The sequence below is a fragment of the Cyprinodon tularosa genome, unplaced genomic scaffold (genome assembly GCF_016077235.1).
Source record: "Cyprinodon tularosa strain WSP-4 unplaced genomic scaffold, ASM1607723v1 ctg236, whole genome shotgun sequence".
Taxonomy (NCBI): Eukaryota; Metazoa; Chordata; class Actinopteri; order Cyprinodontiformes; family Cyprinodontidae; genus Cyprinodon; species Cyprinodon tularosa.
In genome coordinates this window covers 79,408-146,493 of record NW_024038883.1, presented here as the reverse complement: position 1 = coordinate 146,493, position 67,086 = coordinate 79,408, and the positions used below count along the sequence as shown (strand labels likewise).

The window sequence follows — 67,086 nt, the reverse complement described above, 5'->3', positions numbered from 1 at the left end:
TTTGCAATAAATCATCATTAATAGTTATTTCTAATTATTTTGGATTTATAATTATAAAAGAGAATTTTGTGAAACGTAAAAAAATCAGTTTAAAATGAACAAATTAGATTAAAATGTCCAACATTTCAATTGGATTTGATTTTCTCTCCAAGAAAAAAAAAGATTTTATATTATAATATATTAATACATTTAGTCATTAAATGATTATTCAATTTAATTTATTGTTAATAATTTATCTCCTTTATTTAACCACAGATTTTTATTTTTCTTGTTTATAAAACTATGTGGATAAAGATCTGATTAATGTTTAATTGCTGAGTGATCGGATAATTGATCCTGTTCAGGAATCATCTGAGGAACTAGAACAGGAGGAATTGGACTCGGAGGAGCAGGTCCAGCAGCGGACAGATGGAGCTCCGCTTCATAAAAACTGCTGGCTCATTTATGGAGGATGACACGGAGAGAAAAGAGGAGGAGGGGGACACAGAGGGACAGATGCCAGGCAAAGCGGAGCTGTGTTTGTCTCCAACGCTCCAGATTAGCATGTGGTCCTCAGCACAAAGCTGCAGATCAATACGGCTGCTCTGCAGGCGGCAGATGGTCCAGGATGGAGCTGAGGAGGAACATCAACCTGCAGCTCCATCAAACCCACCGCATTCCACTCATGCTGCTCCGTCTTCCCTCTGCTGGGCTTTAGGATCAGGGGTGGAGGCGTGGGACAGACCTCTGGGGGGGGGGTCTGTTCTTCATCTGGGATCTCATCCTCTGGTTATACTTCAGGTCTTTATTTTCCTTTTCGTGCCAAAGATTCTGAAAATTATGAAGCAGAAGGAAAAAGATTTCTGATTTTCTGCTTTTCTTTTTAACCAAATGAAATCTGAAAAGTGTGGCATGCTTTTATATTCCTCCCCGACTGACCGAATCCTTCAACATCCAGTCGGGTCATTGTTTACGGAGGTTTTTGGACGTGAACAATTATTCGTTTTACATGAGAAACGTTTTTAACAGAAACATAGCAGAAGGAGCAGATCTATAGAACCGGACGTCTTTCTGTTTGTAAAGTCTTCTGCTGCTCCGGTCATCGTAGGAAAAGCCGAATAACAAACGAGCCGTTTGAAGGAAATCCTGCAGAGTTAATGTCGGCGTCTAAATGAGTTTCCTCACATGAAGCTACTGGTAGACAGGGAGCAGGAACTGGATCCATGGGTTTTATGTTCACATCTAAACTGGTCTGAAAAAGCTCTTTATGCCTGAAATCAGTTCTTTAAATCACATGACTTGGGGGAGGGGTGGCCTAGAGGTTAGACCATAGAGCTTGGAACCCAGAGGTTCTGAGTTCGAGTCCCACTCCCACAGACTGCTCTGGGTCCCTGAGCATGACCTTTAACCCCACAAGGGGATGAGTTAAATGCTGAGAGTTCGTTTCATTGCTCCGTTCTTATTAAAGTGCAATGACAATTAAACGCTGGAAAAGAAAGAATTTTTTTATTGATCTGTTATTAAATTTATTATTATTATTTATTATTAATGAATGTGTTTTTCTCCCGGAGTTAAGACCTTTAACCCCACACTGACCCACATTTATCTGTTATTTAATTAGTCTTTCAAATCGCAGAATTTGCACAAAAGTTTAAGTTTTGGTTTGAATTTATGACATAAATCTCAATATCAGGTGTTATGATGCATTTTTCCGTATTGGAATTATCTTTTTACCAAATACATTTTCCCTCTTATTAAAGTAAATCTATGATAAAGTTATATTACTCTTAGAGATATCCGCATTTTTAGGTTCGGGACATGAAGCTCTAGCGGAAGTTCAATTGAAGAAACTCTGGCTTACCTCCATCCAATCAGAAGCTGATCCGCCTCTGAGGAGAGCCAATCAGCTTCCAACTCCTCCACCACGAAGCCCAATCAGCATCCTGCTTTCACTTTAAAAGCACCTGAGTCCTCCTCCATGACATGACTTCTACCCCAACCTCATCAGAGAGTATTAATCCCAGTCGTCACCATCCCTCGTCTCATCGCATTGGTCCAGCAGAAGACCACCATGTTGAGCCCGGTTCTGCCAGAGGTTGCTTCCCAAAGGGGAGTTTTTCCTCTCCACTGTCGCTTCATGCTTGCTCATCATTGACAGTTCACGGTACCTGCATCACCAAGCAGGACCTCTACATCCTGAGTCTCTGAGTGAAGTCCTGCTGTCAGCTCCCTCAGTCTTCTGGTCCCACAATTCAGCTCAAGCAGATCACCTCGTTAACCAGCTTGGACTAAACCACCACCAGTTTCAGGCCGGGGGGGGACATCCCTATTCTCATTCATCTACTTATGCATGTTAAAGCATATTTCAGCATTAATGTTCCTGCCGAGGTCTGAGCGCCAAAGACTATACTATCATATCAATAAAATTCTTCTGATGATCATTTCTTTCTGTGAGTTTTTCAGATTGAAATAATATCGGACCGAGCAAAACACAGATTTACCTCCACAGAACCTCAGAAGGGAAAGATTTATGTACAAAAAGTAAACCTGGACATGAAATTAGGTTTTGTTTTTATGATATTTTTTGTTGCCGTTGGCCTTCATATAAATATAAAGCTGTAATAAGCGGTGGGGAATACAGCTATTTTGGATTTATGCCCCCCCCCCCCCCGGAGAAAACTCCACCAGCCGCCGCTGCTGTCAATCATTCTTGTTCTGACAGAAAGATCCAATCAGAGGTGATTCTTTAGTCTGATTCAGTTTGTCTCTGTAGAGGAACAGTCAACTGGGCTCACTGGGTTTACTGGGAAACATCAGAAACTCTTAGATAATTGTTAAAAACACCTTAAAACCAACAGATTTTTTCCTAAAATCATGTTTTTATCTGACTGATTTTGCCCAGTAAACTGAAGCCCACAGCAGGAGGATGATGGGTGACTTGTTATGTCTGCTGATGGATCAGAGCGACAGGAAGCGCAGAGTTTGTCCTTCAGAGTGTAATGAATTGTAAAGTGAACCAGCTACAGGCCATAACGCTCTCACAGTGCAGCTCTCACGTTCATCAGTCGATAACATCCCAACACGTCCTCTCTGCAGCCGCTCCACACTGGAGGCTGCAAACAGCTGTGCAGTGCAGATCACAGATGTTTGCATGTCTGCTATGATCCTGCATGATGCTGCGAGGAGAGATGAAGGAAGAACATCTGGTATCATCTGGAAACTGGCAGAAACTTTACTGCTCTAACCAGAGGTGTTTATTCCTCCAGTATAAATCCTGCTGTAGAAGAAGTTAGAGGATCAACTTCAGCTTTTTTCTCCAGTAAAAGTGTAAAAGTAAAATTTTTTAATACTAATTAAAGTATAAAAGTAAAAGTAATGCAATTTTTCTACAATTCTGGATATAACGTCCTTACACTTTATTTTCTTAGTTTTATTACTAATGGTAACAGAGTCACATTTAACTTTGCATCATCTGGAAAAACAATTTATTTTGGTTTGTGGTGAGCAACTAGTTGGGGCAACTAAACTAAAACTAGTAATTATTTTGATGGTTTTTATGTTTGGAAGGAAGGAAGGAAGGAAGGAAGGAAGGAAGGAAGGAAGGAAGGAAGGAAGGAAGGAAGGAAGGAAGGAAGGAAGGAAGGAAGGAAGGAAGGAAGGAAGGAAGGAAACAATAAACATATTTTTATTGTTTCTTGTAAATCTTAATTTTCTTTATAATATTTTCCTTTTAAATTTTCTATAAATGATTAAAAGTCAGGAGGAAAGCAGCTCAGGTTAGTCTGATGATGCTGGGATGATTTTCCAATTACAGGAAATGGCTCCAATTCAGATTATTATTCTGTAGGAATTGCCCAGTGAAATGTTTGGTTAGTTTAGTCACCTCCTGCATGACTCGCAGCATGAATCAGAAACCTATCGGACACAGAGCATTGCTGCTCAGGAGTGATTTCTGCGGATTTACTCACTTTCTTAGAGTATGTACCAGGCTGATGTGTTTGTTTACTAAGATTTCTCCATCGTTATGCTGCTATAGGCTGAGGCTGCTGGAGGACATAGCAACCACTTTCTTCTCTCTGCTTTATTCAGCTTCTGTTTTCCAATTCTGCTGTATTTATTGGTTAAAACAACCACATTTTTTTTTATCTTTTTTGTCTGTAGAGGTTTTGACACCTGTGCATGAATCTCTGTTAAAATCTTCTCCACTGTCCCTCCCAGCTGTGCTGCTGCCGTCAAGAGATAATAGATGACAGAGCTGGGCCTGATTATTAGTGTTTAGTCCTGTTTTCCTGCTAGACATAGCTATGGGCTCAGCTTCTAAAGCTGCTCTTTTTCATCCTCTGACATGAAAACTGGCTCAGAGTTCGTCTGTTTAAGTGTTTCTTTCCTAGACAGAGTCACCCGTGAAGCTAGTTTACTTTTAGCTTTTCTAAGAAAGAAATTATTTATAGATATAGCGCTTCTATGCTCCTCTTGAATGTCTGCGTCTGTCTCCCTGAACCCCAGTCCGCCTCGGTAGAAGCTCTGAGCCTGATTCTGCAGGAGATTTCTTCTCGTTCAAAGGGAGTTCTCCTCTCTGCTGTCGCTGCATGCATGTTCAGTGTGAGGGATTGCTGTAGAGTTAAGGAAAAAATGAATCACGGACAAAATGAAATGGAGCTATAGAAATAGACTGAATAGAATTACATATTTACCGTGACCAAATCACGCCCTGATTCATGCAGTGGCTGAATCGATCTGAGCCAGGAACTGTGTTACTATTTTACATAATCTATGGAAAAATCAAATAAGACAGCCTGAAAAGTTTGGACAGTATTACCGGTTTAAGGGAAGATGACAGACAGTTGAAGTTCGATGTTAGTGTCATTGTCGCCTGTTCTGTACGGATGCAGAGAGAGGTCATTTTTTTCCTTCTCTTTCTCGGGATAATGACATAACTATCTCGTTATCGGGGTTAAACCATTAATTGGTTTCTTAAGATAAGGAGATATTTATTTCGTTATCTCAATCAATTTTTTTGTTTCCTTTTTCTTTTCACTCGTTGCCAGGTTGTGATGGATGATTGGGTTGCATGGAAACAGTAGAAACAGATCTGACTGTTTTATTAATGCAGCCTGGGTGGAAGTTCAACTGAAGAAACGATTTCTATTCGCCTCCGTCACGGGCCAATCAGCATCCGGAGTTCACCTTATAAGGTCTCAAATCTACATCTCAGTCTGCTACCCAAACCACATGGAGGGGTTAAACTATGTGTGACCTCCACAGCAGTCTACAGACTGACCAACTCCATCTATCTCCACTCAACCAGCAGTCTACAGACTGACCAACTCCATCTATCTCCACTCAACCAGCAGTCTACAGACTGACCAACTCCATCTATCTCCACTCAACCAGCAGTCTACAGACTGACCAACTCCATCTATCTCCACTCAACCAGCAGTCTACAGACTGACCAACTCCATCTATCTCCACTCAACCAGCAGTCTACAGACTGACCAACTCCATCTATCTCCACTCAACCAGCAGTCTACAGACTGACCAACTCCATCTATCTCCACTCAACCAGCAGTCTACAGACTGACCAACTCCATCTATCTCCACTTCACCACCAGTTTCAGGCCTGGGGGGAAACATCCCTGTTCTTTGCTCCTGTTAATGAATATCAAATAAAATCCCAGCGCTAATGTTTCCTGCCGAGGTCTGAGCGCCAAAGACTAAAGTAATGCATCGATAAAATGATTCTAATTGTCTTTTCTTTCCGTGTGAGTTTTTCAGATGGAAATGAAACTCTTTAATCTGGACTCATTTTGGGGGTTAATGCTTCTTATAGCTGTTCCAGGCGTAACACCGAGGCTGTTCAGAAACACCTGGAGGCAAAGGTCTAACTCAGGGGTCTGCAACCTTTCATATCCAAAGAGCCGTTTTGCTCAGAGTACGACCAAATAAAAGTTGTTTAGAGCCGCAAAATATACCATGACTTTTTCTAGAAAACCTTTTTTTTTTAATCTTGTATAGGAAATTAGTTGTTGCCATATCAAACAATCAATTCATATATTTTTTATATATTTTTTACCGGTATATATTGTAGTAAATTATTTAGCTCTTTAAATACATTTTTGCCGCTATTAAGAGCCGCTGGAGAGGGTCCAAAGAGCCATGTGTGGCCCTGGATCCGCAGGCTGCAGACCCCTGCTCTAACTGCTTATGAAGCAGAAGTGGAAGCAAATCATCAAACCAGCAACATCGTCTCGTTACCTAAAAGTTAAACACAGGATTATTTACACAATTACACACAGGCTGATATGACTCATAAATCCTCTCCTGATGTTGTGGTATTGAAGGATGGAATGAGGTTAACACACACCAATCATCTCATTACCATGTTTCATCTTTCATTATCATTGGATAATGAGAAAATTAACTTAAAACCACTGCCTGCCACATTAAGTCTTTTTAAATATTAGACTTAATGTGGCAGGCAGCCTGTTGCCAATAAAAGAACCAAAAACGTAATTGCATTAAGTTATTTCAAATGTTTTCAGTTGGATTTCCAGTTTATGAAGTCAGTTCTAAGGGTGAATTGATGCTCTTTTGGTTCATAAGGAGCCTATTTTAACTATTCCTTAGTTGTGCACATTAATAAAGTTTTTGATAAAAATCCACCACATTGCTGCACATGTCCAGAAAATAGACTGATCCAATGTCCATTTTCTAAATCTGTGCAAAACCTGGAACTGGATCCTACCTTTAAACCAGTGAAGCTAAAAGTGAAAAACCTTCAGTTTAAAATTATTATTTAAATAAAAAAGGGACCCATTAGTTACAGAGTCTGTTTTAATATTACGTCTGCCTGTCTTTGCCTAGGGCCCCAAAGTTCCTAAATCCGCCCCTGAACATAACTAGTTAACAACATCTCTGATCCGTCGCTGGTTCCAAATAACACTTAAAGACTCAAATATAGAAATATCTAAAATCTGCTTAATGGTCAAAGCTACAGTTTTTTCATTAGAACGATTAATATTTATCCTCAATAGAGAGGCAGCCTGTCTGTCTTTGCTTGGGGCCCCAAATGTCCTAAATCCGCCCCTGCTGACAGGATAAAACGCTCCAATAAAAATGAAACAGAAAAATGTTCAAATTCATCCTCCGCTGAAAACTGCTGCTTCTCTTCCAGACGCTGATTGGTCAGACCTACGGTCAACCACGCCCCTCACAGCTGTGTGCTGCGCTCTGATTGGTCCGCTAAGCCGCCAATCCAGGCCGCGCGGCAGCCGGAGCGGCAGCCGGTTCGTCCTCCTCCTCCTCCCGCAGCAGGGTGGGTTGAGCGGCCGGGTAGGGACCGCGGACAGCTCCGCTCCGAGGGGCAGAGCAGCACCGGAGGAGGAGAGGGCTGGATATGGAGGATCCACCGCACAGGCCCGTCTGATCCGCAGTAACCCACACAAAGGAGCTGGAGGACGGGGAGACCCTGCTGGGAGGCACCGGTTCTGACCCATCCCGGAGGAGGAGCAGGAGGAGACCGAGGAGAGACGATTCCGCTCCGCCTGATGGACTGAGAGGACAGATGAATGAAGGCTGCCTACACTAACGCCTATCGATGCCTGGCCAAGGACCTGGACGCTTACGCCATGAACGCGGACATGACAATGGACGGCCTGGGCAGCCTGCACGGGGGGGTGGCCCCTGACGCGGAGCTGATGAGCGGCTCGTCCGGCCTGCGGATCCACCAGGAGCTGGCGCCCCGGCCGGCCATGGTGTCCGGGATGATCCTGGAGGGCAGCGGGGAGTACCGGCCGGAGCTGTCGCTGCCGCTGCACCACGCCATGAGCGTCCCGTGCGACGCGTCCTCCCCCGGGATGAGCGGCACCTACACCACCCTCACCCCGCTGCAGCCGCTGCCGCCCATCTCCACCGTGTCCGACAAGTTCCACCACCACCACCACCACCAGCGGCTGTCCGGGAACGTCAGCGGCAGCTTCACCCTGATGCGGGACGAGCGGGGTCTGCCGGGCATGAACAACATCTACACCCCCTATAAGGACCACATGTCCGGGATGGGTCAGAGCCTTTCCCCGGTGCTGGGCAACGGCCTGGGCTCCATCCATAACACCCAGCAGGGGCTCCACAACTACGGCTCCGGCGCGCACGGAACCCACGACAAGATGCTCAACTTCGAGCACCACCAGCACCGAGGCCTCGGCGGCCCGCCGGCCGGGATGATGCCGCACCTGAACGGCATGCACCACCCGGGACACCACCCCCACCCGCACCTCCAGTCTCCGTCCCACGGGCAGGTGTTGGCTTCCACGCGGGAACGGCCGCCCTCCTCCTCCTCCTCGTCGGGGACGCAGGGAGGCAGCGGCTCCGGGCAGCTGGAGGAGATCAACACCAAGGAGGTGGCGCAGAGGATCACCGCGGAGCTGAAGAGGTACAGCATCCCGCAGGCCATCTTCGCCCAGAGGGTGCTGTGCCGCTCGCAGGGGACGCTGTCCGACCTGCTGAGGAACCCCAAACCCTGGAGTAAACTAAAGTCCGGCCGGGAGACCTTCAGGCGGATGTGGAAGTGGCTGCAGGAGCCCGAGTTCCAGAGGATGTCTGCGCTCAGGCTGGCAGGTAGGAGCCGCTCAGCTTTCTGAGCTTCAGCTAAAGATTTAGAAACAATTTAAGACATTCTGGGAAAATAAAAACCACTCAAAATAATCCCCGAATCTTTTCTACACTTCATTACGTTTCCCTAAATTTACATTTAAATTAAATCAGGTTAAAAAAAAGTTTTTTTTTCATATTTTATTTATTATTATTCATATAACAAACATTAAACAAAGAGAAGTTTTTTTGCAGGTGTTTCCAGTAAAAATAAATGTTTATTTTTGGTGCCAAGAGAAAAAAGAAAAGGAAATGTTAAAAAATTCCCACACAGCGTGTCTTTGTTTGGTCTCCCTGCCCGCCGCTCTGAGTGGATGATTAATTCGGTATCACTTGTGTTTTGATTAACATTATTGATCAATAACAAACCAGGATCGATAGGAAATGACAAGGTCGTGGGATTTCCCTCTAACAGCCCCCCTCCCCCACTTATTTCCTCTCCTGCATTCAGAGGAAAAACAAAACACACCTTTAAAAAAAAAAACAAATTTATGTTTATGGATTTATCAGGCGCTTTTATCCAATGGGTTAAAATAAAGCGGAGGGAGGAGAACTGGCTGATGGTTCCGGTTCTGCTGCTGGTAACGGACCGGTTCGGCTGTGTGGGTCCGCTGCCCCCTCTAGTGAGGAAAGCTGCTCTCTGTCCCATCAGGAGCTTCTATTGTCTGCAGAGGCAGCAGCAGCCAGACACTCACTGACTGCATCTCCTGCTTTGCTTTAACCTCCATGCTGTTAAATGTTCAGGGGGGGGGGGGGGGGGGGGGGGGGGGGGGGGGGGGGGCTTTATGGGTCAGAAATTTAAACTGAATTTTATTATTTTAGTTTAAAGTTAGATTTATTTTTAAATTTATTTTTCTTCACCTCCTAAAAAACTTCCCATATAAACAATTCTAGCTGATTTTCATAGGGCTCAATTAGTTTTAATTGAATTCTGTTGTTTTGAATAAATTAAATTAATAAAAAAAAAAAAGTTTTTTATTGTTTAAAACAGCTTTATTCAGCCAGACTTTATCTTTTTTTTATTAATTTAAACCAACCAGTGTCAGAATAAAGGAATCTGTTTCAATCAGCTTCTTTATATTGTGATTAAATCCCTACTTTTATTATCCCAACAGTTTAATTATATCATTTACATTTGAAAAGAATAAAAAAACAAATAAACGATAGAAATATTTCAGCTGCAAATGTTATGTGTAAAAATGTGGATTTAAATCGGCTGAAAAAGTGAGGTTTAAAAGTCACGGCTGGGATTCCTGCTCCAGCCTGTTTGGTGTAAACATTTTTTTTTTGGGGGGGGGGGGCGAAGCCTCAAAGCTGTTGTGCAACGACACAATCAGAGCCTGAACTTTGGGATGTTTGGCAACGTTTTCCAGCGAATCACAGACGTCCTGCTCTATCAGCTCGCCTCATTTTATCTGCTCAGCTAAAGCAAATATTTTCCCCAGACTCAGATTATTCCCTTCACAATCCGACCACCGAACAAAGGGATTAAATTACACAGGAAAATAATCTAAGATGGGATTAACTTGCAAATTATGTCCTTTTTTAACAAATTGAGAGTAATTAAAAATTTAATACTGTTATATTTAGAATTTACTTCTTACTTTGTGGTTAAAAGTTCATAGCGATCTTTTCCCTTATCTTACGATATTTCTATCAATTCATGATTAATAATCAATATTTGTCTATTGAACAGTTGGAAAAACACAAACAGTTAAAAATGTTTTTCTCCTTATTTCTTTCATTGAGTTATTCATTTTAATCTACTTAAATATTTACATAAACAAATGATGCTTTGCAATTCAAGCCCTACATTGGATTTATTTCTGTTTTTCTTATATCTGTCTTGTAGAAATAGAAATGTTAGAGTTTTTAATTTATTTTTTATTTAAAGATTACGACAGCAGAGCGAATACTTCACATTTACTTTTTCCTAAATTTAGCCCAAACCGTATTTAAAGTTATAAAATCGCTTCGGTTTGCTGGGATTTTATATACAGACTTTATTACCAAAATTTCTCATGTATTAATTTCAAAATGTCTGCCATATGATTAAATAAAGCAACACAATTTGTCCAAATAAGAAACAATAAAATAGTTAAATGAGATAATGGGTTTGTTTTTCTTATTTGAAATAAATAATCTCCTTTTTTTGGTAAATTATTTAACTCAAATTGAGGTGAAATAATAATTTCCTTAAAGAATGGACGTACTTTTTTACGTCAGAAATTATTGCTGAAGTATCCAGAATCTGGAACGTGGACTGATAACCCAGATTAAATAATCTCTGTGGTAATTTGACTGTGATTTAATTAAGGTTGTTATTTTTATTGGATTAATTGGGTGAGAGACGAGGACGGCTGCTGAGATCTGGACCCGTTATAAAACGTCTCATTCGTCCTGATTCTGTTCACTCTCTGGCTTCTCCTTCACTCATCGTCTCCAACTGCAAAACCATTTTCTTCAGAAATATTTAGACAAAAAAAAAATCTCTTGAGATTGAAAAAAATATCCAAAGCCTATTTTGTTCTTTCTGAAAGAAGCAGATCTATGTTAGAATGTAATCGTCCTTTTCTCTCAGCTCATCTCCTCGCAGCGTGGCTCAGGATGGTTTTAGCCTTAAAGGGAAACAGATCCAGAAATCAAACAAATTCATACATAGAGAAATATTTTAAACAGAAAATAGATAAATGATACTAGTTCTTCTTCAGCTGTTAATGCTAAGGATAGCTTAACTTTGTAGCACAATTAATACAGATTATTCAATTCTATTCAGTTTATTTCTATAGCTCCAATTCACATCATGTCATCTCAGGTTACTTTCCAGTTCACCAGATCATCCAGTCAGATTGATTCAAAGTTTTCTATCTAAGGAAAACCAGCTGATTGCATCGACTCATTGACTCTTCAGCAATCCCTCACACTAAGCATGCTTGTAGCGACAGTGGAGAGGAAAAACTCCCTTTGAACAGGAAGAAACCTCCAGCAGAACCAGGCTCAGTGTGAGCGGCCATCTGCTGAGGCCCACTGGGGTTCAAGGAGACAGAAGCAGACATAGAAAAAGAAGCATAGATACAAAAGGTAACTTTAAAAAGTGGCGTCCAGGATTTTTTTTTACCATTTTAATAAAGCTAACATATTAGCTAACAGATATGTAACAAGCATTAGCCAAGCAAGCTTTTGGGTGTCTAGTAATGTAATTTCTTTAGCTAATGATAAACATAGCTTGTACAAACAGCTGAATATGAAAAACTAAAATAAGTTAATTATTCAAAATTCTTGTTAAAAATGATGTAAATCTGATCTGATGCCGGTTACCTAAACTGAGCTGCTGAAAATAAACTAAAAACAACAAAAGACTCAGAACTCTTTAGCTAGTGGGAACGATTAGCCACCTTAAAGTCTTTTGCTAAAATAAAAAGTTTTATGTCCATGTTTTAAGAATCAGAAACCAGAAAATCTACTAATAATCTGAAGATTATTGCAAACTGAACGTCTTAAACTGTAACTGGAGACCAAATGTTAGTTAATCTTTAGCTTTCAGAGAGCTAAAATCTGAAGCTTTAAAATATAAAAATAAAAAACAAGGACTAAAATGCGTAATGAAATATCAAAAGATCTTCAGTTAATCTTTACACCGGAAAAAACACGTTTTTTAAAAGCAAACTAAGTTTCTAGGTGATAAAATGCAATGCTATGAACTACTGAACATCATGTAACACAAAGTTGAATAAAAACAATGGTTTAACTAAAAGTAAACAATAGGCCCAGATTGAAGCAGAAACTTTTCCATCCCTGAAACCGTCGAAGGTAATCGGGAAATATTTACACCTTTGGTTCACACCTCCAAAACACTTTATGGATATTTAAAGATCGAAATATCAGAAATCCTTTAGCTAAAGTGAAAAATTAAACAATAAAAGTTTTTAAGTGATGAAAAACAGTAAACATTATAAACGCAAATGTTAGCAACAAAAAGCAGCTACAGTAGCAGAAACTAAAGCAACTACAAAATACAGAAAAAAAACCTAAACAAATATTTAAAAAGGTCTTAGCTAATAACTGATTATTATAGACTCTAAAAAGAAAAAGGAAATATTTAAAACTCCTTTTAAAGCAATATATATATATATATATATATATATATATATATATATATATATATATATATATATATATATATATATATATATATTGATAAACTAAAAATTTAGCTAACACGAACAAACTGACTTCTGAATCCTTTTAGCTAACAAAGGTAAACATCGAAAACTCTGCGCCAATAAAGATCGATAGCTAACGGAGAAAGGTTAGCATCCAAAACTCTGCGCTAATAAAGAAGGATAGCTAACAGAGAAAGGTTAGCATCCAAAACTCTGCGCTAATAAAGAAGGATAGCTAACGGAGAACGGTTATCATCCAAAACTCTGCGCTAATAAAGAACGATAGCTAACGGAGAAAGGTTAGCATCCAAAACTCTGTGCTAATAAAGAACGATAGCTGACAGAGAAAGGTTAGCATCCAAAACTCTGTGCTAATAAAGAACGATAGCTGACAGAGAAAGGTTAGCATCCAAAACTCTGCGCTAATAAAGAATGATAGCTAACGGAGAAAGGTTAGCATCCAAAACTCTGCGCTAATAAAGAACGATAGCTGACGGAGAAAGGTTAGCATCCAAAACTCTGCGCTAACAAAGAATGATAGCTAATGTTGAAAGGTTAGCATCCAAAACCTTTTTAGGTTAAAGGAATAGTACACCCAAAACATGATTAGCCTTCATTTTCTACTCACCCCCATGCTGAACAACACTCTGGAGTACTTTTTTGATATCTCAAATGCATCTGGAGATCTGGGAGGCTTCTTGCTGTCTGCTGACATTCAAATAATGGAGGTCTATGGCGCCCGAGGCAGAAAGGTCCATAAAAGTCCACAAAAAACGTGTCAATATTCCTCCATACTGCTCGTCCAATGTATTCCAAGTGTCCTGAGTGGGTAGCGTCCAGAATTTACTCGAAACGAAGTCATTTAGAATGTTTTTAGAGCATAAACAGTAGTGTATAGGATTTCCTAAAAGCGCGTTCACGAGTCTACGGAAACCGCGGCAGACCAAACCAGATGAAAGTGCGCATTCAGCGTCTGCTCTGCCGATAATGCAAGCGTAGAAGAAGAAATGTGCTGTTTAACTGTGCAAAGAAAGAAACAACGAAAGAAAAATGTCTGAGGACTTCAGTGTTGAGGAAGAGCATGAGTTCTTTGCCGAGCTGAATGCGCACTTTCATCTGGTTTGGTCTGCCGCGGTTTCCGTAGGCTCGTGAACGCGCTTTTAGGAAATCCTATACACTACTGTTTATGCTCTAAAAACATTCTAAATGACTTCGTTTCGAGTAAATTATGGACGCTACCCACTCAGGACACTTGGAATACATTGGACGAGCAGTATGGAGTAATATTGATACGTTTTTTGTGGACTTTTATGGACCTTTCTGCCTCGGGCGCCATAGACCTCCATTATTTGAATGTCAGCAGACAGCAAGAAGCCTCCCAGATCTCCAGATGCATTTGAGATATCAAAAAAGTACTCCAGAGTGTTGTTCAGCATGGGGCTGAGTAGAACATGAAGGCTAATCATGTTTTGGGTGTACTATTCCTTTAAAGTCGTAGTTATCATCATTTATTAATCATCCAGAACTCTTCAGCTGAAGCAACTCAAATAAACAAATGTTTAAAAAATCTTCAGCTAATTAAGCTGCAGCAGACGACGTTTTACAACAAATACTGTACATAAAAAATATTTAACCAAGATAAACAAGTGAAAATGAAATAAACTTTAATGCACACGTTTATAGGACCTGATGGTAAAACACAGTTTATCATCCTGAACTCTTCTGCTTAAAACAATAATGGAAATAAATGAAAAACAGAAAGAATCTGAAGGTCTGCAGCTCATAATGAACATTATGATAAATTTAACCGACTGAAATCTGCCGCTGAAAGACGACCAGAATACCTGAAACCTTCTGCTAACACAGACACAGAAAGTTAAACATTAAAAGTTTGTTCCTGGAAATCGGATTAATATTCACTGTAAAAACTGCTCGTCTAACTTCTAAATCATTTTAATTTGATGTTAAAGGCGTTTAAGTAATGCTAAACCTATATTTTAAATATTCTAGCCCACAAAAATGTTTTATTTTATTTATGTTTTTCATGTAGCTAATGTTTGATGCAGCTACAAAGATTTTGGTTTTCTGCTCTTATTTTCGGCTAATTTCAAATAAAGCTCTTCCGTCCTTTTCTGAAGGTGTTTTTACTGTGACTGTAAGAACAAAGGAAGCGATTCTTAGATCAGCAGCGCTTCAAGCACCCAATGGAGCTGAGGTCAAAGGTCAGGGCAGTGGCTCTGAGACAATAGATGGAGCAGATTTTCCCTTGTTCTCTGCAATCCTGCTGCTGCAGGAAGACAAAACAGATTTTATTCACGTTCAGTTTATTCACAGAAAATAAAGGAAAACTTGAAGCTCTGTTCATAGATCAGTATCTAATAGAGCAGATTTTCTCTTGGATTTCTGTTCCAGATGTTACGTAACCTAAAAGATGCTGTAATTAGTGCAGCGATGGAGGCTCTAGTCCTGAACAGAGAGGTCCCCGGTTTGATTCCCGACCCCTGAGCCGGCCGCCGAATGTCTGCCTCCTCTTCTCTAGAGCCCATTGGTGACAAGAAAGAGCTATAAATATTAGATATTCCACCTGAACATGTTCAGACAATCTGATAACATTTAATATAAACCAGTAACTTTTTTAATAGTTTCCAGTTTCAAGCTAGAAAATTAACATTGGGCAAAAAAAAAATATGAATTTATGCAAATTATTCTAAATTATCAGACAGGTTAACATTTATGGTGATATTCACCAGAAATTAGTGCTGAACGATTTTGCCAAAAATCAAAATTGCGATTATTTTAAACCAAAATTGCGATTGCGTTTTAGTCCGAGCAAAGCGATGTTCCCAGGATTTCAGTTTTTGAAAGTTTCACGGCTGAAACTAAAGATTCTTTTTCAAACTGATTAATCGATTAATAATTGGAAAGAAAAGGTTTCCTTAACGAGTGTTTACGAAATTAAACGAGGTGAAGTTAAAACGTTCCCACTTTAGGCGTTCTGGATAGAGCAGATTGACGGATGAAAATAATTTTTTTTTATCTTTAATACGAAAATAATTATTTCAATGATCAATAAATCCGATTAATTGTTTCAGTCCTGGAGCGCTTGCTTGCCCAGAGTCGATTGATCCAGATCTTTACTGTAACCTTTGTGTGAAAATGCATGGATCTGCTGCTAGCTGCACTCAAAACGTTTTAGCGCCACCTAAAGGGGAGGAGGGAGAAATTTAGCGTCTCACTGGATAAAAATATAGTGTGATTAAAAATCAGAGTCTAGTTAAGTTTTGATTATATTGCAAATGCTATAAATTAGCCGGCCCTAGTAGAAAATGTTTTATATTTTGTTGATTCACACAAAATATGTTTCTGTTTTATACAATTAAAAGTAATTCAATTCTATTCAGTCTATTTCTATAGCTCCAATTCACATCATATCATCTCAGGTCACTTTCCAGTTCACCAGATCATCCAGTCAGATTGATTCAAAGTTTTCTATCTAAGGAAAACCAGCTGATTGCATCGACTCATTGACTCTTCAGCAATCCCTCACACTAAGCATGCTTGTAGCGACAGTGGAGAGGAAAAACTCCCTTTGAACAGGAAGTAAAACCTCATATAAGATTAGAGCTTTTGTTTTTATCTTTGTTACTTTGGATCATTAAATACTATAAAGTAGATTTTTACATGATTAAAAATCAAGATATTGTTTCAATCTATGGAAATATTTATTTTAAACCTGGTTTAGTCCTATTTTCATCTCAACATGTTTAAATCTACCAGTTTTTTGTTTGATGTTAATTTTTAGTTTCTTTAATTAAATAATTAGTTTAATTAATTTCTAAACTGTAACATTTTTATAAATAACGGCTAAATAATGACTAAACTTATTGTCTGTAATAATATCTAAAATCATTCATAAGAAAAACATTTAAAAGGTAAATTTTTAGCTTTTAGAAATAGATTTAAATGTACCTGAATTTATAAACTTTTATGTCTGGATAAAAAAAAAAAATTGTTTCAATTTACACAGACATTAAAAGTATTAATTTACATAGTTTCAGAAAAAATAATTAATTAATATTAAGATATTCTTAAAATTATGAATTTATAATAAGCAATACATTTGCTTTTTTTTTTTTTTTTTTACCAGTTTACCGTAATAAACGATCAGTACTGAAAAAAAGCAAATGTTTGGCTGTTTATCTGCAGAAAGAAATATTTCACATCATAATATTAATTAATTCTTTTTTCGGATTAATACTTAAATTGAAAATCGTTGGTTTTTAAAATCCTGTTTATAAATAAAGGTACATTTAAATCTATTTCTAAAAGCTAAAAATATACCTTTTAAAATTTTTTTCTATGAATAATTTTGGATATTATTACAGAAAATAAGTTTAGTCAAAGCCATTACTTATATATATTTTACAGTTTAGAAATGAATTAAATTGATTATTTAATTAAAGAAACTAAAAATAAACATCAAACAAAAAACTTTAAGCATATTAACATGTAAATATAATAAGCGTAAAATAAATGTTTTTCTAGAATATCTTGTTTTTTAATCATGCAATAAAATCGACTTTCTAGTGTTTAATGTTCCAAAGCAGCAAAGATCAAAGACAAAAGCTCTGATTTTATTGGAGATTTTACTTTTAATCATATAAAACAGAAACATTTTGTATGAATATTTAAAAATGTTGATGGAAATCTTTCAGGAAATCTTCTGTAAATAGAAATGAAAGCTACTTAGATTGCCTCAGAATAAATAATATATTTATACTTTATATTAGTTATGATGGAAAATATTTGTATTTATCAGTTTCCGATGTTTTTAACCAAATTTTAGAGGAGTTATAAAACCAGACAAATATGAGCTGAGTTTTCATCCACAGGATCAGGAATCAACAATCTGGTTTATTCGGTTTCTTCATATTTTAACTCATGGATATCTAGAAATTTGCCGTTTAGAAGCTGGAATGATCTCCATGTTCTAGTTTGGGTTCTGCTCTCCGCTGCATCGCGTTGCTATGGAGACTGTGGACCTTCTTGCTCTTCAAAAGTGACTCACTGATTTGGCTTCTAATGTCTGAAAATGTCTGTTTTAAACAGAAGCAGCTTCCTGGATGGTTTCAGTCCAGAAACGTTTCGCTCGGTGCTGAACGGATAGTTTCTAATCATGACGATAGAAAACTGAAGACTAGAACCTCTGTTCTGCTTCCTCTCACCATTTTCTCCTCCCTTGGACCCGTGTCCCCCCCTCCTCCCTCGCCTTGGCGAGGGGGGAGGAGGTATTATGTGGTCGTCGGGGGAATTGAACACAAGAGCAGAGGCAGCAGCGGCCCGATGAATTATTGATGGGAATCTCAGCGTGACCCGCCTCGGTCTGCTCACTTCACTTCTTCTTCACCTCGCAGCCGGGTTAACCAGGCAAAATGGAGGGAGGGGGGCGGGCAGAGAGGGAGGGGGGAGGAGTCCATTGTTTGGACCAAGGGTCCTGCTTGCCTTTGAGTGCCTCGTAAAAACATTTCTAACATCATGAAACCTACAATGAAGTGAAATGAAAAAGCTGTTTTTAACCAGATCTATATTCAGTGTTTGGGTCGTTTTGGTCCAGAACTCCGACGCTCATTTCCAGCATCCGCATGTCAGCATGTTTTCCATTCGAACCCCCAAAATCACTCAGATCGCAAGTTTCCATCCACTCACAATCATAATCATAAGAACAGGTCATTTAGGGTTCCAGCTGACAGATTCAATTCTATTCAGTTTATTTCTATAGCTCCAATTCACATCATATCATCTCAGGTCACTTTCCAGTTCACCAGATCATCCAGTCAGATTGATTCAAAGTTTTCTATCTAAGGAAAACCAGCTGATTGCATCAACTCATTGACTCTTCAGCAATCCCTCACACTAAGCATGCTTGTAGCGACAGTGGAGAGGAAAAACTCCCTTTGAACAGGAAGAAACCTCCAGCAGAACCAGGCTCAGTGTGAGCGGCCATCTGCTGAGGCCCACTGGGGTTCAAGGAGACAGAAGCAGACATAGAAAAAGAAGCATAGATACAAAAGGCAACTGTCAACCAGCTCCACAGGCGGCCCCGTCCAGGAAACACACAGCCAGGCAGACGAGCTCCGAGCCAGCTCCCATGTCAGAGGATGAAGAGAGCACATCCAGTTAGTCACAGTCAGAGAAACAGGACTACACTGGAAAACAGGCCAAGCTCCAACATCTAGAAACAAAGGTGTTGATGGCAGCAGCACAGCTGATATTTCTCTCCAGGATGGAGTCACAGCCAAACAGGAACAGACCAGATGAAGCTACTATGAGAAAAAGCAGAGAGAGCAGAACGTTAGAGATTGAACTAACAGATTCTGCAGAGTGGGAGAATAGAGATAGAATGAAGCAGAATGATGAAAAAGGGGTCCCTATGTCCTCCAGCAGTCTAAGCCTTTAGCAGCAGAACTATAGAGATAGATCAGGATAACCTGAGCCACTCTAACTAGATATTTCTAAAGATTGCCAATCCGTTTCAATTCAGTTTATTTCTATATCACCAATATATAACAAGGCAATTTACAGAAAAACCTCAGTTAGAACATATCCAACACATCCAGATTAAAGGTGGAACGTTTCTATCTAAGAAAATCTAGCTGCCTCCATCCAGTCATTGACTTTGCAGGTTTTGCTCCTTCGTGGTGAGGATGTAGTGACAGTGGAGAGAAAAAATAACAAGAAACCTCCAGTCTAACAAGGCTCAGTGTTAGCAGCCTTCTGCTGAGGTCGCTGGGGTTTCAGGACACAGAAGCAGGAGTAGAAAAGGAACATAGTAGCACTGATCTATACACCTTTTCTATGTAAGAAAAGCTAACAGTAAACTAGCTTCACATGAGGCTCTGTCTGGGTAAGAAATGGTTAAACAGATAAGCTCTGAGCCAGCTCTCATGTCAAAGCGATGAAAGAAAGAATATCCAGCTAGTCTCAGCAAAAGCCCTTAGCTATAGGAGAGAAACTGGACTGAACACTGAAAAAGAGGCAGAACTCTATCGTCTATAATCTAAGGTTTTGATGGCAGCAGGGAAGCTGATATTTCTCTCCAGGATGGAGTCACAGCCAAACAGGAACAGAGCGGATGAGATGGACTAGAGATGAAAGGAGTGATGAAAAGTGTTTGCTTTGTCCTCCAGCAGTCTAAGCCTATAGCAGGAGGTTATCCTGACCTAACTCTCATTGGACATTGGACCTATCCATTTGGACAGTCGTAGATCTTCGATCTTAGCTTTCTGAGTGGGAGGATCTATCTTGGTCTTCGGCTTCTCATCCCACGGAGATTAAAAATGGTTTCAATGTGAACAGTGACACTGGTTGAAGCAGTTTCTGGTTCAAGACAGCCTTAAGTCTTGGCGGTGGAGGCGAGACTGGTGGAGGTAGCATCATGCTGTGGGCCATTTGATTAATACAGTGGGAGAACTTTCTCCAAGTTCTTCCCACTCTGCCCAGACCAGGTATATCGACTAAATATGGACTCCACTTGGTGTTCTAACCGAACCATCAGGGTAACTTGTGGACTAGGGTTAAAAGTAGTGCTGGGCAGAGATGGCAAAAGTACTCACTTTCCGTACTTGAGTAAAAGTACAGATACTTGTGTTAAAAAATACTCTGGTAAAAGTGGAAGTACTGATTAAACTTCTTTACTCAAGTAAAAGTAACAAAGTACAGGCTTGTAAATTGACTTAAAGTATAAAAGTAAAAGTAGAAACCACTTTTTTCATGCCGTTGCCTACATTTTAAATGGATGTCTGCCAATAGGACTAGATCTCCGTTGTGTTCATTTTCAATCATCTCGTCGTCCATGCTACTATGCTAACGCCACCGCCACCAAGCTGCAATGATTTGCCGCCAATGAATACCGCCGAATCTGTCGATTCATCTTGTAGCGGTGCGTCAAATGCAACGTAGATTCCCATCCAATTAGATTGAATTTGGTATTGATGACGTGAAAAATAATAACGGTAACTCCATTGAAATGATTCAAAACTAAAGTAACGAGACAATTTTTTAAAATGTAAGGAGTAGAAAGTACAGATATTTGTGTAAAAATGTAAGGAGTAGAAGTAAAAAGTCGCCATAAAAATAAGTAGTAAAGTAAAGTAAAAATATCAGAAAAATCTACTTGAGTACAGTAAGTTCCCATCTCTGGTGCTGGGTGTTACAGAAAAAAGCATACCTCAATATATTTCTTAATTTTGGTAGATACAATATCAATATCGCTTTAAACCAAACTAAATATCAGACTGCCCTGAATGCCCACACCAGAACAGATATATGACGATACTTCCTGTAAACCTCCTCCAATATACGATTTTATCAATATTAAAGCCTGTAATGTATTGTGAAATATCGTAAACGAGTTAAAAAGTCTGTTAATTAACTGTTGACCCGGGACTAAAAGTCGGGTCAGTTCTAGGAATTGAGCTTATCTGAATTTCCTCCACCAATGCAGCACCACTCGCTGATATTTGAAGGTTCAAATTATTCACCAACATTAAACCAAAAAAATACATTTTGTGTGATTTATAAAATATATCCACTGTTTTATATCAAATAACTGATCCTCCCTTTAAAAAGGAAATCTTCAAACCTTTAGCCTGGAGTCCGTGTCTCTGAAATAAATCCCCTTTGACCTGATAAGGGGTCGGAACGTCCTGCAGAAATCCTTTTTTAGACGTTCCGGATGCTCGGATCTGGAGACCTGGTTATTTCCAAGGATGGGATTTCTAATGGATGTTTATCTGGAACATTTGACGTAAACATGACCTTTATGATGCAGACGAGAAGGAGATTTAAGAATCCACTTAGGGTGAAATTGTGCTGCAAATCTGAAAGATGGAACCGAGGTATTTTCCATTTTATGCATCCTGTAGCAGGCCGAGCCGCTGCATTATTAATGAGGCCGACCTTGGCTTTATGAAACGGATTACCAGCAGGTACCATCAGAGTGTCACCCTGCTGCAGACTGCAGCTCCCGTCCATCCTCAGGGTTTCCGTTTTGACCTCCTGCAGATGCACAGACTGCTATCGATCCAGGATAGCGGATTCCAGGCGGCCCAGAGGAGACTCGTGATGTTTGTTTGTTTGTGTCCGAGTGAGAAGATTTGACAGATGCAGTTATCTCCGTCTCATCCCGCTGATAACAGCGGCGGCGGGTGCAAAGACGGGACCAAGTTTGGGTCCAGCTTTTCTCTGGTCTTCGAAATGCTGAACCAGAGTTCAGTCTTTAGTTAATCCTTCCATAGTGACGTATCGATGAAATAACCGCCATTTTTCCTTTTCCCCTCCATCATCTCAGGGTGTTTCTGATCTGGGTTGTTTAGATCTTTCATCATTTATGGATTTAAAGGATAGTCAACATGTTGTGATATTTTAATACGTTTATTAGATACTTCCTGCAAACCTTCTTATGTCTCTCTAAGAAGCTCAATTAAAAAACCTTCAACTTTTCTTAAGCCAAGAGATTAAATTCTATTCAGTTTATTTCTATAGCTCCAATTCACATCATGTCATCTCAGGTCACTTTCCAGTTCACCAGATCATCCAGTCAGATTGATTCAAAGTTTTCTATCTAAGGAAAACCAGCTGATTGCATCGACTCATTGACTCTTCAGCAATCCCTCACACTAAGCATGCTTGTAGCGACAGTGGAGAGGAAAAACTCCCTTTGAACAGGAAGAAACCTCCAGTAGAACCAGGCTCAGTGTGAGCGGCCATCTGCTGCTTCAGATTCCTAATTTCCCTAAAGCAGAGAAGCGAACAATTAGCCCTGATTACTTCCTCAAAGCAACACTGTGAAATATTTCTTCTTCTTTTTTTTTTTTTTTTGTTAAATGACGATGCATATTAAATTAACAGCTGTAAAATATTCTAGAGATAGCCAGGAGGCTAGTTTTCATCTGTAGTCCACGATCAGCCGTCAAAAAGGCTCCAAAAAAAAGGAGGAAAGCAAAAATGAAGAATATAAAGTGAACATATGTTGCAGCAGAAGCAGCGGGATGATAAAACCAACAGATGAAGAGAAAACTTTGATGCAGCGCAGATCCTGTAGAATAGATGCAGAAGCTGCAGAAACTCATGAAACATAAAACAGAATTCAAACTTCTGAAAGTTCTTTAAATATAAAATGAAATGTTTTTAATGCAGAGTCATTTTCATGTGAATGTGCTTTACTGGAGGCATCCATGTTTCTCAAAGAACACTACTGCCACCTACTGGTTAGTGACATTGTCACGGTGCGGTATCGGCTGTTGATCAAGTCCCAGTGCTGTATCTGGTGTTTGTCACAACGCGCTATTATCCAAGTCATCTTGAAAACATTCTTCTTCCAAATGTTGGCTACATATTACGGGTTTTTTCTCTGGCCAGAAGTTCGATGGCAAATCCTCCCTCTTCAAGTTGGCGATCCAACGACCAACCCGTCCGTGGAGGATCAGGAATCAGAAAGGTGGAATAACTCTTTTTTTTTTGTTGCTGTAGTGTGCGAGAAAATAATCCTGCTTTGAGGAGGGGTTTATGATGCATTCAAAGTGTGTGGGAAAAATAAAACAGTGAAATAAATAAAGAAAGCTTAATGTCATCATGCGAATTTGGACTCGATGGCTGCGAGTCATTTTAACTATTATGCGTGGGAAAACTCGAGATACATCGAGAATATCCGATATTTTTAATTCTGACTTAAATGTGTCGACCTTTTGGTGAACTGAAGCCAAAGCGATCTACACTTGATAGAGTCGAGCAGCTTCTAGCCAATGAAATCAGCTCATTTGGTCACGTGACACAACGGCGTCGCTCAGAGCTGTTCCCGGCTAAATGAGGAATTTGTTTTTTGTTAATCAGAATTCTAAAACGTCAGTTAGCTACTAACAGACAGCTAGTAGAGTTTTTCCTCTTATCAGACTGGGTGAAACAACTGAGCCGATCACAGCTAGTACAGCATCCTGTCTGTCTGCCGCCGCCATGTTGCCGCCGGCCGCTCATTCCGGATCAAACCAAGAGCCTTGGCAGACGGGGGTGCCGTGCTACCTGTGATCGGCTCAGTTGAGCGCAGCCGTTGTGTCACGTGACGAAATGAGCGAATATCATTGGCTTTTTTCTGGTGAATTTTTACCATATAAAAAAAATTCAGTGTTAAAAATTCGGTGTTAAAAAAAAGGCAGATTCCAATGAGAGTTTTTCTTCCATAGAATTCTGACTTTTTCTCTAACTAAACTAGCTCTCTAGTTTTAGACTTAGACAGATTTATTTTGTTATTTTGTACACAAAAAAACACTGCAAAAAATTTAAATCTTAATAAGTAAATTTTTCTTAAAATAAGTGTATTTTTTCTTAAACTGAGGAGGTAAGTGAGACACTTTGCCAATGGAACAAGACAATTTACATTTAAAATAAGAAAAAACTATAGCATTGTCTTATTTCAAGTGAGTTTTATCTAATTATCTTATTTTAAGAATAAAAATAGTCATTCCATTGGCAAATCCTCTTACTTACCTACTCAAATGAAGTCTTTACCTATTTCTAGATTGTTTTTGCAGTGAATTTCTTTCAAAACAGCTCCAGACAATTTCATTTTTTAAAGTGCAGCCTTAAAAACAGTAAATACATAAAAAAAATAGTAATATAATAATAATAATATAAACATATGACTAATGAAACATATATTTACAGTTCTAACATTTGATTATTTTATTTTAAATCACCTTCTGCTCTTCCATTTATCAAATATCATCAGCAGGGGCCCTCAGGGACGTAAAAAGTCACCTAATTCCATCATTTTCCACCAATGTGTTCCTGTTTCTCTCAAACAGCTCCCATCTTTATCAGTGAAGCTCAGTGCTCCACATCTCTGCCTTCATTAAGATCCAAAATACTGAGATTAAAGTCAGAATTCTGACTTTTTTCCCATATTAAACTGAAATAATGTCTAAAAATCAATTAACTTTATTTATTTTTTCAGTGGCCCTTAACCTCTTCCACAAAATGAAGCAGCATCTCGCCCGGTTATTATTTTTAAGTAGATGCCAAACATGGAAATGCTTTCTTTATATGATTCAGCTGCAACCTGCGGATCTCTTTCAGGCTTTGCTTGGTCTAAATTTCTTCTCCGTTCTGCTAAACTGTTTAGAAGGTTCTGTTGGTATCGGTGGGCGGGGCCTCTGAGAGCAGCCATGCAGAGATTCTCCTTTCTGACTGTCCACATCAATTAGGCAGCAGCAGCAGCAGCGCCGGCAGGACGCAGCAGAGGTGTCGGCGAGCCGAGCGGGCGGCTGGGGCCTAGATGAGAAAATGGTGCTGTCGCAGCTTTATTAGGGCGGCCAAATCAAACGTGACACCTGGAAGCTAAAGAGGGGAAGGTGCAGAGCTGGGAGAGAACGTCCGAGTGCAGCAGAGAACACCAGTCCTGCTGCTTTGTGCTCTTAAAGACGTGTTTCTTTTGTCTTCTCAAGCCCTGAATGTGTCGGTAAATGTTTAATAACCGACATGTTTCATGGAAATGTTCTAAAAAATGCAGGAAAAGCTCCTGGGTCCTCACTGGAATCACTGGGCGCCTGATAATACTCAGATTTAATCTGTTTCAGTCACATTTACATGATTCAAATCAGACAAACGTTAAGACCAAGAAGACGACATGAAGTAGGCCATTAGATCTGGAACAGCAACATGCATGGTGTTAGCTAAATTCAATTCAATTCAATTCAGTTTATTTATATAGCGCCAAATTCACAACACATGTCATCTCAAGGCACTTTACAGTTCAACCAGATCATACAGTCAAATTGATACAAAGTTTTCTATCTAAGGAAAACCAGTTGATTGCATTGACTCATTGACTCAAATACAATCCCCCACACTAAGCATGCTTGTAGCGACAGTGGAGAGGAAAAACTCCCTTTTAACAGGAAGAAACCTCCAGCAGAACCAGGCTCAGTGTGAGCGGCCATCTGCCGAGGCCGACTGGGGTTCAAGGAGACAGAAGCAGACATAGAAAAAGCAGCTGTAAAAGGCGGCCCCGTCCAGGAAACACACAGCCAGGCAGACGAGCTCCAAGGCAGCTCCCATGTCAGAGGACGAAGAGAGCACATCCACTCAGTCACGGTCAGAGAAACAGGACCACACTGGAAAACAGGCCGATCTCCAACATCTATTAACAAGGGTGTTGATAGAAGCAGCACAGCTGATGTTTCTTTCCAGGATGACGTCACAGCCAAACAGGAACAGACGAGGCAAAGCTACTCTGAGGAAAAGCAGAGAGAGCAGAAGGTTAGAGATTGAACTAACAGATTCTGCAGAATAGGAGAACAGAGAGAGAATGAAGCAGAATGATGAAATGGGGGTCCCTATGTCCTCCAAAAGTCTAAGCCTATAGCAGCATAACTATAGAGATAGCTCAGGGTAACCTGAGCCACTCTAACTATAAGCTTTATCAAAAAGGAAAGTTTTAAGCCTAGCCTTAAAAGTAGACAGGGTGTCTGCCTCACGGACTAAAACTGGTAGTTGGTTCCACAGGAGAGGAGCCTGAGAACTAAAAGACCTGCCTCCCATTCTACTTTTAGAAATTCTAGGAACCACACCTAAAGAAAGGAGACTAAGGCTGAGAGGAGAACATCCGGCTGTTAGTGAGCATCCTTCATCCTGCAGGACAAAGAGCCAAACCAGCACATCTACCTCTGAAGGGCTAAGAAATGAAGCAATAGGAAGAAGTTGAAGGTTCTGGTGTGGCCTAGTCAAAGTTTTCTTCTGAGTTTGTTTTACTGGTTTGAGCTATTTTGTTTTACTAAAAGGAAATAAATGAAATTCATTTTGATTCTATTAATGCCTTTAGTTGGACCTCCTCCTCCCGCCAGACGTGAAAGAAGGTATCCAGGTCAAAGTCTGTTTCCGTTTCTCACTATGTGTTCTTGTGCGTCCTCGTGTCCTCGTGAAACGTCATCATCCTCAGTCCTAGCACTGTTCCAGTTCACTAGAACAGCAGAACAAGAACGGATAAAGTCCCTGGATGTTGTTCTGGCCCCTCCCTCTTTACCCAGCATGCATCAGAGCAGACTTGTTCGTCCTCCAGACTGACAGCTGTCCCAGCATGCATTGCTTGGACTAACATACAGGCTAACGTTAGCCCGTCTGCGGCATTCAGGGCTAACGTTAGCCCGTCTGCGGCATTCAGGGCTAACGTTAGCCCGTCTGCGGCATCCAGGGCTAACGTTAGCCCGTCTGCGGCATTCAGGGCTAACGTTAGCCCGTCTGCGGCATTTAGGGCTAACGTTAGCCCGTCTGCGGCATCCAGGGCTAACGTTAGCCCGTCTGCGGCATTCAGGGCTAACTTAGCCCATCTGCAGCATCCAGGGCTAACGTTAGCCCGTCTGTGGCATTCAGGGCTAACTTAGCCCGTCTGCAGCATCCAGGGCTAGCGTTAGCCCATCTGCAGCATCCAGGGCTAACGTTAGCCCGTCTGCGGCATTCAGGGCTAACTTAGCCCGTCTGCAGCATCCAGGGCTAGCGTTAGCCCGTCTGCGGCATCCAGGGCTAACGTTAGCCCGTCTGCGGCATTCAGGGCTAACGTTAGCCCGTCTGCGGCATTCAGGGCTAACGTTAGCCCGTCTGCGGCATCCAGGGCTAACGTTAGCCCGTCTGCGGCATTCAGGGCTTACTTAGCCCGTCTGCGGCATTCAGGGCTAACGTTAGCCCGTCTGCGGCATTCAGGGCTAACTTAGCCCGTCTGCAGCATCCAGGGCTAGCGTTAGCCCGTCTGCGGCATCCAGGGCTAACGTTAGCCCGTCTGCGGCATTCAGGGCTAACGTTAGCCCGTCTGCGGCATTCAGGGCTAACTTAGCCCGTCTGCGGCATTCAGGGCTAACGTTAGCCCGTCTGCGGCATCCAGGGCTAGCGTTAGCCCGTCTGCAGCAGCCCTCTCTCTGCATAGCGGTGTGTGAAGGACCACTGGCTCTGATGGAGGTTTGATTGTTTTATTTATTTAAAATGTTCATTTGATTTGTGTTTATCTGACTGTGTTCATTATTATTCCCCTATTAAATAAAAAAAGTCATCATTTATTATAATCTAGAGACTATTAATAACAGGAGGTGAAATGCAGCTCCAGACTAGCTTTGGATGTGGTGATGTCATCAGTACGCTTCTGTTCCAGTTGACCCAGATTTATTCTGCTCCCGTTCTCCCCAAGTCCAGACTTTCCTGGGTTCTAGTCAAGAACTGACTTGGAGAGGAAACAAGTCCGTACTCGTGTTCTAGTGAATTGAGAAACGGCTTGTGTCTTTTACTGCAATCATAAATCTAACCAGTTGATGTCAATGATGTCATGAAGGTGTCAGACCGGTTCAGATGGCAGAGTTGATAAATCAGAAGGGAAATGTCTGCCACTGGATGCATGAAGATGTTTCAGAAACATTCCTTTAGTAACAGACTGCTGCGCCATAGGAGCCCTATCACAGATCCTTCCTCCCAGCTGCTGTTAAACCTCCATCGCTGTTAACGTCCCCACAGTTTTTATATTTATTATTCTTCTAAATCGCAGTTTTTTTCTAAGAATACATGAATACATATTGATTTTCATGTTTATAAAGTAGCGCATCTCTTTCATGTAATTGCAGAAGATCATCTTTATTAACGGTACAAAATGTTTTATTCCTATGTTGTAAATTTTCCATAAACAGCCTCTTGTTTTTTGATTTATTGATCTGAAAGGGAAATATTCTGTCTTATAGTCAGAGATAGAAAATAAAAAACATCTAGAATCAGTATTATAGTCAGAAGATCAATTTAAAATCAACCTGGTCCCTTTAGGTGGGATTATAGCCTCTTAGCTCTGTGAAATCCTGGACTTCCTTTTGCTTTTTACTTTGCTTCTGGTTCACCTGAATTCCCCAGTGAGGAGAAAATAAAACCTGTTTCCAAAATGTTTCTATTATTGGGAGCAGCGAGGATGATAGAAGCTAACAGCAGCTGGGAGGGAGGATCTGCAGCAACGCTACTTGGTGCATCTAAGGATGCAGCAGTCGGTCCCTGAAGGAGCTCAGTGGGAGACATTGTCCTACGATTAGAGACGTTGTCCTCCATCAGCACTCTGTCCCGGGACAGACTTTGTCTCCTGATGAATTTATCTGGATTTATTTTTTACGCCTGACTAATTCCTCTCATCTGGTCTGTTCCTGTTTGGCTGTGACTCCAGAGAAATATCAGCTGTGCTGCTGCCATTTTAGTTTAAGACGTTCAGTTCGCAACAATCTTCAGATTATTAGTAGATTTTCTGGTTTCTGATTCTTAAAACATGGACATAAAACTTGTTATTTTAGCAAAAGACTTTAAGGTGGCTAATCGTTCCCACTAGCTAAATAGTTTTGAGTCTTTTGTTGTTTTTAGTTTATTTTCAGTAGCTTAGTTTAGGTGACCGGCATCAGATCAGATTTACGTCGATTTTAACAACAATTTTGAATAATGAACTTATTTTAGTTTTTCATATTCAGTTGTTTGTACAGGCTATGTTTATCATTAGCTAAAAAAATTACATTACTAGACACCCAAAAGCTTGCTTGGCTAATGCCTGTTACATATCTGTTAGCTAATATGTTAGCTTTATTAAAATGGTAAAAAAAAAAAAAAAATCCTGGACGCCACTTTTTAAAGTTACCTTTTGTATCTATGCTTCTTTTTCTATGTCTGCTTCTGTCTCCTTGAACCCCAGTGGGCCTCAGCAGATGGCCGCTCACACTGAGCCTGGTTCTGCTGGAGGTTTCTTCCTGTTCAAAGGGAGTTTTTCCTCTCCACTGTCGCTACAAGCATGCTTAGTGTGAGGGATTGCTGAAGAGTCAATGAGTCGATGCAATCAACTGGTTTTCCTTAGATAGAAAACTTTGAATCAATCTGACTGGATGATCTGGTGAACTGGAACGTGACCTGAGATGACATGATGTGAATTGGAGCTATAGAAATAAACTGAATAGAATTGAATTTAATCTGGTTAGAAGCTGCAGAGTGAGATGTGACGTTATTCTGATCCTCCATAAGCCTTTGGTTTCCATGTTCCTGACCTGTATTTATCCGTCCGTCTCCTCGCCGTCCTCGGCGTCATTAGCATCGCTGACACAGAATGAGTCCAGGAGTCCAGATGAGTGACGGCTGAACGGAGGCAGGGGGGTCACAGGATGGGAGGTCTGGAGCTTCTCTCCAATCATTTCATCGCTTTGATTATCAGTTTTCGCTCAGATGATTTTTAATTTTTAAAATTAAAGCCAAAAGTTACTTTTTAATTTATTAATATTTAACATTGTTGTTAATCACATTTAAATCCTCATAAATTGCCTTTTTCCCCTTTTGATGGATGCTAATATTATTTTCTATGTCAGAGAATTATGGCCTTGATAAGAGGAGATATAGCTTTTGTAATTATGCGAATAAAATCATAAATTTATTAAAGTCGTAACATTGACAGAATCACCTTAAATTAAAGAGGCGTCCAACTTAAAATGCTTTGCTCAGTTTAATTTATAATAATTTGATTTATAACTATCAAAGTTTTTCTCTCAATAAACAATTAATCTGTCATATTATTATTATGACTTTATTCTTGTAATATTATGATTTTGTTTTTGTAATAAAAGAGTCTAAATATGGCTGTAAAACTAAAACATTTTTATAAAACAAACGTTTTTTAGCAGGTTTTTACAAAACTAATTTGTATTTTGTTTATTAGATTTAATTTTTTAGAAGTAAATGATTTCCTTTTGTTATTTCCTGGGAACCAGAACATTTCTTTTTGATTTCTTTTATTATAAAATTTTTTTTTTTATATATATATTTTTGCATTATCACATTTTATTTGAGATGTTAATTCAGTTCAATTTTTATTAAATATTAAAACAATTTTAATGTTAGATATCTCAATTTTATTTAACTTTTGTTTATTTTTTATTGTTTAATGAGATAAATACTAAAGTAGGATGTTATTAATGAATAAACTGCGGATAATCTTAATCTGGGTGATGCGTTCGGGTGCTTCGTATTTAAATGTTCTGGTTCTCTAATGGATCCGGATCCTTCCTGCTCCCGTCTCTCTGCGCTCCCACGCCGGTTTCCCTGCAGGTCTGAGTGTTTTCCCTGAAACCTGTGTGTGTGTGTGTGTGTGTGTGTGTGTGTGTGTGTGTGTGTGTGTGGCGTTCGGGCCCGGCTCAGTGCAGATAGACGGCACGGATCGATGGCTGTAATCCCGAGCAGATTAAAAGAGCATTAATACTGGCAACGATAACGTAAACAGTGCGGACCCAGATCTCCATTGATCTGCAGGAACCTGATCCAGACCAGTTCCTGGAAGAGACGTGGGGGGGAGGGGGGGAGCAGAAGAAGAAAGAAACAGAGAAAGACGAGCTGCGTTTGAACGCCTCGTGGACTCAAACAGATCTGACCTTTTTTAGCTCCTTTCTCTTAAGGAGAAAAAGTGTTTTTATCTTTTTTATAAAAATCAATCTGGAAGTTTCTGAAAAATTCAAATTCATAATTTCATCTTTGTTTTATTGAAATGACATCGATCTGCCTTCATGAGTTAAAAGACGAATTAATGATTTTAACAAATGAAAGGTTTTTAAAGATCCCAAACTGTATAGAATCTAAAGTAGATGTTGTAAGTAAAGCTTTAGGTCTGGTGCCAAACTGGGAGCACTGGGACGTCCGTCTCCCAGCTCCATCATTCAGGATCAATCGCTCCACCTGTTTCTGCTCGGCTCTCCCATCAGGCAGAGGACTTTGACTAGGCCGGGGGTCGCCGTGGCAACAGGCGGATCTCTGGATCCTTCCACTGAGATTCCTCTTCATGACTTTCAATAAAAAAGATGAAGAACCAACTTTAATGAACCTCTTAAACCCACAGAGTCTTAAAGCAACTTCAGCTCCAAACTATTAATTAGAAAATACTAACTTGTATTTCCATGACAGGTGGAGCCATTATTTTAAAAAGGCAAGGCAAGGCAAGGCAAGGCAAATTTATTTGTATCAAACAAATTAGTACAAAGACAATGCAAAGTTCTTTTTCATGATTAAAATACAGGGAAGATAAAACAGAATCAAAGCAAGTAGGAAAAAATAAAAAAAATTATAAAATAAAATAAAAAATACAAAAACAAAAAAGAATATAACAGTTTGACTAAAGAAAACATGTTTTAGTTGAACTGTTTAACTAGAACAATCAAAGGCAATCCTAAACAAATGTGTTTTTAGTCTTGATTTAAAGGAACTCAGGCTTTCTGCACTTTTACAGTTTTCTGGAAGTTTGTTCCAGATAAGTGGAGCATAGGAACTAAATGCTGCTTCTCCATGTTTAGTTCTGGTTCTAGGTCTGCAGAGCAGGCTGGAGCCAGAAGACCTGAGTGGTCTGGAGGGTTGATACACTGATAGCAAGTCTGTGATGTATTTAGGTGCTAAGCCATTCAGAGATTTATAGACTAACAGAAGGATTTTAAAGTCTATTCTCTGAGATACAGGGAGCCAGTGGAAGGACTTTAGAACCGGGGTGATGTGCTCTACTTTCTTAGTCTTAGTGAGGACACGGGCAGCAGCATTCTGGATCAGCTGTGAAAACACCGTTGCAGTAATCAATTCGACTAAAAATAAACACATGGATTCATTTTTCCAGATCATGCTGAGACATTAGTCCTTTAATCCTGGAAATGTTCTTCAGGTGATAGAAAGCCGACCTTGTAATTGCCTTTAAATGCTTTTGGAGGTTCAAGTCAGAATCCAGCACTACACCTAGACTTCGGGCCTGATCAGTGGTTACTAGCTGAAGCGACTGAAGCTGTGTGCTAACTTTAGATCTCTCCTCTATTGGTCCAAAGATTATTACTTCAGTTAATTCACTTCAGTAAATGTCACCATGTCTGATTTATAGGTCATTAAACTAAGAAAAAAAAAAATAATATTTAGCTTTGCCAAATTTTTTTTTTGTTTCCAAAATAAACACTTTTAAACACCATGAAAGCCCATTTGAAACTCTGGATGATCCTCAGACTTTATAGATCCACATCTTGACTGTAACTCAGCTAATTTTCACTGAATAAGTTGAAGCATGTTTGTTCCTCAAAGGTTTTAGTGGGCAGTGTGCTAAGCAAAAAAAAAAAAAAATCTGATTACAGCGCAAAGCCAAACGTGCAAAAATGCATTTTTTCCGCTTATAAAAGGGAATCTGGTCAGACGAATATGCTGATTTACATTATAGGAAACCTTCTGGATAAGACAAACTTTGCTCCTAAGATTTACTTTCTTTTTTTCATTGAAATTTACTAATAATATCACCAAACTTATTAGAACATTAGAACAACAGACTAAGAAATGGTCTCACGATGACCTTCGACCCCTCGTTGGAAAGGTCTGAGCCTCTAGTTTCCAATGATGGCGGCCATTAGCTAACCTGACTCCGCCAGATGGATTAGCTCCGCATATCCATCTGGAAACCTTCCGTTGAAGTAATTTTGGGAAGGGGCGAAAATACTGGTTAGCTGATTGGCCTATGTTGGTGATAGACGGGCCAAATAAACCAATCAGATCAACGAAGCATATGACGTACTAACAGAGCGACGACGAAGAGGAGCCAATTGATAGATCAAACTCTTGCTGAAACCAGTCGGGAGAAGAGCAAAAACATCTTTTCCTCTGAGAAAAGCCTCCAGAGCAGTGTTTTGCTCTTCTTTCAGTGAAGAAATACTCTGTAATTCCGATAAAACCTGCTCGATAGCCACGCTAACGCTAGTTTCATCGGCTGAAGCCGCCATGTTCTTTAGACTGAACTGTCGCGCTTCTCGTTGCGTCACACCTCAACCCGCCTCAAAGCCAACGCTGATTGGATGTTCGTTTGGTGAACGGCTCCAAATTTTCTTCAACGGAAAGTAGCCAGACTGATTAGCGAGTGAAACCTTGAAAGCTCACGAGATCGGGATGGTCTCACGAGGCTAGCCATTAGGGGGCGGGGCATTAAAGGTCAGGTGGAATTTTAAATCTCATTTTATTTGTTTACGCAGCAATAAAACAAAAAGGACTGTTTCAAAAATAATTTTGAAACATATTTTATAAATTTTAAAGCCCCATTTGAAAGGTGTGTGGATGAAACACCATGTGACTGTTTTGTCAGCTGGGCTTAGTGTGGGCCCTGTACATGGAAAAAATAATTTTTTTCAGTTTGATCTGAAAGCACCAGAAATATTGTTTTCTGTAGAATAAATTAAATAGAAGGGCGGTTCTAGACAGGGGCCAGCGGGGGCCAAGCCCGGCTGTGGCGTCTCTACTGAAGACATGATTAGAGACGATCCAGATTATTCAGACATCAGTCTAACTGATCCCTGATATGTGCTGCTGATGTTTTTTGGCCGATTCTTAGAGCCAATATTTTCATTTACAAGATGAAAATGATCTTACATAAGTCTCTGTTTAAACTTAAAACAAATGTTAAGTCAGAGTTTAGTCCCTTTCAAGCAAAGTTTAAATCAAACCTGGTGAAGTAGCAGAACTTTAGTCTGGTTCAAACGGCGCCGGGATCTTCTCCTGTCTGTCTGCAGTCAGCAGAACCAGACCTGTTCTTCAAAAAAACCAGCAAATATTTGCCAAAATTGAAATATTAAAACAGACTCTGTAACTAATGGGTCCTTTTTTTACTTTTAAACACTGATTTCAAACTGAAGGTTTTTCCCTTTTAGCTTCAGTGTTTTAAAGGCAGGATCCAGGTTTGCACAGATTTGCTGTTTTCTGGCCGATAACCAATCAGAAGCAGGGGCGGATTTAGGAAATGTGGTGCCCTAGGCAAAGACAGGCAGGGGCCCCTCTGAATGGAGAAGACATAGAACAGCCCCATTCTCCAGATGTAGAAATGTTAATAGAATAGACATCCATTATCTGTTCTAGGTTGTGTCCCTCTCTTCTTGTCCCTTTTCTTCTTGTTTTCCTCTCTATGTTTTGTACTCAGCTGACTTTTCATGCTGTCTCTAAAGGAATGAAAGATTTTTTCCAAGCACTAAGCTCACTTAGCTGATTGCTCCTTCCTGTGTTTCCAAAAAGGCCAAAGTAAATAACCCAGTCCTTCTTTTCACTGTAGACAAGCCATGATCTGCTTATCTGTTCTCCATTTTTCATTTGGATGAAATAATAGCTGCATGAATCATGACAGCAGACAAGATAGAGGAGAGCAGGAGGCGGGGTTACCAATCTACTCGCTCTGGAGAGCAGAGTTCGCTGCTTTTAGATGTTGTCTCCAAAGTCTCCAGTAGCAGAAAAAAGTCTCTAGATTTGGCGCTAGGAGCTTTTTAGAAATCAAAGTGCTAGAGGGGTCTGAAAAGTGGCTAAATATAGCGACTAAAGCGCTAAGTTGGCAACACTGCTCTTTGCATGGTTTGTTTTCAAATGGTTTGCTGCTGTCTGGTTGGACCTTTCTGAACATGTGCAGCAAATGGACTGATCCAATATGGTGGACACTGAAGGTTTCAGCGTTCTGATGGCATTTTAGCAAAATTATTTTTATCAAAAACATAATTAATGTGCACAAATAAGGAATAGTTGTATTAACTATACATGGAAACAGAGTTTTATGGGGCCCTCAGGAACTTGTGGCCTTAGGAAACTGCCTAGTATTGCCTAATGGTAAATTCCCCTCTGATTCAAATTGACTGATACGGATATTTATTTTCTATTATAAATATAAACCCTGATTGCAGCCAGTCTGGGCCGATATTTCCCAGCTTTTGTTCAGGGAGGTCTCACATGTCCAGAGATGGAGAACGGGTTCGCTGCGGTCCTCCTGTGGAGCTCACCTCCTTCAGATTGGTCTAAACAGCAGCCGGTTTGATGCGTATCAGGCGGATGGCTTTGAAGGGAATCCTCCTCTATTTGATCGCTCCACAAAACCGGATTCATTAAGCCCAATCTGTCCATTATTGGATTAGGTTTCATATTGGATGGATGGGATCCCATTGTAGATATCACAGCCTTTAATGGAGACAGGTTTAGCAGGGGAGAGGGACGTTAGTGTGCTGGGTGGCAAATTAGGAAGGAAGGAGGAAGATGGATACGGCGAGCATGTTTGGTTTGGAATGGGAGGATATTATTGATTATCTGTATTAATGAAATAATGACTGCAGGGAAACAGAAAACATGAGCAGAACTGTTTGCTGTTTTCAGCCCTGCTTGGTGTCGCAGTGAAGCAGGAAACCCGATCGACTGCTATCCGCTTCCACGGATCGTTTGGGAGACAAACGCGGCGGTTTTCCAGGATGTCCGTTTATAGCCGGCCGAGCCGCTTCGGATCAATCGGCGTATTGATCCCGGGGTTCTGACGGAGCAGAACGGCTTCTGGTTTCCAAAAAAACCGCCGCTGATAAGACCCGGTCCTGTTAACTCGTCACCTATTAACGTGTGTGTCTCTGTCCAAACACGGCCTTATCCTCACTGTCAACATCCAGCAGGTTCAAAGTTACTGAATGTTTGCTTTTCCAGGGCGGCCATCTTCTTTTCTGGGCTCCGGGAAGCAATCAGATATTTTTCAGCTTAGTTTCACTGGAGCACATCTGGATTAGGCTTTAATGATCAATACTATCTGCTGGGGTGGGGGGGGGTATAAAGTTCTCCCTCCCCCCACACTGCAGCATCCATAAATGTGACGATGAAAGAGAAAAAGCTCTCAGTGATCCATCAGATCTATGGAGTAAAGTTTATTCCATTATTTTTTAAAGCAAAGAACACGCTGCGTATCTGAAAAATAAATAAATCCAGCAATGGTTTTAAAAAAGGTTTTTAGAGAAAGATTATTTTTCTCTCATATTTTTCTAATTTTGTGTTTTGATTTTATATTTTCATATTTATTATTTCCATTTTTCAGGTTAAGTTTTAAGATTTGTATTCTTTAAATAGTTTTCAGATCACATTCTCTTCCCTTCAGGCTAAATTAAAAATGTTGCTAACATCCAGCAGACCAATAGAAATGCGTCTTTGCTCATCGCTGCGGAGGAAAGCCCCGCCCCCAGAACTGATCTTAAAAACACGGTTTGAAAAGAGACGTGAAAAAATATATATGAAAAAAGTTTCTCTCTGAGCTTTTTCTTGCTTAATAAGTTTTTTTAACGTTTTTTTTCCATTTGCAAAATGTGATATTTGCAAAAATAATGGAACAAAATTCACTCCATAAAGTAGGAGTTGGAAGCGGTGCGGTTGAAACTTGGGTGAAAATTAGGCTGAAACTAAAGGTTATTTTTGCAAATAGATTAATCTGGTGATTATTTATATGATTAATCGAGACTTTTGATTAAATTAAATCAGCAGAAAGTAAAACTTTTTAATTTGAGGAGTTCTGGATAGAGCAGTTTGGCAGGTGAAAAATGTTTTTAATCTTTAATGCAAAATGTTTACATTTTCTTTTTTTTCCCCCAGTTTTGATATAATTCCTGCTCTAAGTGGATTTTATAATCTATACTCCAATTAATCGATTATTGAATTAATTGATAATTAATTGCTGGATTAATTTCATGGTTTCAGGATGCTTGGAGTCTTTTGATTTTCGTTTGCTTTTTTTCCCCCAAATCTTTACTTTTTGTATTGAAATAAAAAATAGAAAAATAAGCGTGAGGAGGACATAGATGGTCTGTTTTTTTTAAAGAAGAGTCTGTTTCTTGTTTTCAGTCTCAGATAATCCGTCCTCTTTGCTCTCAGTCTAACGATCATCGCAGGCGCCGTTCCTCCGTGTCGATACCCTGAACAGGAAGCAGTTCTAGCAATATAATCTATAGATCTTTATCTATTATCTATAGTTCTGGATCTTGTAGCCCAGAATCTGTTCAGATGTTGTGAGATAAATTTTTTTAAAGTTAGCTTTTCTGTTTGTCATTTTTTCCTTGTTAACTTTTCAGAATTTAAAGCCCTCAGTTTTGTATTAAGTCTGATATTATTTTTGCTATTTGGGTTTTGCCATATTCGGTTATTTTTGCCGTTGGGGATTCTCCGTACCAGTTGGGGTTGTTGACCTCTTGCCAGCTGTTTTCTGCTTTATTTCTCTTTATTTATTTGCATTTTTATTTGGATTGTTTTATAATTTTTCTTCTCATTATTTCATTCTGGAAGTTTATTCCTTCCAGGTTCTTTTATTTCTCTGTCAGCTCAGCATACGCCGTCAGGCCAGCATACCCTCAGTAATACGCATCACATAGAGCTTCCTTACCGTTTCGTCACCTGAAAGGTAATCCGCTGAAAATGAATGAATGCAAAATGATAATACATAAATATTATTACGATTATAGCCAAATATATCCATCTGTTCATCCGTTTCTATCTGCATGTTTTCTAAACTAAAACCAGGCTTTGTTGGGCTGCTGGATAAAACCTGGAACTCAACGCTATTTCTGACATTTTGAATTGAAAAATCTTCCTGGATGGAAGAGAAACGTCTTCAAACTTGGAAACAAAGTCCAGCGGATTGATGTTTTTAAACTATTTTAGGATGAATTAGGATGAACGACGTTCAGAGCTAACATTTATTAAGGCAAGCCACATATTTCAGTTTTAAATTAGTAAAAAAAAAAAAGAAAAAAAAAAGAAAGGTTATCTTTTTTCCTACTACTTCCTGTTCCTCCATAACATTAATAAAGTCTGGGGTTAAAATATCAGCTCCCCCCCACAGGATGCCACTCTGGACGAGGAGCCATCCGGTAATTCTAGTTTTTAATGTCTATTATCAGATTAAATCATTTTTTTAAATAGTAACAATAGAAAACAAGGAAATAAAACAACCTAAGATCTGAATAGATTCATTGATCAGTTTATTGCTCATTATTGACTTAATAATTAGCAGGTTTCAGTCATTAAACACTAAGCAGGGTTTGAGGCTGCGCCGATAGGAAGCAGTTTTATTGCAAGTGACGGATGCAGCTCCAGTTCCTGCTTATTTCAGCCTAAAGGTCTGAAGAAGAAAATCAGCAGAAGAAGAAACATCGAAATAAAGATGGAGGAGGACAGAAAGACGAGGAAGAGAGCGAGGCAGGCGGGTGACATCAAACCTCCTCTGAGGCCATTTCCTCATCCGCTCAGTGACATCACCGAGCCACACGTGTCTGTGATTGGTTGGTCTGTCCTCGTAAACAGGCTGAGATGCATCACTGAGCCTGTGTGTGTGTGTGTGTGTGTGTGTGTGTGTGTGTGTGTGTGTGAGGCGGTTTATCGCTGGAGGATCTTTATGTCCACGCAGTGACATCAGCAGACAAAGGTCCTCAGCGCACAGAGACGTTACACTCTGCTGGTTCCTCAGGAACGCTGGACAGATTTACTCACTGAGCTGCTGAGTCTCAGTCCTTCAGGTTCTGTTTCCTCCGTCTGCTGATGTCATCCAGGAGAACCAGAAAAAAAGAAAAGGAAAAGTCCGGTCAGCGAGGAATAATCAACGGATCATTATTTATACGTAAAACTAGTACGTTCGCGGTGATTTAATGAATTAATACAAATTTACGTCGCGGCCATTTTTGCCCAAATATAGTAGCCCCTCCCTCCTGCCATCTTCCAGCAGTGACGTCACGGTGCGGTAAGCCTAGCGCCATTCTCCCCGCTTTCCAAGCTAAATCAATGGGAACTACTAGACACATCTGCAATCAACAACAATTATTGAAGATTTCCAGAGGACTTCACCATTGAAATTCACCAGAGCTATAGTGAAACTGACAATGCCCACGTGCATGGCAGCTGGATGCTGGAATACATCGGGTAAAAGTGAAAATAAAGAGTTATTCCACCTTTCTGATTCCTGATCCTCCACGGACGGGTTGGTCGTTGGATCGCCAACTTGAAGAGGGAGGATTTGCCATCGAACTTCTGGCCAGAGAAAAAACCCGTAATATGTAGCCAACATTTGGAAGAAGAATGTTTTCAAGATGACTTGGATAATAGCGCGTTGTGACAAACACCAGATACAGCACTGGGACTTGATCAACAGCCGATACCGCACCGTGACAATGTCACTAACCAGTAGGTGGCAGTAGTGTTCTTTGACAAACATGGATGCCTCCAGTAAAGCACATTCACATGAAAATGACTCTGAATTAAAAACACTGATCATTTATTGAACAGGATGGAATCATTTCACATTTAAAGAACTTTCAGGAGTTTGGATTCTGAATATGAGCGACTTTTCCTTTAAAGCTCCGCCCCTTTCAAGATGCTCTCACTTGCTGTTCCAGTCAGATGACTATGGAGGTAATAAAAGTCCAGCTTCCTGATTGAGGAGAAAAGCTACCTGGGTGTCCAGATGTGGTTCTGAACCAGAACCTCTCCATGGCTCCACGTAGCCAAGCGGCACATTCCAATGCTCCGCTATGATGTCCCATCCTCTCTTCCTGCTTTTGGTTCACCACCATTAAACCTGAGAGGGAACCGGTCCGGATGGTGCCAGGTCCAATTCGGACCCTTACGGTTCTCTGGTTCCTGTCTGGATCCTGGATTCTGAGTCTTTAGAGTCCATTTCTAAACACCTGCAGAAGCCGAAAAGAATCAGATCCAAAATACCTTTTAGCTTTTTGTGACAGAAACGGTAAATATGTCCACAATGAAGCATGGTGGTGGCTGCATCATGCTGTGGGGCTGTTCAATTCAATTCAGTTTATTTCTATAGCACCAATTCACATCCAGACAAATTGATTAAAGTTTTCTATCTAAGGAAAACCAGCTGATTGCATCGACCCATTGACTCTTCAGCAATCCCTCACACTAAGCATGCTGGTAGCGACAGTGGAGAGGAAAAACTCCCTTTGAACAGGAAGAAACCTCCAGCAGAACCAGGCTCAGTGTGAGCGGCCATCTGCTGAGGCCCACTGGGGTTCAAGGAGACAGAAGCAGACATCCAGTTGGTCACAGTCAGAGAAACAGGACCACACTGAAAACATCTGTTAGGTGACGCTCACTCTGTCCCGCTTTTAAACATCTTTCCAAATCAGAGGAAGGAAGAAGAATTAGCAAGCGGACCTGCAGGATGAGCTCCTCTCTGGGAAACCAGAAATATTTAAACTGATTTATCTGCTTGGGTGAGATTTTAACCAGCGTGAATCTCAAACCTGATGAACGGGTTGAATGCTGCAGAGCTGGAAACAGAAGCAGAGTGGTGTCATCCCTCTGCTGCTCCATTTCCGGTGATCTTGTGTGATCAGAAGGAGGGGAAGCGTGGCGGTGCATTAAGTATGACCGCACACACACAGCCGCTCATTCTGATTGCTAAGTGCTAATGTTGGTGAGTGCAGCGATCCGAGGCGTCGTGTGTTCTCCAGGCCGACGTTCAGCTTTCCTATGATGCCTTTCATTCAGGGTGAAGGTTTACACCCAGAACTGAAATGAACCGAGAAAGTGAAGAAAATCATCTGCACAGTCGGTTCAGTTCCAACATGGCTGACTCCAACACGCTTCATTTGTTACAGTCCTGCTCTCTTTGCAGAGTGGATAGATTCCCACCACCGATCTGAGTTAATATCTATTAGAAGGTCCTTCTAGAACCTTCAGACCCGCTTTATTCTTCCCAGAACCGGTTCTGATGGGTGTTTGATCAGTGGGTAACCTTGGTTTGAATAAGTGAGGCGGGATCGATCAGTGCAAATATTGGTTCCATCTAATTCTGTTTATCTTTGAATAATTGGTCCAATAAGTGAAAACTGGGCTCATAAATAAAAATTATGTTATGGAAAAAACAAATATATCTGCTGATGCTGCATTCACTGGTAATAGGAAAAGGCAGGTGTGTGCCAGACGGGCGCATGCATAATAAATACGGATACGAACAGTTTTATTTAATTCAAACACGTATGTAAACTACCCTCCATGAGCGTTTTACACCTGGTTGGAAATGAAGTCACAGTTCTAGTGTAGAAGAGAACAGCGATTAGCGTGAAGATGCTTTGCTAACGTTAGCTAACGTTAGCATATGGTTGGTGCTATCAGAATGAAATTGTGACTGTGTTAAACTAAATTATCTAACAATGACTTTACCTAACAAATGTTTTTGTCTTTAAGAGAACAGCGATTAGCATGAAGATGCTTGGCTAACGTTACTAGCCGTAACTAGAAAAACAGAAGCCATCTCTATCTGCAACTGACAGTTTTATAAACATCATTCTGGACATTAGTAGAAAATGCTTAAATGTAGATACGCACTGATTAGAAATTTTAATATATTCAACAATTCTAATAAGCCTTTTTTCTTTAATATAAACAGTGCCGCTACCGTTAGCTAACGTTAGCATATGGTTGGTGCTATCAAAATGAAAATCAGAAGCCATCTCTATCTGCAACTGACAGTTTTAGAAACATAATGCTGGACATAAGTAGAAAATGCTTAAATGTAGAAACGCACTGATTAGAAATTTTAATATATTTAACATTTCTAATAAGCCTCTTTTCCTTAATATAAACAGTGCCGCTACCGTTAGCTAACTTCAGCATATGGTTGGTGCTATCAGAATGAAATTGTGACTAAATTATTTAACAATGACTTTACCTAATAATTTTTTTTGTCTTTAAGAGAACAGCGATTAGCGTGAAGATACTTTGCTAACGTTACTAGCCGTAACTAGAAAATCAGAAGCCATCTCTATCTGCAACTGACAGTTTTAGAAACATAATGCTGGACATAAGTAGAAAATGCTTAAATGTAGATTCATTCGAAATGTTAATATATTTAACATTTCTAATAAACCTATTTTCCTTAATATAAACAGTGACGCTACTGTTAGCTAACTTCCTGAAAAGTAGCCAATCACAGCTACTTTCTCAGGTTGGCTCCTCCCTCAAAGGCAAGGATGGAAGAGAAAAAGCTTCCTGGATGGGAAGAGAAATGTCTTCAAACTTTGAAACAAAGTCCAGTGGATTGATTTTAACTTTTTTAGAATGACTCTGACCTAGATGACTGAGAATCTTCACCAGCGTTTATCCAGACTCCTTAACATCAAACAGGAACCAGAATCTTGATCTTTAGGTTCTGCATTTCTTTGGAGTTGCTTCTGTTTCTGTGACCTTTGCTGAGCAGTGGGTGGATCCACAGAGTCCAAAAGCGGCGCCGCGTGCAGCCAGTGGAGTGTGTTTTAAAGAGTGACTTTATTACTTACCCTGCACTTATATACCCTCTGTGTAATGGATCCCATGGCTTAAGTGGTAATGGTGCAATAAAGACAGAGAAAGAAGAGCAGAGACGCTGAGAATGTTGGAGGTAGGAGGAGAAGATGGAGACGATGGAGGAGGAGAGGCAACAGGACCGAGTTACAGGCGTAATGGAGGCCGATTTAACTCTAACGTCAGAGTAGAAATGTGAAGACGGGCTGGGGGGGGGGCGAGAAGGAAAGGAGGAAACCATCTTCCTCAGACATCCAGAGATCTGATTCCTCACTGATCTCTGCTGTTTGCCCAAAAAGCCCCGACCATCATACCGCCGCCGCCGCCTTTTCCTGAAACGCTTTATGCCTCAGAAACAGCTTAAATAATCCAGGTGTTTCCAGGTGAATGTGAGATCAGCTTATCTTCAGCTTTACCTGAACAATAAGGAATTGATGTGACACATCATTTCCACCAGAATCCTTCAATTTACAATCCTAACGTTGCTGAACTATGAACACATGATTTAGTTCTATTCAGTTTATTTCTATAGCTCCAATTCACATCATGTCATCTCAGGTCACTTTCCAGTTCACCAGATCATCCAGTCAGATTGATTCAAAGTTTTCTATCTAAGGAAAACCAGCTGATTGCATCGACTCATTGACTCTTCAGCAATCCCTCACACTAAGCATGCTTGTAGCGACAGTGGAGAGGAAAAACTCCCTTTGAACAGGAAGAAACCTCCAGCAGAACCAGGCTCAGTGTGAGCGGCCATCTGCTGAGGCCCACTGGGGTTCAAGGAGACAGAAGCAGACATAGAAAAAGAAGCATAGATACAAAAGGCAACTGTCAACCAGCTCCACAGGCGGCCCCGTCCAGGAAACACACAGCCAGGCAGACGAGCTCCGAGCCAGTTCCCATGTCTCCACACATATATTAATATAGCTAATTACTATTATATGGGTTATTATCAATGTTAACCTCTTTATAATATTTATGCTCTTCCTTTTTTTGACAAGGAAACTGGTAAATTAATTGATCAAATCCTGCATTATGGTTTCCTAGATGACTTTAACTTTAACTGCACGCTTTCTAAGAAATATTTACATCCAAAGTTCATTTTTAGGTGATTATTTTAGGTGCTGTGTTTCATATCTACTGATTCTCACTTAGGGACAGTTATCTGGAATGTTCGACATTTAATTTCTAATTAAGCTTTTAGCTTAATTTGTCATAGAAATTAAGGAAGATTAAGGAACAATGCCCTAAAAAGAATCAGTTATTCATATTGGGATCGATTATACCGAGTTATAATAATCTGTGCTGGTATTGGCCTTAAAATAACTGTATCAGTCGATCTCTGGGTGACGGTCGACCTGTTTTTCCTGGGAGTCGACCATGGAGGCCACGTCTGCCTCTGGTTGTGGAACAATGACCTTTGACCTTCAGGGAGCCCTGCTGTTCTGTGTTCTGCTCTCTTACCCATTGACTCTCATGGCAGCTTTTTCCATCTCCTTTCCTCAGAACAGACATTAAATCTGCTTGGATGCAGCTCTGAACAAAATTTCTGGAAGGTTTTTTTAATCCCAGCTTTAGTCGCTCTGCATGAGGTTTTATATGCATGTGATTTTAAAGACACCAATGAATATCTGAGATGATAGCTTGATGGAAATATCAGAGTATAAACAACAATAGAAAGTCTGGCTCTGGCTGTGCTGGAGGAATCTTCCAGTTGAACATGAGTTTTTCCTTTCCACTGTCGCTGCATGCATGCACAGAATGAGGTCGATGCCTGAGAGCAATCAGCTGGGTTTCCTGAGGTAGGAAACCGTTGACGTCTCTTTAATGAGACCTGAAATGACTCAGATAAACCGCATTTAAATCAGAAATGGAGAAATGTTTCTTCGTTTGGATGAGGAACAGCATCCAGAGGGAGAACTCTGTCATCATCTACTTAAACAAGTAGATTAGTGAGCTGGTTGTTCGATTCCTGGCACGCGGTGCGAGTTGTTGTCCATCAGAACGGGACTCGTACTTAGAGACGGAGGCCGTCATGTCGAAGCTGTAATCCATCTTTGTGGTGAGGATGAAAACAGTCTGTAATGACTGCGCCGAGTTCCTCTCCCTGCTGCTGTAAGATGAAACCGAGGCTCGCTGACTCACTCACTTCCTGTTTCAACTCTTAATAATGAACTTAACTCCTGTAACACGACCTATCACGCTGAAATGTAGCATGGAAGGCCCTACATGAAGAGAAAAGGGAAACAAAAATAAACTGTTGATGATTTTATGTTGGCTTAGTGATACGATTTGCATCCTTGCATTAAAAATAATGAGGTCAAAGTTCAGTTCACACTGATAGAAATGAACTAGTTCAAGTTCATTTGGTAAATGAAGCCAAAATAGAAGCTCCTTTATCCCCTTTAAATGTGTCTGATTATAATATATAGAAAGAAATGGAAAATACTGGATGTAGTGAAGGTATATTTACGGAAGCTTCCGACCAATCATATATCAACGGTCATCTGTCAATCAAATTTTTTCGGTCATAGCATCTTGATTCATGTGTCGCAGCTAATATACGCAACGGTTGAAACCAGAATCCTTTCCTTTCCCATTGAGTTGCATCCCAGTGTTCACGGGGATGGACGTCTGTGTCTTCGGCAGGCGTAGAGCTAACAGAACTGGCAGCGTTGCGAGGCAAGGGCTCAAACATGTACGGCTGGAAGCCTTCTACACCAAACCAAGCTTCTGCCGCCCTGGCGTCCTCTTCCACAACATCTTCGTCCCCGCTTTCCTCCTCTAAATAAAAAATGGATGACGGAGGAGACTCATCCACGACCTCCGACACTAAACTCTCCTCCTCTTGCATGTTTCCGCTGTCCATAGCGTTCCTTGACAGCGTCGTTTCTAAGTCACCAATTTAGTGCTACTTGGTCCCAATGGAATTTCCCATTGGGAACCTGCTAGCACTAAGATGCTAACTGGTTAGCAAGATGCTTCCAGCAAACACTGCAAAAAATTTAAATCTAGATAAGTCATTTTTTCTTAAAATAAGTGCATTTGTTCTTGAATTGAGGTGATAAAAGAGACATTTTGCCAATGGAACAAGACAATTTACACTTTAAATAAGAAAACACTATTGCATTGTCTTATTTCAAGTGCACTTTATCTAAGTATCTTATTTTAAGAGTAAAATTACTAATTCCATTGGCAAACTCTGTCATTTACCTGCTCAAATTAAGGGTGATTACACTTATTTAAGAAATTTTTACTTATTTCTAGAATGTTTTTGCAGTGAACCGGCCACAATCAAACTTGCTTGCGAATCTCCGCCCCCTTGATAATCGACCAATCACATTCACTTTATTCACTCGTGTAAAGTCGGGCACCACTCGGGAAATGCAACAGTTGGAACAGCGGCTTCCCTACGACTTTAATCTGGACTCATTTTGGGGGTTAATGCATCTTATAGCTGTTCCAGGCGTAACATTGCTGCTCTTCTGTAAACATCTGGAGGCATTGGTCTAATTACTTGTTAATCAAAAGTGCAAATCATCAAACCAGCAACATCGTCTCGTTACCTAAAAGTTAAACACAGGAATTATTTACTGAACGACACATCGGCGGCCATGACTTATACTTCTACACTAGAAAAACTATCCTGAGATAAGTAAACTTTTCTTAAATTAGGTGTATATACCCTTAATTTGAGTATGTAAATGAGATAGTTTGCCAATGGAATGACTATTTTTACTCTTAAAATAAGATAATTAGATACTATGCACTTGAAATAAGACTATGTAATTGTTTTTTTTTCTTATTTTAAGAGTAAATTGTCTTGTTACATTGGCAAAATGTCTCTTTTACCTCCTCAATCCAAGAACAAATGCACTCATTTTAAAAAAATGACTTATCTAGATTTAGATTTTTTCCAGTGTAAATCCTCTCCTGCTGTTGTGGTATTAAAGGATGTAATCAGTGTTAAAACACAACAATCATCTCGTTATGAAGAGAAAACGGCTTCCGTTATCTTTAGATAATGAGAAAATAAACTTGTTTTTTTCTCTAGAAATTGGTATTGGACCACTCTGGGCTTCTGTATCTACTGGATGTGCAGTGAAGCCTTTATGTAGCCAAACATACAGGAACATGCAGGTTCTGCTGAAAAGATCTGGATCAAAATGATTTCTTACGCTTCTCATTCAGTAGCAGATATTTCCAAAGATAGCTTGGATGCTTTAGCTCCATGTGTGGCTTTAAATGAGAAGTGGGCGTGGCTAACGAACTGACCTGTTTGTTTAGTCCCGGTGGACACAGTTTGCACTAAAACCTGAGTTTATTCCTTTGTCAGTTGATCAAACTCTGCAGAGCTCTCTGCTAACCTGGCATCAGAATGGAGCAGACTGGTACCAGCAGGAGACACGCTGCTCTGTCACGGCACTTATTACGGTAAACGTTCTGGCTGTTTACCGTAATAAGTGCCGTAATAACAGCTGGGGCAGAGGCATTTCTTGCAAGAAATAAGGTTAAAATTTATTTAACGTCCTCAGATGGAGAGCAAGGCACATATATTAATACCTTACAATTTCCCAACATACACTCCCCCCAGGGCGGGGGTCAGCAACCCGCGGCCCGGGAGCCGCATGCAGCTCTTTAGCGTCCTCCTTGTGGCTCCCTGGAGCTTTTCTTTGCTGGAATCTTTTTTCTTCAAGCCTTCATGAAAGCTTTTTTTTCCATAAATGATCTCTGGCTGCTCTTTATTCACTAGTTTGTCTTTATGTTCGTCTAAAGTTTTGTCAAACTCACCGAAAAAAAATAAAAAATTTACCAGAAAGTTGTGGAGAAAACCTGAGGTTAGTGGATTTAATTTGACTTTATGTATTGGATGTAAAGATGGCGGCGCCTGCAGCCATCAGCGGGTTCCTCTTCTTATTCCATCCATCATGGCCGCCCCCATACAGCAGGAAAAATTTCAACCATCTGATCATCTGATTGGAAAGTGAGAGTAAGAAAACTTTGCATAAATCAATATTTCTGGTCCAGAAGAGCAGAAGAGGAGCAACGGATGCTCTTCAAAATAAGAGTCTGAGTTTTGGCTTAGATTGTTAATAAAACAGGCCGATTGTCTGCGTGGCTGCTTCTGATCTTTGCATTTGTCTTTATTCTTTCATCTGCTGGTCGTCCTCTCCATCCTTACCACTCTTTGTTCACTGGAGAAACGTCGTCCTTGATGTTCCTCTTGACGCCTGGCGGCTCTGTTTCATACGGCGAAGGCCGCGCCGCGAGCATCGCCCGCTCTTCAGACTCACTTCCAGGCATGTGAAGAGAGAAAAGGCTTGATGGGAGAACAGCAGTGCAGATTGGAGGGACTGGACCTCCACTGATACATACAGAAATGAAAAACCGAAGTGATGAGAGAAACTTTGATGATTAAATTGTGGAGTCTGCAGTTTTAATGCAACATAAAGGGATGTAATGATGATAAATAGGCAGAGTAATGGCTGATGGGATGGATGGATGATGGATGGATGGAGTTTTTGCGGCACTAGCGGCTTGTTTTTTAGACAGTAGGGGGAAAGACATGCGGCAAAGGACCACAGGTCGGATTCGAACCCGGGTCGGCCACGTCGAGGACTAAGAGCTCCGTACAGGAGTCATTAGCGCACTAACCAATGCGCCATCTGCACGCCCAGTAAGGCAAAGGTTAAAGGGTCAAAGGTTCGTCTGAATTCGGGCTGAGGAATTAATCTGATTGATCAATTATTGAAATAATCGTCAACTAATTTAGTAATCGATTAATCGTAAACTAGAGTATAGAGACTGTAAAACAGGCCTTTAGTGGACAGAGCCACTCACTTAGAGCAGGAATTATACCGAGATTATAAAAAAATACAAACACTTTGCATTCAAGATTAAAAAATCAATGTCAATTTGCTCTATACAGAACTTCTTAAGTGAAAAAGTTTTAGTTTCGTCTGATTTATTTTCATTATTTTCATAAAAATTCTACTTTAAGGAACCTTTTCCTCCAATTATTAATAAAAAAAAAAAATAAACATATTAATCAATTTGCAAAATATTTGTTAGTTGCGATCCTAGTCTGAACAAAAATCTCTAAGAAACATCCGATCCTGATAAAGTCAGGCTATATTTGCCAAACCTCCGTCCTGATGGTGTTTAGATCCTCTTTTTGGAGCCTAAATAGAATTCCAGCACTGGAACAGAAACAGATGTGGCGCCATCTGCTGGCAGGACCATAAGAAAAAAACTACCAACAAAACAAAAACACATTATAAATGAAACTTTGTATGCAACCAGAGTGAGTTAGTAGGAAATACATTTTAAAAAAGTAGACCACGAAAACCTGACGGAGGATGATCTGAAGGCGCGAGTCACTAACCTGGTGAAGAGATCTGTCAGGGCTCAGAGAAGGAGGTTGATAGCAGCCGCTCATCTGAGAAAACGCAGCGTTTGCCGCAGAGTTCCAGACGGCGAAGCCTTGAAGACTACAGAACCGACAGGAGATCCGATCCGAGCAGAAGACGGAGGAAGGATAATCCAGAGGGTTAAAGTCAAGAGGCAGATCCAGGTTCAGTCCACAGTAGAATCCAACAGAATCCGAAGACAGGTCAGGCAAACAGATCAGAACAGGGGTAGGCAGGTTCAATGGTCCAAATACACTGCAAAAAATGTTAATCTAAAAAGGTATTTTTTTCTTAAAATAAGTGCATTTTTTTTCTTGAATTGAAGAGTTAATTGAGTTCATTTACCAATGGAACAAGACAAGTTATATTTAAAATGAGAAATAGCAATTAAATGCATATTATCTAATGATCTTATTTTAGGAGTAAAAAAATCTCATTCCATTTGCAAATCCTATTATTTTTCTACTCAAATGAAGGGTAAATACAGTTAATTTAAGACCTTTTTACTTATTTCTCGATCGTTTTTGCAGTGTACAGAAACAGGTCAGGCTCATGCAATCAGAACACATTAAGTAAAGCTAGAAAAATCTCACAGCAAAGGCTCAAGAATAATCTGGCCCTGATGGCTGGGACCAAGCAGCTTAAATGGAGGCAGGAGCAGGTGGATCAGATGAGAAGTGATGAGAAATGGGGCAGAGTTAGACAGGTGAATGAAATGAGCAATTAAGCCAGCCATCAGCACCGTGATCATGACAGTTTGCTGATCTTTGTGGCCCCATAAAGCGGATCGTTATGAATTAACAGCTGGAGAACGGAAGGAAGAACCCAACGATAGCGATCCCACTGATTCAGACAGAAACGATCGGCTAAAATCCACCAGCTGTCCGAAAATTCTCACTTTTAAGGCACTTTCTTTACATTTAGTGATTTTTCTAACATTCAGCGAAAAATTTCTAAAAATAAATAATCTGTATCTACAAATTTATACGTTTAATCTAAATATATAGCCTGAATATATATATTACATTATTTTAAAATGTAGATTTATGATACAGATATGATTGTAAATTTTAACATAAATGTAAATTATAGATATTAATTTATAGCATATGGTGAAAAAAATAACAGTTTATAAATTATTTCCAATCAGTCCAATTTGCTTAAACTGTTTTACATCTTAAAATGTAACTATAGTCGGCATTTATTCATTATCCTAATTATTTTAATTGAAATTATATTTTAAAAGTTTATTTACTTCCAGACACTATTTGTAAAACGTATCAGTTTAGCAACCGAATATTGGATCAGAAAGGAAATTAGTTTAATATAACATCGCTGGTCGTTACTGCCTAAAGGGGCGGGGCTAGTTTTGGAGAAGTGGGTGGAGTCAACGACTGCTGCTCAAACAAAATGCACCATTTCTATAAAGTCCAGGTTCCTCTCTGTGGCTGAGGAGTCAGCGAGCTGCTCTAGTTCTGGCCTCTTCGTCCAAAGTCCAGCAATCGGCTCAGGGTGAAACTCTGAATCAACAAAAAACAGACAAACAGATGTTGGGAGTGAAGAACACCATGTTCCTGACTCTCGACGCCATAAAACTAGAAGCTGAATCAAACAAAACGAGCTGAAAAGGAACCCTGAGGTATTTATAGGAGAGTAAATACATTGATTAGAGCTTAAAGAGGCAAATAAAACGTTACGCATTAGAAGGAAACAGGAAGATAAAAACAGACTGAAAAGAAACGCTGGTTAAAAATTATTATGATGCCGATATTAAAGTAAAACGGCAAAAGCTTTAAATCATTTCTGCATTTCTGAATATTTAGCTCAGCACAGCTGGTATTCAGAGATCCACAGCGCCCCCTGTGGGCCTGAGTCAGGAACTGACAGCTTTGTAATCCCTTCAGTCACAGCAGAGGAGGAAGGATGAGAGGCCATGAAGATGTGATGGGGGGTGGGGGGGTCAGGAGCTGAGCGGAGGGACACGTGTGTGTGTGTGTGTGTTTACATCGGGGGTAGCTTCCCCTTACATAACAGTTCAGTTATCGAGTCCTTAACCGGATTGTTATTGATCAGCTGGGCTCTGACTCGTGCATACTTAATTCAGGGAGGTAATCGAATCAAACGCACCCAGACCTCCTCGTCTGCCCGGCCTTTTAATCTCACCTTCAGCAGCTTCTCTGGCTTCCTCACTGTTCTTATATTTGACCCCTTAAACCAGAGGTCAACCTGCAGCTCGGGGGCCCCTGGGGTCACCGGGGGCCGGCGCCTATCTGTCACCGGCTGAGAGGCGTGGTCCAGCCTGGACGGGTCATCAGCCCATCGCAGACGCTCCGTTTGGAGAAACCTCCAACCTGACAGGCCTGTGTTTGCATTTAGCTGCTGTCAGGTTATAAACAGCATCAGTTACCATAGCGATGCAGACCACACCCATTCTCTATATAAAAGCAGAGAAGATGAACTAAACGTTCTTCAGCTGATTCAAACGTTTCAAAGTTAGCATCCAGCTTCAGCTAATCCAGCTAGACAGTGGATCAACAGCCAGACCGTTCAGGTCGGCTGTATCAGAACCAAACATTGAGGAGCTGCTTTCAGTTCTTCTGCTCCACTAATCTGGGAAACAGATTAAACTTTCAGTGTCTTTAAGTCCAGATGAAAAAAATATTAGTTTTAAAGTTTTACTGTAAAATCCAAACATTAGTTTATCGTTTTTATTTTACTATCACTGATTTTATTCTTTAAAAAACAACGTCATCAACAGCTCCATCCTCTCCGTTTTTATTCACATTAAATGTCAGAATGACACTAAAATAACAAAACGAAACAAATGTTTATATCTTATTAGGTTGGAAACTGTGAAGCTTTTTATTTAATCTACCTTTAATTCCAGCATCCTTTGCCCCTTAAGCCCAGAGGCTGTTAGAAGCAAATTCCGTCTGAAATTACATATTTGTATTAAAGCAAATTCAGCAATTTCATTTCAAAACAAAAACGAAAAAACAAAACAAGCATTTGGATTTTTTTTTTCCGTTTTTAAAACGAAATAAAAAAAATATGGAAGTAAATCTGTGTCACTGGGATTTGAAATAAAAATGCTACTGAAATTTAAATGTTGTATGTTTCTACTTACTGTTTCAGTGTTAAAATATATTCAGAACACATTTTAGACCTAAAAAAAATTCATTGTCATTATTTCTACAAAGTTGAAATTTAATTTGTTATTTTCTCTTTAAGCTAAAAATTGACATTACTATTTTAAAGTGATTACATTTTAAATGCTTATTTTTCAGTGTTAAAAAAATCTGCATATAAAAAAATTCAAACTCAATATTTTCAGCCTCCTGAGATTCAACCGGCTCTATTTCACCGTCTTAAATTCGGCGTCTAAATTCAGAGTAAAAAGGGAGGGGTTACTTCAGGTCACAGACATTAGCGATGGATTGTGGCGTCCAACACCCAGCCAATCCCGTTACGTTTTCTTAGTCACGTGACGCAACGCTTGTGGCGCTCATACGGAAGGAGCCGGTCATGCTAGCTAACGCTAACTCAGCAGTGAGTTTATTACTTTAATTTTTCTGTAGTTGAGTTAGCGTTAGCTAGCATGACCGGCTCCTTTCGTATGAGCATCACAAGCGGCATGTCACGTGACTAAGAAACCGTAACGGGATTGGCTGGGTGTTGGACGCCACAATCCATTGCTAATGTCTGTGACCTGAAGTAACCCTTCCCTTTTTACACTGAATTTAGACGCCGAATTTAAGACGGTGAAATAGAGCCGGTTGAATCTCAGGAGGCTGAAAATATTGAGTTTGAATTTTGAAAGGTTGAATTTTTTATATGCAGATTTTTTTAACACTGAAAAATAAGTATTGAAAATGTAATGACTTTGAAATAGTAATGTGAATTTTTAGCTTGAAGAGAAAATAACAAATGAAATTTCAACTGTGTAGAAATAATGACAATGAATTTTTTTTAGGTCAAAAATGTGTTCTGAATATATTTTAACACTGAAACAGTAAGTATAAACATACAACATTTAAATTTCAGTGGCATTTTTAATTCAAATCCCAGCGACTCAGATTTACTTCTATAGAAAAATGGCATTTACAAAAATGAAGAAAGGAAACGTTTTGGGATTTTTTTAACTGCAATGGTTAAACCAAAGACTAACTTTTATTTTGTTGTTAATTCAACGGACCTTATGGCAGAACATTTGGAACATTTCTACCCGCTGATCACAGCTAATATAGCAAAGCTGCTCTCTGGCATCGAACACAGGAGCAGCAGAAGCATCAGACTCACTTTACTGGACGTCTGACCTTAATGTGGATCAGAGATGAAGCAGCAGGAGCTTCCTTGCTTCTGAAATTGCATGCGGTGTGAACGTAGCATTACGCTTCCACTGTTTGCATTTAACATGGATGCACTTGACATCACATCCGCCGAATAGGGCGGGAACTTCTGATCTGAGGTGAAATCCAGGAAAACAGGCTGCATTCTGAACTACTGAGGCATCAGTCTGATCATCAACACATGTTTTATTCTGAAAGGGAATCAAAAAAATATATTTTTAAGTAAAAATGACTAAATGTCTCTTTATTTGAGGTGTGGAAACTGTTTATTAAGCAGGACTCAGAAGAAACTGTCTGTTTTTACTGCAATGTTTGCTACCAAGCCTCAGTGCCGATAAGATGACAGACATTGTTAAAGGTTTTCCGTTTCCCTCGTTTTTTCCCAGCATGCAAGCGGAAGGAGCAGGACAACGGCAAGGATCGCAACAACACACCAAAGAAGTCGCGGCTGGTCTTCACCGACCTGCAGCGGCGCACCCTGCTGGCCATCTTCAAGGAGAACAAGCGGCCGTCCAAAGAGATGCAGCTCACCATCTCTCAGCAGCTGGGCCTCGAACTCACCACAGTCAGCAACTTCTTCATGAACGCCCGCCGCCGCAGCCTGGACAAATGGACGGACGACGGCGCCAGCCCCGGAGCACAGTCCTCGGCGTCCAGCACTTGTACCAAAGCATGATGGGGGAGGGGGGGAAACCGCAGAGGGAGGGGGGTGCGAGATGGAAAAGCAAAGTTTTTCCAGGATTTTCCTTTTTCTTTCCCTGAGGGTTCAGAGAGAGGGGCTGCTCACTGCCACGACTTCCAGCCAAACCGCCTTCTGCAAATTTAAACTAAACACATAGAAAACGCTGGAGGCTAAACTCATTAAAAACATACAAAACCTCACGTCGGAGGGGGGGGCACCCCCCTTCAACTGCTGATGTCTCCTTTAGGACGAGAGGCTGAAACACGAGCCCAGAAACCAAAGACTAGAAGACAAAGAGTGTTTTCTAATATGCAATATAAGCTAAGAAAGGAAACCGAACCGGGAAGCGTCATGACTGCAGAATGGGTCGTTTTCCGGCGGTTCTAGTCCAGGTTCAAAGACGTATCACGAGTCGGGGGTGTAGAAACGGATCGGTCCGAGCCGAGCAATAGACCGTTCGGTCACCCAATGGATCTTTACTTCCACCAAACCAAAACCAAAGAAACCGCCGCCGCTCCCAGCGTTCAGAGAGCCGCCGGCGCCGAACCTTCAGGTGGCCAAAATATGCAAGCACAACGACCCGGCCCGCAGTCCAGCTTCGTGGCTAACAGAACCTAACGCGTACGTGAGCACAATCCCGAAGCACATTCTTTTCTTTGCAATAGAACCGGAGCAGACGGCCGACCCGAGTGGGCTTCGCATCTTAGAAAACTCAGGATGCCATTTTTTTTCTAAACAGTGGCCGAAGTCCATTCGGTACCGACCCGACATGTAGCCAGGCCCTCCAAAGCGTCCAAACCGAGACGTTTTCTGGACAAACTTTCTGTTAAATATCGGCTGATTCCGATCGACCCTCCGTAAAGGTCTGGAATCGGTGTTTCCTGCTGATATAACCGATCCGATATCAGCTGAACCCAGCGGAGGACTGACTCCCCAGGCGGATCAGGGCCTTTGTAATAGTTAAAGAGGACAATCTAAAGACGATGCCTGGCGGCTCCGTCCTTCCTGAGGGTCAGCGGGACGGAAGAAGATTAAAAACAAATAAATCACCTTTAGCCATGAATTCAGATAAATTATCGCAGATTTAACGACGTTTATGGCCGGTCGGAACGTCCGTCGATCGAACAACCTGAGCAACCACAGCCCCCCAGCTCCGCTTCAGACGTTCATCCATCCAACTTCACCTCAATCATCTTTCACTCGAAGCTATGAAACCAAAAATAAAAAGAAAGTAAACCAAAGCAAAGGCGTCAGTCAGCAGCCCCTGCTCCTTTAGAGAAATCCGGGCCGGAGATTCGGCCTGACCCGAGGGCCGGAGAGTCGGCCTGATCCGAGGGCCGGAGAGTCGGCCTGATCCGAGGGCCGGAGATTCGGCCTGACCCGAGGGCCGGAGAGTCGGCCTGATCCGAGGGCCGGAGAGTCGGCCTGATCCGAGGGCCGGAGAGTCGGCCTGATCCGAGGGCCGGAGAGTCGGCCTGATCCGAGGGCCGGAGAGTCGGCCTGATCAGAGGCAGCCAAAGGCTTTAAGGACATTCAAGATAAAAAAAAAAGGACACTTGTGACTTTTTCTATTTATTGACAAATCGAAACCAAAGAAAACCTTTTTTCTGCACCTAACTGTTCAAACAAACGGAAAAAAAAAAACTTGGATGAGAAATATTACCAAAAAAAACACCAAAAAAAGACAAAAAAAAAAAAAAAACAGAGTGGCAGCGATGTCAAGGGAAGGAAGGAGAAGATGGAGGAAAGTTCGATGGAAGGACGACATCACTGGAAGAGCAGAAGTAGCTTTGCTGTGTCTGATGTTGCATCAGGCTAATGTTTGGACTGAAAAGGGTAAAACCACACGAGGGGGGGGGGGGGGAGAACCGGCAGCTGTTCTTCCGTCCGACCCGAACAAAATGGCCGTATATTAATGTGTCTCTCACGGTTAAGGAGCGTCTTTAACGTGTGCCTATGCAGTTTTTCAAAGTAAAATAAAAAAACGGTTTAAAGAACAACAGAAACCTCATCAGCTAACAAACCAAAGATCCACCGTTACCCCCGGCAGCAGTGACCCCCCCCCCCCCCCCCCCCCCCCCCCCCGAGATCCGCCTACAAATACAGGAAACCCGTTAACTTTATTTCAATCATTCTTCATTGAAGCACTTTGTATTAACTTTTCGTTATTGGCCCCAATGTGGCTGCCGACGTTTTGGCGCCCCCCTCTGTCCAAACTCAGATATAGAAGGAAAATAACTTTACTGCGAAAACATAAAGTATTATAAACATAAACTTCCCCCTTTTAAATTTTTATTATTAAAGTCCAAATGTTTATTTTACTCTATAGCGGAAATTTAGCATCAATATTTCTTTTATTATCTCTTAAACTTGGTCATTTTATTCCGTTTATTTTAACCACGCTCCCTTGTAATTACACTACCCCACCCTAGAGGGCGCACCAACCTCTTTGTGTCAGAGTTTGATGAATCAGGATTAATCTTTTTTTATTTTTTTATAGCGTATTGATGCTCGGCTGACATTTTAGCGGACTGACAAAGCTGCGTCTTCAGGAGCGGCAGGGGCGGTGCTATCTGAACCGTACGGCGCGTACCAAAGATTTTTTGTTGTACGACCAGTAGCACGCCGTCACTCCTTCTGACAACGCTTTCAGTCTAGTTAAAACTGTTCTATAGAGCGATTTTTAGCTCAAACCCTAAAGAAAGTGGCCTGAACCCGTAAAGATGGAAATTCATAAATAAAAAATAAATGACTGGAACCATGAAGCTAAGTGGTTCAAACAAACGTGGTTTGGTCATAAATTAAAGAAAAGGCTGCTTTCTTTAGTTGAGAAGTTACGAAAATCAAAAAACCACAGAATATTCGTAAACCTGGACGGGTTCTCACGGCCTAGCAAAGTCAGAGACGTTTAAATTACATGTTAGCATGCAAGGTAAGGGGGGCGGGGCCACGCTGCTGATCCATTCACGCAACAATAAACAAAACAAAACCAAAAAAATAACCAAATCTCCAACTGCTGAGAGAAACTGCTGAAATCTCGGTCAAATAGCTTTATCCTTAAGTTTCTGTCTGTGTTTTCTTTTTATTTTTGTACGTAAAGCTTCTAGTCCAAAGAAATCCCACCTGATGGCGCCGCGCTGCTGTCCCCGCCCGCTGGAGGGGCACGGATCAGATTCGGCGGCGGCCATTTTTTCATGTCATTCTCATTTGCAGTTGTGTCTCGATGTCGTAACGACTTAATCTGCCGAGCATAAAATGAAAGGAAGAAAGAGGTGGAGGTTTTCTCTGCTCCTTGCTTTGGTTACATTTACTGCCATTACGGTTCTTCCCATGTTTTTGCAATATGTAATTTTTTTTTTCTTATCTAATGTAATTTATGTTTTCTTTTTAACTGTGAAGTAATTTAAACGAACAAATTTTGTTGCCAAATCTCCCTGGGTGACGATTAGCTTTGCCAAAGTTTACACTCTACGTTCCTTTTCTTTCCCTTCGAGGCCATATTTATTTATGACGCGTTTTAGAACGCTCTAGTTTTTTACTGGATAATTTAATGCTATTTAATTAGATGTAATTTTTTTCTTTTCTGACGAATATTTATGAGTATTTAAGAATGTTAGTTGCATCAAAGATGCAGTGCTTATTCCAGCCTGTTAATTTATTGGTAGGTAGCTTTGCTTTATGAAGCCGATGAGACGTCGTGTTCTGAATGTGTAGCGCTAACGACAGAAACCATTTAGGAATGTCACATTAGGTTTGCGTACTTCTGAATGTCAACACTTTTAGGCCGTTTAGTTCCGGTTCTGATTGATTTTTTTTTTGTTTTTTGTGGATAATGTTAAACCGAATCTGTTGCTGAGCTACTGAACAATGAGCACTGCATCTGCTTTTGTTTTTGTTCGCCTGCGTCCTGCTGACCAATGAGGTACGAGCAATGATTTTACTGACTGACGTTAGCGTTCAGGCAACGCAAACAATATGCTGGTATAAACTAGCCCACCAAAGATGAACATGAGAGGCCAATAAACAGTGTTTACCTCCACACAGCCCCCACTGGTTAAGCTCTTATTCGCTCTAATGAGGATTTATAATACTATCTATCATTGCGAAACATGAAAGATTATATCTATCTTGGCAAAGACTATTAAAGATGCTGTAAAGCAGAGAGATTTAATTATTTTATTTGGGATAACTGCTCTCTCAAATTAAACTCAGCAGCTGTTAAAACAGAAAATATATTATTTCCAAACTATTTCTACCTTTAAAATGATCTTTATCATACAGGTTCAAGTGGCAAACTGCTCTCCTTCTAGCCTGTTTGCCTGCCAGTCACTGCTAACGCTAACGCTAGCATACCTTTACTCTCCTTTATAGAGGAAGAACCTCAGTGTTCCTTCTGAGCCGCTGTAGGAACCAGATCTGCTTCCTGTCAGTGACGTTACGCTACATGATGTAAAGCATCGTGGTTGCCCAGACAACGATAACATCATCATACAGCGTCGGTTGGTCCGAGTCGGGAGCATCTGTAGCGTTAGCGTGTCTAATGATCGATTAAGTTTTACCCGATCGATAACAAAACTGAAATAAATCTGTTCCTGGTGAACAAAGTAACTGTTAGAATAAATGGGTAGCGCTGTGGCTAGCTGTGCTCAGTAGCTAACAGGTTAGCCTCTTTAAGCTCAGTCAGTTAGTCATATTAAGCTACAATACTTTTAAATTCATGTCAAAAACAACCGTTCATTTTCCACAAGTAGAATAACTGTTATTTGTCTAAAATAAAGATTTTAGACAAATAATTCTTTTCTCTATTTGTCCTCCTCTGACATCAGATCTTAAAGTCGTAGAGAAGTCTTATTTAAATGTCAAAACATTCGGACTTAAACAATATTATATATATATATATATATATATATAACTAAATAAACTCTTTATCAGACCATATTGTCCCAAAACCCCAAAGCAGATCTGGTCCCCACACCGCTTTGCTTCCATATAGAGGAGGTTGTGAAACTTTTAGCCACTAGGGGCGCTATTTTAACTTAAACGCCCCCTGGAGGCTTCTGGCTGTAACACACTTGTTAAGTTATTTGCAGCTTTGGCCTTTAGCTCATTATGAGATGTAAGAATCAACCAGCCTGGTTGCTTCGACGTTCCCGTCCTTTAGCTGAGTTCACATCGCAGGCTTTGTTGCTCAATTCCGATTTTTTTGGTGAAACCCGACTCTTTAGCGAGATCTTTTGCATTTCTAAACAAATGCGACTTGTATGTGATCTCCCGTGTGAACTGCATACATGTAGCTTAAGTGACCCGATGTGCAGTAGAGGACGCAATGACGTCACAAGTGAGCGTGCTCCGTGTTTACGGAAGTGAACATGGATGACACAATCTTTTCAAGAAGGTTTAAAAAACAAAGCCTTTTCCCCGCATCATCGTCCTCCATGGTTGTTTTTCTTGCGTAGCAAGATGCAGCAAAGTGATATTTGCTGAGTATTAATGGCGTTCAGTTCGGATGAATACGACCTAGCCGTTCAGACGCAGGTCACATTTGAAAAGATCGGATTGGTATCGGATTCAGGACCACATAGCCAAGTGGCCTGGGTCGCATTGGAAAAAAATCTGATCTGTGTTGTTCAGACTGTTATGAAAAGATCGGATTGGTATCGGATTCTGGGTCACATTGAAAAAAAAAATCAGATCTGTGTTGTTCAGATTGTATATTAAAAGATCGGATACAGGTCGAATACGGGCAAAAAAAAAATCGGATTTGGATCACTTCAGGCGGCTGTGTGAACATCGCCCATCCGCCTCCATACACCATGATGCCGCCACCGCCGTGCCACAGGCACCTTTTATGATTAGAGGTCAGCCCAAATAGATTTGTTGTCTGTCGGATACATTTTTGCCATAAAGGCAGAAATAGTTTGGAAATTAATCATCAGAGTCTCATTAAGCCGGGCAAACACTGTGCGATATTTTCAATCATCGCACGCAGCTACAGCTCAAACTGTACGACAAAACTGCAGGGTTTAAAAGTTCACTTCTTACGATGTTTGATCTCACACTGTGCGACCTGGCGATCTGATGTGATCTGCCTGCTCATACTGCATATTTATAATAAACATCTGACTTGGCGCCGCAAGATGGCACTGGTCGGACTCGTCTATCTAGAAGAAGAACTCTCTTGTTTGCACGTGTGCATTGCGCAAGGTTCTGGTAAATCGGATAGTAGCTCTGCTTCAACAGCAGGATTTACCTACGACCTCCTCATGACGGCCGACTTAATTTCAAACATGTTTGATTTCCTCCCAACTTTACGATTCCTGATGGGGAATCGTAATTTTGCGATTGGCCCGATCGCAAAAAATTCCTCGCACAAAAAATCGTACGGCGTTTGCCCGGCTTAAGCTAAGGTTGAAAATCTTTCTGCTTGGATAAAAACATGTGGATATAGGAGCTTATCCAGGTGGCTTTAACTGGAAAATACCTGCTGTGATGTCATCGCGTGAATGCAAACGCACCACTTTGATTCCCTCATGAGGAAAGAAGCTAGCTGCTTCCGGACTGAAGGTTTTCTGTGTAAAAAGTTGCTCCTCTGTGAGATCCAGAGCGATCTCTACCTCACTCACTTCCTCTTGTCCTCTTAATGGTGAAACCAAAGAAACCGAAGCTTTGCTCCCGCCTCCGTACGGTCTGCGCTCAGATAAAACGCCTCCTGTTCCTCTGACTTATACCAAATATAAACAGTTTTTCTCTCTCTTCTGTCTTTGTTTCACATCAACGGTTTGCTGATTAGCAGCTTAGCATCGTTAGAACAAACAGTTCAAAACATAATTCCTTTCATTTCCTCCATTTTGTTCACATAAACAAACCATTTCATTTCCTTCTCTTCAATCAGGGTTAATCTATTTTATTACAGTTTCAGGCTTTTTAAGGAACTATTGGAACAAATGGTCATAAAAACTTTTAATTTGCTCCGATTAATTAAATAAGAGATTCTGACTCCTCAAATCAAATCACTTCCATCTGCGAGTCGCAGTAGTTTAAAAATAAGATCAAACAGCTTTAGATGAGGATGTTCAGGATGAAAGATCCCACTGCAGACGAAACCGAGTTTCAGCGCCACACTAAGACTTATCGAGCTTGACAAGAAAAAAAGGTGGTTTAAAAAAAGTGAGAAATAATTGGTCTATGTTCCTGGTGTGCTCCGAGTTTCTCTGTTTTCATTTTATTAAATCCATGAGAGCAAATTTACGGAGCCCCTAAAGGGACATGGAGGGGAAAAAAAGAACTTTTTCGAGATCCCGCAATACTTTTGCGAGATCCTGCAATAGTTTTGCGAGATCTCGCAAAAGAATTGCAGGATCTTGCAAAAAATAAACTTTTCGCTATACTTTTGCGAGATCACGCAATAGTTATGCGAGATCCCACAATACTTTTGCAGGATCTCGCAATACTTTTGTGAGATCCCGCAATAGTTTTGCGAGATCCCCAATATTTTTGCAGGATCTCGCAATACTTTTGCAAGATCCCGCAATACTTTTGCGGGATCTCGCAATACTTTTGCAGGATCTTGCAATACTTTTGCAAGATCCCGCAATAGTTTTGCGAGATCTTGCAAAAGTTTATTTTTTGCGAGATCTCGCAAAAGTTTACTTTTTGCGAAATTTTTTCCCTCCGTGTCCCTTTAGGGGCTCCGTACAAATTAAATATTAGCATCCAGAAAATCTTTAGAAAACAGAACATTTTGAATAAGTCTTTGTGCAAATATTTGTCATTAAACCTTTTGAACTACTGTTAAATAGTTTGGACAGATGATAAAATCATAGAAAAAGTCGCTCATGGTTGAATCAGTCAGAAGATTTCAACTTTAGATGTATGGAGTGAATTTCGTTCCATTATTGTTGCAAAGAACAAATGGAAATCTGAAGAATAAAAAAGCAATCAAGAAATCAAATGTCGAAAAATATCAAAACAGTTTTTACTTATTTATTTTTTTATAGATTTTAAGCTTTGGACTTTTTTTTCTAATTCAGATAGTTTTACAAATTTATTATTTTTAAACTGTAAAAGAGAAATAATTAAACATTAAATCTGCGAAGAAAATGTTAAAAGATAACCTTTGAAAAAGTTCAATATCACAAAATTTCTTTTTTTAAATCTGAGAAAACAGCAAACTTATTCTCCAAACCTTTTTTATAAAAAAAAAAAATTTAAGTTTAATTTCTTGATTTCCATTTTAGTAAAGCTCCATTTGCAGAACATGTTTCTTTAAACAATAATGGCACAAAATGACCTCCATATTTCTACAGGAACCTGCAAAACAAAAAAAATAAAAATAAAAAACCCAAAGCTGTTCCATTGTTTTCAACATTTCCAGGTCAGGATCTGAATTCTCATCTTCATTCATTTCCAATAAAGAATTTTAAATAAAGGGATTTTCTATTCTATTCTAGATTTAAAATGTTTAGTAAAAACATTTTTTTTTATAATAACTCAACTATTATGACAATCTTGGAACCAAAAACAGCCCCCATATTTTCAGACGTGTCACTGGTTTGATGATCATTCTAGGCGTAAATATGACGATGCTTTAAGCTCAGCGTGTGAAATAAAGAACCGAATCGTTTTACTTTTCTTTACATTTAAAATGGTTGAAAAGCTTTAAATCCAGAGAGAACAGGAAGCCAGACGGAGCGCAGACCGGGACGTTTCTACCAAACTGTTGCAGATATACCTCATAGACACTAGTGTTAGAGCAATGTTATAATAGCGTGTGTCATAAATGATCTTCTTCCTTTTTTAAATAACTGTAATCTAAAAAAATAAATGTTGGATAAAAAAAAAGCTTTATGCATTTTTAATTTGTGATTTTTTTTTATTTTATTTTTGTGATAGTTTAAAACAAAACGCTAAAACCAAAAATGAGAAATGCTTGTGTACTCTATGCTCTCTTTCTTGTTGATGTATTGATGAGGTTTTATTTCTCTTTTATGCCACTCAGACAGAAATGCACCGTTTGAAAGGATTTGATTTAGTTTTTTTCCTGCTTTTTTGTTTTTTCCATGTGGATGAGTTCGGTAATTTTACTGCAATGATTTCCTGCATTAGTTTCAGCCTAGAATTATACTGTTTACATCAATCAGTTTGCTCCAATCAGATTTAATTTATTTAATTGTTGTAATGGTGACGTCCCATAATATGGAACAGCCGAGTTTGATGCTTGTTTATTGTTAAAAGAAGCTGCTGTTTTTCACAGTTCTTACGGTTAAACTCATAAAATAAATCATTTGAATTAACAGGACCTCCGACCTGCTGATGTAGGAGCAATCAAACTTAAAAGCAGTGGCGGTTCTAGACCAAAGGTACCAGGGGGCCAGGAGGGGGCCAGCATGTTTCCATGGGGAACAGAAAAGCATGGAAAAAAAAAAGGGCAAGAGATTAAAATATATTAAGAAAGCTGAATGAAGTGACATTTCTATTCAATAAAGTCAATTAAAATTCTATGTCTTATTAGGTGAATATATATTCAGAATTTTTGACTTAATTTAAGCTAAAATTACCGTTTTCTATAAAATCTGAATAAGAACGCAAGAAAAACTGATAAATTAAGCTGTATAAATTAAAGTATTTTTTTAAATTTGTTTTGAAAAAAACATGTAGGAGACAAAAACTGGGATCCTAACTGAATACCACTGAAGCTTTCACCTTAGGACATGATCTACAGGGGCAATGGGCGGTTCTAGACAGGGGCCAATGGGGGCCAGTGCCCCACAACATGACGGTGGAATGAAGGGAAAATTTAAAATAAACTAAGCTTTAAAATCTGAGAAACTGAGAAAAAAGAAATCTCTAAAGTTTGATTTATTAAGTAAAAATGTGAGAACAATTATGATTGCCTAATTCCAATAATGTAAAATAAAACTACATGTTGAACTCTTCCAAGCCTGTAGAGGGCGCTCTTGCGCTCATTCTGCATTGCTAGCTAGTGCGCTGGTGTGACAGGCGGTCTTTTTCTAAACACGATGGTCAGAAAGCTTTTTTACTGCTGCAGCTACGTCACATAAACGCGATTTGTGTCGCAGTAATTAAGGTCCCACCGTCTGCGACACAAAGACAAAAATGGTTTAATAAGGAAACAGCCCCGCTAAAAAAAAACACAATACCAAATAGATGAAAAAAAACAACAAAAAAATGTAAGAATATTCATTCACATCTATCCTTGATAAAAAACAAAACAGACTTAGCCAGGCTAGAGATTTTTTTTACTTATTTTGAGATTGAAGTCGTAAGAATACGAAAAAAAAGTTGTAATATCACGAGAATAAAGTCATCAAACCACAACCCGTTTCAGAAAGAAAGCTTGGAGCTCCGCCCACCAGATGACGGCCGACCAGCTCCACCAATCAGCAACCAGAGTCCACTTTGACATCCTGCCCAGTTTGATGCTGCTGCTAAAAGATTTCCTGATTTGTCAAACCGATGCTAAAGTAGAACTTCCCATGATGCTCCACATTCCTCATTTTAGGGAAGAAAGGGCTTCTGGGAAGAGTTGGTATAAAATATAACTTGTTTCTCGTAATCTTAAAACTTTATTCTCTTAATATTATGATTTTATTCTTGTAATTTTCCGACTTTCTCGTAATTTCACGACTTTATTCTCGAAATGGAAGGGGAAAAAAATCTCTAGTCTGAACCTAATACTTCGTCATTTTTTGCTACGGCTAATGCTAATTCAGTTTGACTTACCTGTTCAGAGGGAAAGAAGCGGCGTTCATTTGATTAACGAGCTCCTTTGCTTCCTAAAGTCGGCAACAAAATCTCCAGCTTTGCTCATTTTAATTCTTTTTTTGGCTTGAATTTAAGAAACGCGACGCAGAGAAGAAGCCATTTTAAGCATCTCAGCGCTTCCAGGACCCGATGACACCTGAGCGCCGTCTGCGAAACATTTTTCTGTTAAATTACTTTTAGTCTGCAACTCTTGCCATTCTGTGGACGCATTAAACGTTTTGATGAAAAAAAGTTTTAGCTATGACCTTTAACCTCACGATTAACAAGTCTGTGATAGAAACGTAGTGAAACCAAAGACATTCAGTCCAGATGTTTTCCGTTCCTCAGTCCATGTTTGTTACACCAGCAGGATTTCAGGTTTTTGGTGAAAAAATTACATTAAATATAATCATTTTATTTTAAAATGGAAGCAGGGGGGGAAAAAAACGTATCTTTGCGTGCGTTTTTCAGCTTCGATTCATTTTCATATTTCTTTGATGTTTCAGATTCTATGTTTTCAAACTATAAAAACCTTTGCAGTCATAATATCTCCTTTTTCCTGTGAAGGAAAATTCAATACAGAAAATAAAATACTGTTGCTGTAAATTATTTTATGGCAATTCTTAAACTTATTTTGAATGAATCTTTTTTAGCTAAATAGAAAAAAAACAAAAGCGCTATAATAAAGCTTGATTTACACTGAGAAAGTTTGGATATTTAATCAGGCAGGAAATATGGTTAGAAAGACCAGGAATCTACATTAAGACATGATGATAAAACTTAATACTGACTTCTGGCCTAAATAAATGATCAGTGAAGAAATGTCTAGATATAAACCGTCACATTCCATTTTCAAAGATAGCATTTTTCCGTTTGAATCGTACATCAGCAGCATCCGAGGATCCGAGGTCAGTCAGCCGTTGAGGTTAGTGACCCACGTCTCTGTCGGTCAACTGACAGAAAATCATCCGTTTCTCACCAAAAAACTTTCGTCTGGTTTACGGCTCTGAAACCTTTCATATCCAAAGAGCCATTCTAAGTCCGACCAAGTTAAAGGTTTAGAGAATGACTTTTTAGAAAGACAAACTATTTGTTTTGTTTTTTATCATCTCGTATGGGAAATTAGTTGCCATCTTAAACAACCAACAATTTATTTGCTGTTAGCTTTTAAAATAATATCAAAACACATAAATTCCAAGCTAATTAGAAGGAAAATGTCTCTAAAAACATATTTCTGTTTCTTTTATTGTCTTTTCATCCATCTTATAAAAACCACTAATGCTTTTAAGACTAGTATTTATTTTATAGCATATTATTTAGTTCTTTCATTTACATTTTAGCCACTATTAGCAGCCGCTGGGTCCAGAGAGCCGCAGGTTGCAGACCGGCTCTACGTTATCCAGCTTTGTTCCACTTCCTGTTTGATAGATTTTATTTACTTTGTAAAGTGACCAAAAGTTTTTTTTTTTTTTTTGGCATTTGGTTTCAAACGAGAAGAAAAGAGAAGTGACTGCAAACTTGTGGTGTGGAATAAAACGATGATCAAACAAGAAGGAGATGTTTGGGTAATTAATGTTCCACTCTATGTATAAAAGAAGAAAAAAAAAAATCAATAAAGAAATCACAATGGTCTTATCCATGTAGAAACTGATTCTGGTCTCTTTTTCATTCGCTTTGTTCAGATAAAAAAAGGTCTTTTAACTGCAGATTATGTTATTTTTACACAGAAGCGCAAAGAAAAATCTGTTAAGATGAAACATGAAGCTGAAAGGCCTGCAGTACCAATACTTACCTCTGGAAAATACCTCACCTGGCTTACCTTACAGAAAATAAACTAGTATTAGGGCCAAGCTAGAGATTTATTTCTTCTATTACGAGAATAAAGTCATATTTTATGACACCTCCTACAAGAAGCTGACAGATCAGCAAACCCATTT

At 40.0% G+C, this 67,086-nt stretch overlaps 1 protein-coding gene across 1 annotated transcript; it reads left to right on the top strand.

Annotated features, from left to right (window-relative positions):
- Window positions 1-7,283: 7,283 nt before the first annotated feature.
- onecut2 (one cut homeobox 2) lies at window positions 7,284-55,616 on the top strand. The gene is made up of 2 exons (XM_038287140.1): window positions 7,284-8,592; window positions 54,090-55,616. Exons 1-2 carry the CDS (start codon window positions 7,548-7,550, stop codon window positions 54,377-54,379), a joined length of 1,335 nt encoding a protein of 444 aa, XP_038143068.1. The 5' UTR covers window positions 7,284-7,547; the 3' UTR covers window positions 54,380-55,616.
- Window positions 55,617-67,086: the final 11,470 nt, after the last annotated feature.

What these genes read in the sequence shown, in the direction of transcription:
- onecut2 (XM_038287140.1), top strand. Translation starts at nt 7,548, where the DNA reads ATGAAGGCTGCCTACACTAACGCCTATCGATGCCTGGCCAAGGACCTG. An exon ending in GTCTGCGCTCAGGCTGGCAG is followed by an intron (nt 8,593 to 54,089) that starts GTAGGAGCCGCT and finishes GTTTTTTCCCAG; the next exon opens with CATGCAAGCGGAAGGAGCAG.